Source organism: Panthera pardus, unplaced genomic scaffold (genome assembly GCF_024362965.1).
Source record: "Panthera pardus isolate Hobbes unplaced genomic scaffold, ASM2436296v1 HiC_scaffold_18, whole genome shotgun sequence".
NCBI classification, from domain to species: Eukaryota; Metazoa; Chordata; class Mammalia; order Carnivora; family Felidae; genus Panthera; species Panthera pardus.
In genome coordinates, this window is record NW_026526743.1 from 27,009,552 (window position 1) to 27,081,640 (window position 72,089).

A 72,089-nucleotide genomic window follows, 5' to 3' on the forward strand; every position below is an offset into this window, starting at 1 on the left:
TGGGCCCATTCCTTCTTCCTGTGGCTCCCAATGACTTTGTTTCCAACTGAGTGGTTAGGGCCCTGTCACTTCTAGATCTCTCTGTTTTCCTTCCCTGAAGGTGGGGAGCCAGATGTTAGCTCAGAGGTTGAATGGTTGGAGGGGCAAGCTAGAAACTCCCCAATCTAGGGTCAGAAGGGGTTAGTTCATCAACTGCCCTGGGCCATCCATGAGTGAGGCAGCTCCAGCTTCAGTGGGATTTGTGGGGTGCCATGAAGGAGCATCCTGCCAGTCATCTCCTAGTCCCTCCTCTTCTGAGCCATGTATCCCTTGTCCCTAGCTGGCCACTCCCATGGGTGACTTGTCCAACTTCTATTCATGTGCTGGGTTCTGTGGCAGAAGGAATTCAGGATACAGAGGAAAGTCAGTGATGGTTGGAGTAGTCAGCAGAGGTATTTGGGAAGAGGGGGCATCTGGATGGGTCAGAGGGAGGATGGGAGGATGGTTTTTAGGTAGAGAAAGAGGGACAGTGTCATGATAGAAAGAGCACTGGATTGTATCTGAGCCCTCTGAAAGCAGAGTGTTCATCTGGTTTTCTCACTGCTGTATTCCCAGAACCTAGCCCTGGCTCACAGCAGGAGTTCACCAGACAGATGTAAAGTGAGTGAATCATGCCCAAGATTAGGAGACTTTGGTCTGGGTCTGACTTTATCATTACCTTGTTTTGTGACCTAGGCCCATTATAGCTACTCCTAGAACTTGGAGTATGGTTGATGCCACCCAAACCACAACACCTGAGAGTGGGGTTGGGAGCTGGTCCCCCAAAGAAAAATTGGAGAGCCATTACCAGAAACAAGAGAATGGGTCATGAGAAGGCCAACATACATGCACACACACACATAAATACATACATACACACACACATACAGACACACACAAGCACACACACACAGACACAAGCACAAAAACGTGGATATTTGTTTCAGTGGTACATTTCTTCCTGTAATTTTTTCCCCAAACCCTTCATAATTGCCAATTTGCTTATAGTAATAACCATGAATTGGTACATTTTATTTTATTTTTTTTGTGTGTTTTTAAATGCTGATTTATTTATTTTGAGAGAGAGAGATAGAGAGAGAGAGAGAGAGAGCGAGCAGGGGAGGGGCAGAGAAACAGGGAAAGAGAGAAAATCCAAACCAGTCTCCACTCTCTGTCAGCACAGAGCCCAATGCAGAGCTCAATCCCACAAACTGTGAGAACATGACCTGAGCCAAAATCAAGAGTCAGATACTCAAGTGACTAAGCCACCCAGGCACCCCTGGATCATTGCATTTCAGTAGGTTATGAGTATGATCCAGAATTCAAGCTTCTCAGCTCAGGGCTGGCTCTTCATGCTCACACCACACAGGGAGAGATCCTTAAAGTCCCTCAGAAGTCTGGAGGTGATTCTCCAGGATCAGATAATCAGATAATACTCCAGAGAAGAAAGGGAAGATTTATTGGAAGACTCATATATTTATTCACTGTCAAGCATTTGGAGAGTGTCTTCTCCAGGCCAGACTCTGGGATTGGTGAAGGGAAGTGTATGAGTCAGAATGGGGTATGTTATGCTGGAATAACAAACAGTCCCCAATCTTCATGACTTGAACAACAAAGTGTTTTTCTTTTTTTTTATTTTTTTTATTTTTTAATATATGAAATTTACTGTCAAATTGGTTTCCATACAACACCCAGTGCTCATCCCAAAAGGTGCCCTCCTCAATACCCATCACCCACCCTGCCCTCCCTCCCACCCTGCCCTCCCTCCCACCCCCCCCATCAACCCTCAGTTTGTTCTCAGTTTTTAACAGTCTCTAATGCTTTGGCTCTCTCCCACTCTAACCTCTTTTTTTTTCTTTTTTTTTTTTTCCTTCCCCTCCCCCATGGGTTTCTGTTATGTTTCTCAGGATCCACATAAGAGTGAAACCATATGGTATCTGTCTTTCTCTGTATGGCTTATTTCACTTAGCATCACACTCTCCAGTTCCATCCATGTTGCTACAAAAGGCCATATTTCATTTTTTCTCATTGCCACGTAGTATTCCATTGTGTATATAAACCACAATTTCTTTATCCATTCATCAGTTGATGGACATTTAGGCTCTTTCCATAATTTGGCTATTGTTGAGAGTGCCACTATAAACATTGGGGTACAGGTGCCCCTATGCATCAGTACTCCTGTATCCCTTGGATAAATTCCTAGCAGTGCTATTGCTGGGTCATAGGGTAGGTCTATTTTTAATTTTCTGAGGAACCTCCACACTGCTTTCCAGAGCGGCTGCACCAATTTGCATTCCCACCAACAGTGTAAGAGGGTTCCTGTTTCTCCACATCCTCTCCAGCATCTATAGTCTCCTGATTTCTTCATTTTGGCCACTCTGACTGGCGTGAGGTGGTATCTGAGTGTGGTTTTGATTTGTATTTCCCTGATAAGGAGCGACGTTGAACATCTTTTCATGTGCCTGTTGGCCATCCGGATGTCTTCTTTAGAGAAGTGTCTATTCATGTTTTCTGCCCATTTCTTCACTGGGTTATTTGTTTTTCGGGTGTGGAGTTTGATGAGCTCTTTATAGATTTTGGATACTAGCCCTTTGTCCGATGTGTCATTTGCAAATATCTTTTCCCATTCCGTTGGTTGCCTTTTAGTTTTGTTGGTTGTTTCCTTTGCTGTGCAGAAGCTTTTTATCTTCATAAGGTCCCAGTAATTCACTTTTTCTTTTAATTCCCTTGCCAACAAAGTGTTTTTCTTGTTCATGCTGTGTTATCACTGTAGATCAGACTGTTCATCCTTCCCATGGGATCAAGCTGAGAGAACAGCTGTTCTCTGTGGCAGGGGGAAATGGAGCTGGTAAGACACACTCTGGAGTTTAGGGTTAGAGGTGAGTGGTGTGGGGGGTGAAAAGCTGGTAGCATCTCAAAGGTGAAAACCCTTGAGTAGCATGATAAGGACGTTGCACTTCAACTTCTAGGCCTTTCTCAGAACTGGTCTCGCCTTGGGATTGAATCTGAACCTTTCCTCTTGGTGTCCAGGATCACAGTGGGCACTTGTTCATGACAGGTCTGTGGTCCTGGGAAGTTTCCGGTCAGCAATTACCCAGGTCATCAGCTCGTGCCTCAGCGTGGCCTGACCTGGAGAATCTATGACACGGAGGAGAAGCCATTTAGAAGAGATAACTGGGATGCACACTTAGCTTATATTTAAACTCTCACCATCTCACTATAATTAAGGCCGAGTGGTTATTAAACAATACATTTACAGAATTCTGACAACTGTGTAGGAACCATTCCTCTCCTACAGTGAATATTCCCCCGTAAATACACTTGTAATACTCCACTGGCTTTTAATTAACCCGACTCGCCTATAAACCCATTTATCTTTTAAAAAGAAGGTTGTTCCATGTGCAATATGTGTCAATAGATAATTAAAATGTTTTTCTTAGAGAATGAACAGGGAGATGTGATCTATGCATTTCAGAACCTTATTATTAAAAATGTTATTTATTGAGGTTTAAACACTTGTTACTTGGTAACTAATAGAGACCGTGTCTTTAATACCAAAATTAAACAGGCACCGCAGACAGAATGTGCATGTTAGCAAACCTCTTGGGTCATAATTAAATAGCACAAGTGACAAACGTTCAATTCTTGTTTAGGAAACAAACACCACGATCTGGCTTCCTTTCAATCAGGAGTTGGGAGGGTGTGTCCTTGTTCCTTTAGGAGCAGCCGGGCTGTGTCGCTGTTTCAAATGCAGACACTATAGATTTTCAGAGCACAGTCTCTTCTACAAATAACAGCTACTGTGTTGGGAACCTCAGAATAGAAGATAGCATGAGGCTGCTTTGGTGAATGGAGACTTTTGCAGAAGTAGTGGCTGACCAGAGCCCCATGCCCATGAGTATACCTGCAGCCTGGTGATCTCAACTCTCAGATATAGGCCATCCTGCCCACTGGTAGAAGGCAGCTTGGCAAAGAGTACTCTTTCCTGCTTCTCATGGCTGTCCCAACTTGCCCACCCTGGAGAAGCTTCATGCCCACAACTCAGTGTAAAGGCCCTGGCTTGTTATCCAATTTACCATTAGCCCCTTGTCATGGATTAAATTGTGTCCCCCTCCTCACTGTGCCTGTGTTAGTCTGCTAGGGCTGATGCAATGAAATAGCACAGACTGGCAGGACTAAACAAGAGGAATTTATCCTCATGTTTCTGGAGGCTACAAGTCCAAGATCAAGGGGTTAGCAGGACTGGTTCCTTCTGAGGCTTCTCTCTTTAGCTTGCAGGTGACCACCTTCTCACTGTGTCCTCACATAGCCTTTCCTCTGTATCTGCACTCTTGGCGTCTCTTCCTCTTCTTGTGAGGACACCCGTCATACTGGACGAGTGTCCAACTAATCATAGCCTCGCTTAACCTTACTTATTTAAAGTCCATATCTTCAATACAGTCACATTGGGAGTTAGGGGTTCAACATGCAGATTTTCAGAAGGACATAATCTATTCTACAACAGTAAGCTTATTTGGAAATTAGACGTAAGTCAGGATCATGAAGTTAAGAGGAGATCATTAAAGTAGGCTCTCCTCCAGTATACCTGCATCCTTATAAAAAAGGAAGATTTGGACATAGAGACAGGCATGTACCCAGAGAGAATGCCATGTGAGGATGGGAGGCAGAGCTCAGGGTGATGCACCCACAAGTCAGGGAATGCCAAAACTGGCCCACAAACCACCAGAAGCTGGGAAAGAGGCATGTAACAGGTTATACATCTCAGCCATCAGAGGAAATCAAACCTTCCAACACCTTGACCTCAGACTTCCAGGCTCCAAAACCATGAAACAAAGCATTTCTGTTGTTATAGCTGCCCAGTCTGTGGTCCTTTGTCACAGCAGCCTCAGGAAATGAATACCCTCCCTGACAAAGAAATTCTATCATGTTCTGGTCCTTCAACAATCTTCCCTAGGTTCTCTGGGAACCCTAAATCACTGACATAAGAGGCAAAGCAGGGTTCTCAGTTATCAAAAGGGACTGAGTAGGCAACATGGGGTGTACAGACAGTCCCTTAGGGTGGCCCAAGAAGATATAACATATTACTTCCTTTTAGATATATCACTTCCTTTTATTTTTTTTACTTCCTTTCAAATTCCCCTTTTGGTGTATATTTATCATGCACAAAATATTAGTACAGTAGTACATGCATGTGCTTTATAAATACATACGTGCACTTATACTAGGAGGTACACGTTTGAAATATTTTGATCGATAGGGGTGTGTGATCAAAGCAGTTCAGACACCACACTGTTCTAAGGAAGGGAGTCAATGCTGAAAAATTAGAAAAGCAGTTCCTGTGGAGCAGGATTTAACATAGGAATCAGAAGAAAAGATTTTAAAATTCTATGGAGAATTCTTAAGGTTGTAAAATAAGATTCAATCAGCAAAGGATTGGAGGCAAAAAGGTAGGTTTCTCTATTGCTCCTGAGGACTGCACTGGGATTATGACATCATTGCACATATCACAGTTTGTAATGTTTGGGCCTCCTTCAAGCCTCACCCCAAGGTGCCCCACATAAGGCCTGTCTATGGTGAGGTCCGAGAGTGAACACAGCGTTCTATACAGAGTGGACTGGCAGGGGCTCAGCCGGCACCAGAACACAGGGCATCTTTCTCTGTAAGCCACTCCATCCTGAGAGTGACAAGTGAACTGCAGGTCAGAAGGAAGGAGGAGGGAGAGTGAGACAGAAAGAAGCAGGACTGCAGCCTCAGAGGGAGAGGCAGGTAACCAGAGAAAAATACAGGGATAGGGCATCTGAGAAGCAGAGATAGAGTCGGTGGGGTGGGAGGCACTGAACAAGGAGGCAGAAAAGCAGGGTGAAATCAAGAGATAAATCCAACACTGTTAAAAATTGTGCAAACACTTGGTAATTTTGTCATACATCATAATTTCAAATATGTTTAGGGCTTTGCTTATACATGATCCCGATCTCTATTTTGCTCACTCACTTGAATAAACATTTATGCATCCCTTACATCTGGTATTTTACGCATTATAAGTTCTAGAGAGGGCTGAGCCTCAGTCCTGGGAAAGCACATTGTTTTGGGGGGCCCTGGGGCACCAGTCTTCAAGTTGGGGAATGGGAAGCTCTGAGTGTCAGCTATTAAGCCACCAATGTGGGTGTCCTGGTGCTCTCTCCCAGGAAGCTGAGAACAGATGTTCTCTCTGCCCTGGTAACTGCCTTGATTCCAGGAGAGAGGAGAGAGAGTGAGCAAGAACTCTGGATGCCTCCCTTTCTCTCCTCCCAGTGTTACCATAGTATCTTGTTTCCTTGGTTACCAGTGGCCAAGGAAAGGACACTGGGCAAATGCAGGATTTTGATGGAGCTCTCTAAAGAGAGATGTCAGCAAGGACCTTGTCTCTTTTAAAAGAACACTCATTCTGAGAGGTTGCTAAGGAATGGGGGTGGGGAGGGGATTGGTGGGTCTCTGTGAAGTTGGAATTTAGAGATTTCATCTCACCCAACAGAAATGAGGGGCTTAAAAGATAAACTTGAGGAATCAAAGCCTGGGAGGCCTTACCCAGCTTTGTACATCGCTGGAGATCTGAAATGGGCAGGAAGGCCATGATGTTAATTAAGAAATGATTTCTGCAAATGCCCCTTTTAACTGCACCCAGCTTGGACTAGCTTTGTAACTGTCCTACTATTTCCCCTTATAACTAAACACCCGTGGGGTATATGGGGATGTGCCACTTCTGCTGTGAGCATATGGCATCAGCCTTTAAGTGTCCCAAGAGGCCACAATAGACCTATAAACTCTTTTTCTGGATCTTCTTTTTGGACAGCTAAATGATGTGGAAGACAGCAGCCCTCAATTCTACTCTTCTTTTAAGAGTCAATCAAGATATCTCTTCCTCCAATAAGTTTGTCCTGACCTTTCCACCCAAGCTAGGTACACTTCTTCAAGAGCCCAAAAAGCTACATCAACATTTTATCATTGCATTTACTGTTATTCACTAATGTATGATTACTAGTCTGTCTCCACTACCTGATTTTGAGTTTTCTCATTTTTATTTCTTTTTTCAAAGTGTTTTATTTTTGGAATGAGAGGTAGGTAACATGTAAAGGACTGGAAACCCCACCTTTTTAGACCAGAGTGAGGAGTTCAGACTCTAGTGCTGTGATGCAAATGCTCTGGAGGGCTAAGAGGCAGGACATTGACATATCTGATGGGCCAGACTATGATGTTCATGTTGCTTCCTCTCATGTCTTTTTGTCACATTCTTAACAATTAGTCATGACAACCCCATACCTTAAATTTGTTACAAATTCACCACTAATAGAGAATGCTCCTGAGGAGTAGCCTTTCTCCTGTGTTCCCTCTTTCCCTTCACCACCCCATGCCATGGTCCCGAGGCAGGATCATGGGGCCATTGCCAGGGCTGGGTCTTGTGAGCTGCCCTGGGGATGTAGGCATCTGACTCCTTCCTCAGTCCTCAACTTTCCCTTGAGCAGCTCTCATGTGTCCAGCACCCAGCTGGAGGCTGGGTAGATGATGTGTAGACAATGAAGTCACTGCCGCCTGCTAGAGGGAGTTTGGTCTAGTTATGAAGTTAAGACTTGCCTGAAATAATTAATTAAGTGGTTTAAAGAAAGATCAAAATTCGCTGTCAGATTGGATGGCTTATAGGCAGCTAATGGCTATCGGAGCTCAGAGACCTGGTGATGTAGCAGACATGGATTTAGAGTTCCCACAGAGACCCAAAGCAGCTAGCTCCCTTGACAGAAGATTCCCAAATACACTGTAGTCCTGCCAAACCTGCTTGGAGAGAACAGACACTCTGGAGTAAACCCAGAAGAGGGTGTGATAGCAGCTGCCTCACTCAGAGCCAGCTGCCCCCATCACACATGCGTGATCACACATACACACATGCACACACACATGCGCACACACACACCTGCTTCTTTAATGCCTATGATCCTGGTAGAAGTGAAAAGTTCATGGCTGAACATTACCACCCTGACCTTTAAATGTCTGCAAGTAAATAGCAGAGAGGCAGGTGTAAGAGCGGGAACCCTCAGCCATAATTTTGAAGTCCTGAAGACTGTCCCTGCACATTGTGCTACTGACCTGATTTTGGCATGTTCACAAAGCAACCTACCAGCCATTTAGCTGACCAGCATTTAAAAATGTTTTTTAATGTTTTAATTTTAATTTTTTCCAGTTTTATTGAGATATAATTAACATACATCAGTGTATAAGCTTAAGGTGTACAGCACAATGGTTTGACTTACATATGTTTTTAAATTATTACCACCATACATTTAGTTAACATCCATCACCTCAAATAGACATAATAAAAAGAAAAAGCAAGAAGAAGAAAAAATATTCCTTGTGATGAGGGCTCTTAGGATTTACTCTCCTAACAATTTTCATATATACCATACAGCTGTGATAACTATAGTTGTTGTGTTGTACATGACCTCCTCATACTTATTTATCTTATAACTAGAAGTTTGTTCTTTTACACCACATTCCTCTTATTCTTTCTCCCTGCAACTCCTGCCTTTGGTAACCACAAATTTGATCACCTTTTCTATGGCTTTGTTTTTTTTTTTCCTTTTTTACATCTAATATATAAGTGAGATTATACAGTCTTTGTGTTTCTCTGTCTGACTTATTTCATTTAGCAAAATGCCCTTAAGTTCCATCCGCATTGTTGCAAATGGCAGGATTTCCTTCTTCCTTACAGCTGAGTATTATATTCTATTGTATATAAACACTACAACTTCTTTATCCATTCATCCATCAATGGACACTTACCAACCAGCATTTATTGAGTACCTACTGTCTGCCTGGTGACACAGTCTTCACCTGATATGTGTCTTCAAAGATCTTACAGCTAAGAAAGGTGATGTGTATATAGAATAATCACCAAGTGACAGTGAGGTGGTTAAGAGCTTGGCTCCAGAACTTGAAGCCCTGAATAAGAATCCCAACCCCACCTTTTACTTATAAGATGTGAAAAACATAACAAAAACTTTCACCTCTCTATCTGGTAAATGAGTATAATAATAAAACCTTTCTTTTACGTTTATGTGAGGAAGAAATAGAGGTCCTGGCACTCAACAAATGTTAGCTTTTTTTTACAGTATTGCTCAGTAACTTATTACCATTCTTATTTATATTAGTAATAATAATTGTGTCTTTAAGAGACTGGGCCCCTAAAAAGTTGGAGAAATGTGTGTGGAAGGATCTTTGGGCAGTGTTCTTAGGAGATAATACCTATAAGGAGGTGAGGGAAACAGGAGGGGGCAGGGGTAAAGCTGGTCCTATAGGGACCTCTGGAGTAGGGTGATGCTTCAGAGTTGTCCAATTAGAGGCAAGGAGGTGCCTTTGTACCACTGCATCAGCCAGTCACTGGACATGGAACAGGCTTAACCCTGGGTGAGGCAGTTCTCTGCAGTTGAGGATGATCCCCAAAAGGGTACACCAGGAGTCTGCAGAAGCTGGGATTCCCAGCAGTCAAGAGTTGGATGTGTCTGTCCCAACAATGGGATCTGGGCTAGGCACGTAGAGTGTACTCAGCATAAAAGGGACCTTCTGTGTGACATACTGTGTTCCTTTTGGAGACCATAGCTTCCCTAAGATAAAATGAAAGTGTTGGTCTGAAGTTACTTCCAAGTCCAGCATTCTGTGGGTTGAAGGAGTCAGCGAAGGCTTCATGGAGGAGGAATGACTTGAATTTGGCCTAAAGGATTGCCAGAGTTTGGCTAAGCAAAGCAAAGGAATGAGGGAAGATATCTGGGTAGAGTGGATTAGAGGGAGGACCCAGCCTGTGTTCTGTGCGGGACAGCCCAGATCACCTCAGTAAATTATTTTTGAATAAACAAATGAATAAAGCTACCGACATGTTAAATGCTATAGAGAAAACAGAAAAAAAAATAGACCTTGAAGTCTGAAGACCTTAGTTCAAGTCCTAAATCTTCTACTTACTACCTGTGTGATCTTGATCTTGAGTCTTGATCTTTCTGTGCCTCAGTTTTCCTTGATGTAAATGGGGATAACAATATTTAGCCATTTACTGGGTTGTTGTAAGGCTCAAATGAGGCAAGATAAGATGATAGATGTGAACATGCTTTATGTCAGTGATGTTAGGGGAAACCAGATGAGTCAACCTTTCTGTCTGGGAGGGTCAGGAAGGCTTTCACAGAAGGAGGCATCTGAGTTGGGTCTTGAAAAAGAATATGTTGAGAAGTAGAGATTAATTTTAGGCAGAGAATAGAGTGAACAAAAAGACAGGGATATTTGGCAACATAGAAAGAATTTTATGAAGATCTCGGGAATTATTTTCTGGCAGGCCTGGCTTAGATATCTTGGGGTTCCCCAGTTTCTGGTGGTCCTATCTTACCCCAATTCACTTTTAAATTATAACTCAGTTTTATTTCCTCACCTGCAGAATACATATCCCAGGCAGCTTTCTGAGAGTGTCCTCAGTGATCCCCTCCTAGATTGTACAATCTTGTGTCATCCCCCACTCTAGAGTGTGGGCTGAACCTAGGGACTTCTTAATCAATAGAATACAGCAAATGTGATTGGATGTCACTTCCAAGATTAGGGTTGATACCACACTCTCACTCTCTGCTTGGCTCTTCCTGCTCGTTGCTCTGGCAAAACCAGCTGCTATATTGTGAGCCTCCCTGGGTAGAGGTTCACATGCTGGTGGGCAGGCAACAAGAAACCAAAGCCCCTGGTCCAACAGCCTAGCAGAATCCTGCCAACAACTACATGGGTGAACTTGGAAGTGGATCCTTCCAAATAGAACCTTGAGATGACCACAGTCCTGGACTGACACCTGGATGTCAGATTATGAGAGGCCCTGAGCCAGACTCAACACAGCTGTGTGTGATTCCTGACCCACAGACTGTGGGATAAGAAATGTTTGTGTTTCAAGCCACTATGATAATAGGTAGCTACCATACCAAGGAAAGGCAGAGAGCACATCACAGTTGGAGATCGGAAAGTGATATTCCTTTCAGACACACAGAGAGAAAAAGAGAGATAGGAAAATGGTAGTTACCCAGAGGACATCACAAGACATCCTAAAACCAGTGGGGAGGGGGCTTGCTCAAACACAGTGGGTAACCACCAGCTTAGGTGGCTAATTATGGACCACACTCAGAAGTAGATGAGTTTTGCTTTGCATACATAATGTTTGGAAATTGTTTTTGAGATGGTTGCTATGTTCAAGTTGTAGATTTCATATAAAAATCTAGATTTACAGCTTTTCTTGCAAAATGAGAAGAATCGACAACACTGTTCTGGGCAATACAATAGGGTGTGGCCTTGTTACAGGAACAGGTAACTGATTAGACAGGGTATATAGATAGATTCAGGTAAAGGCATGGGTCTAGTGTCAGGGAAACCAGCAAGGGGCGGTACTGCACTCCAGGGCAGTGGGGAGCTATAAGCACCCCAAGGTTGAAGGCACAAAGGGAGGGAGCAGTAACGGCAAGCCAGAGAGAATAGTTGTAGGAAAGGGCTCCCTGGTAAGGGATGTGGCCTCAACAGAATCACAGCCAGCCTCAGGCAACCTGGCAGGAAAGAAGCTGGGGAACAGACATCTTGTCTATTCCCCTCCCAACTTCTATATCGACTCCTGGGGCTTCTCATGTCTGAACCAGTGCTGCCCAATAGAACTGTCTGTGATGATGGTAACACTATATATCTGCACTGTTCAAAACCATAGCAACCAATCACTTGTGGCTATCGAGCACTTGAAATGTGACTAGCGTGACAGAGGAACTGAAATGTAAAATTTTAATTTCAAGTAATTTGAAATTAAATTTAAATAGCTACTTGTGATGCTTAATTTTGAGTCAGCTTGACCAGGCTAAGAGATGCCCTGATAGCTGGTAAAACATTATTTCTGGGTGTGTCAATGAGAGTGTTTCCAAAGAGATTAACATTTGAATCAGTATCCTGAGTAGAGAATACCACCTCCCACCCTGTGCAGGTGAGCTTGAATAGAACAAAAAGGCAGAGAAAGAGTGAATTCACTCTCTGCATGTGATGGGGCATCCATCTTCTGCCCTTGGATATTGATGTGCCTGGCTTTTGGACTTCGCCTAGAACTTACACCTTTGGCTCCCCTCGTTCTCAGGCCTTTGGACTTGGACTGAACTGCACCACTATCTTTCCTGGGTCTCCAGCTTGCAGATGGCAGATCATAGGACTTCTTGGCCTCCATAACTGTGTGAGCCAATTCCTATAATAAATCTCTGCTTATGTATATCTGTATATATCCTGCTGGTTCTTTTTCTCTGGAGGACTCTAATATGCAACACAATGGCTGCTGTGTTCTACAGCATTGACCGAACCTTCTGAAAGAAACAGGGCCAGGGAGCCTTCAGATGCAGCCCATAAAAGCTAGCCTGCTGGGCACAGAATAGAGTGGAGAAAGGTGAGGAGGGGGCTGGAGGGGCAAACAGAAGGTGCCCAACAGTTACCTTTGCCTGGGGCTGACACTGTGCCTGTCTGATGTTTTTTTGACACAAGTTCCCACCTGTGTGGGGATCACTCATTTATGTTACCTTCATAGCTCCTGTTGTGACCCACCCCCCCACAAACTTGAAGAATGGAGTTACAGGTTGAATTATTTTTCCCCAGAACTCATATATCTTAACCCCCTCAGAATATGACCTTATTTGGTGATAGGGTCTTTATTGTGGTAACCAAGTTAAGATGACATCATCATGACTGGTGACCTTATAAAAATGGGAAACTTGGAAACAGACACACACAGAGGAAGACATGGGGAGAAGGCCATCTACAAATCAAAGACAGAGGTCAGGAGCAGACCCTTCCCTCATGGTGCTCAGAAGGAAACAGCCCAGGGGACACCTTGATATCAGACTTCCAGCTCCCAGAATTGTGAGACAATACATTTCTGTTGTCGAAACCACCCAGTCTGTGGTCCTCTGTTGTGGCAGCTCTAGCAAACTCATATGCACATGAAGGTCCTTTCCCAAACCCTGGGATTGCAAGATTCTCTGTGCCCATTCCCCTAGGGCCAGGTGCAGAGGACTGTGGTGCTTGCTCATGGAGCAGAGGTCTGAAAATGCCACAGGGCAGAACATTTGAGGTGCCAGATCTCAGAAAGGTGTCATGCGACAGCATGCCTGTGACAAGTTTTCAGGGCCCTACGATCTCCTGGAGACCACCGTCTGGGCTGCATTCAGAGCCCCAGAGCTTTGCAAAGGCCATTGGCTGTGAGGTGCAGCTCTGTGGGCTGTGCCAGACTTCGCCATGAGGGAGGGGTGCCATGGTGCCTCTAGTTACTGTGGTGTTGCTTTCATAAGGTCTGACAAGTCCCCTCATAAGTACTCAACCTCCTGTCTGCCTAGATTAATTGGTCAGTAGTTGTGAGCTGCATGTACCAGCATGACTTACACCAAATTAGCATTTGAAAAATATTATTAAAATGGCAAGCAGACCACAGAAGAATATAAAGATGTGTATGCGTATTTGACTCCCCTTGGAAGCTATCTTCCCATCCCCTTCCCCCGTCCCACCCAGAGTCAGATAAGATTCTCCCTCCTGTAACAATGTTTACTAGACAGTGCTGGGGAGCTGGAGGTGTCCTCGCCCCACAACAACACTTCTGCTCACTGGGGTTCCTGCAGGAGGGAGGTGTGCACACAGGAACAATGCTGGACCGACTGTGTGGTCTTATTTCATTAACAGCTGAGTGAGTTTCTGAAGGGCACTTTCTGAGACTTGTAACAGGGCACAGACTTAATAGCTCTGGAGCAAGGCAGAGCAAGTGTTTCCCTCACTTATGAAAGGAGTCTGGACATGGGCAGTCTAGGGCTAGTGTGGCGGCTGTGCCATCACTAAGGTACCAGACTCCGGGCTCTTTCCCTTCCACCAGCCTCTGCAGTGTGGTTTTCATCAAGATTGCCTTCAGTCCAGAAGGGCCCCAGGGCCCCCACTATCACAGCTACATTACCACCAGGAAGCAGAAGGGGAGGGTGGCAAAAGGGCATTTTGTCAGCTGTCACCTGCTCAAAGGAGGGGGGGGTGTCTCTACACCCCATGTGACATGTCTGTGGGAAGCCCACTGGCCATTGCGATTTGCAAGGAAGGTTAGGAAATAAGGGTCCTGCTGGCTGGGCACATTGACTCCAGAATAAAATTGGAGTCTCCTACTAAGGCAGAAGGGAGAATAGATATTGGGTGGGCAACTGGCCATCTGTGCCACAACCTAGACCAGCCCTGACTAGGTCAGCTGACCACATGGAGATAGGAGTTTAGGACGGAAGGAAGTAACTTTTGGATTTCTGATTATAAAAGTTTACTGTGGTCAACAGGGCTTATCTGGGCAGGCAGATCATGGCTGCTTTTGTTTCTGTCTCTGTGTCTTTTTGTTCTGCCTCAATTACATGTTTTTATAAAGACAGATTATCCAAAAATTATTCAAAGGAAAGCCTCTTTTTAGGTAATAAAGTACAATAGATGTCATTTCCCATGCACCCCCAAATATTTCCTTGTAGTAAATTTAGAACATACAGAAAAGTAGAAAGAAAAGAAAAAAACACTCAATAGTGCCACAGTGCAGAAATTAGCATTGTTAAAAGCTTGGTATATTTTAACTTGCTCTTTTTCTTTGTATTTGCTTTTTAAATATGTATTATGCACTATGATATACTCAAAAGAACAATTCACGCTGTATAATGAGAATTTTCCCACATCCATAGGTATACCTCTATAACACAGCACACAAGGTTGTATGTAGAGGGTTTCCTTATGTAGATCAACCACAATTGTTTGACTTAATTCTACTATTGTTGGAAAATTATTTGACCATGATTCTTTTTTGTTATTGTTGGAAACAATACTGCCTAGACTGTCCTCAAACACAAATCTTGGGGGACAGCATCAATTAATGTGCAAATACATTTCTAGAAGAAAAATCATAGTCAAAGTCATGTACATTTCCAAGGCAGGTGTAGCTGAAGCATCAAATTCTCCTTCAGAAAAGCCAGGCCAGTATTCATTCCCAAGACTGGTGTATGAGAATGCTAGGTTCTCTTAAGTTTGGGCTAAGCTATAAAAACAATCGACCAGTGTTTCAATTTAATAGGTTGGTTTAGTTAAGCCAAGGGTCAAGAAGAGAGTGAGAAGGTAGACCTACTGGAGGAACATTGTGCTCTGGGTCAGTCATCTGCAATAGCAAGTTGGTCATTCATGGGACTCCACAAAAGACATATGTGGCATAGGCCCTGCCCTCTGGCTCATGGCAAGGTGGGGAGGATGACAGTGCTCCAACAATTGCAGAGGAGACCTAAGTCATTCAGGAGTGTGATTGAGGTGACCCAGGAGGGACCAAAAGGGGGGGCTTAAGATAATTCTTGGTCATATCTTGATCAGTTGCAGCTACTAAGAGAGAATACCATAGCATGTGTGCCTTAAACATTTTGAAAACAACAAACATCTCTCTTTCACAGTTCTGAGGCTGGAAGTCTGAGGTCAAGATGCCATCATGTTTAGGTTCTTAACAAGAACCCTCTTTCTGGTTTTCAGATGGCCATCTCTCTTGTATCCTCTCATGGCATAAGGAGAGAGAGAGAGAGAGAATAAGATATCTTGTGTGTCTTCTCATAAGGGCACTAATCTCATGTGGGGGCTTCATCTCATGACCTAATTACTTCCCCAAAACTTCATCTCCAAAATCTATCACACTGGAGATATAAGATTTAACATATAGATTTGGGGAGGTCACAAACATTTAGCTCATAGCAGGTCATAAGGATGCAGCTAGGGCCAGGTGAGTGTGTATGCACATGAGCTAGTGAGTGAGGTCTGGGAAGAGGGAGCAGCAGGTGCAGGGTTCAGGAAGAAAGGTGTAGAGTCCTGATGTTGCCAGCATGGGAAGGCGTCATTACCCTGGGTGCCATTTCCTGATCATGTTTCTTATTAGCTATTAATTTGCATATCTCTGGACCTCTCATTATTAACCTGAAAAATGGGCACACTTGAAGAGAGCAGGCCTTCTCTGACTTCATTATGAGAGCAGATCAATACCCTGGAGGGAACATAAAGCAGGAGCTTAGACACACATGTGTTTCAGCCCCAGTAGCACATTTCAGTTTTGTGTCCCCACAAAGCCACTTAGTCTCTCCCTTCCTGTTTACTTTTCCATAAACTGGCTAAAAACAATACCAACTGCAGACCTCTTGTGTGCTAGAGATAATGTGCATATGGTGGTTGTAGTTTATCCCTGTCCCCACAAACATTTTCTGAGCACCTACGCGCCTGGTGCCATCTGCAAAAAGACACAGCCTCTGTTCTTAGCTCTGCTCTAATGGAGAGAAAGGACACACAAGAGCAGCTGAGATGCAATGTCATACATGCAGAAATTGTTAGGACAGAGGCACCAGAGGCATCTCCCTTTGGGGAGGCGCTTGCCTGAAGGAGTCAGTGGAAGTTTCAATAGCTCTCAAAGAACTTTGAAAAGGTAATCTTCAGTATTAGTCTATGGAAGTCTTAAAAAAAGACTATTAAATTATTTTATTTGTATGACTGCCAATATCTTGATGGACCTTTCAAAAGTGGCAGTGAAATAAACCAGTCACAGAAGGACAAATCCTGCATGGTTTCACTTATACATAAGGGATATCTAACATAGTCAAATTCATAAAAGCAGAGAACAGAATGGTGATTGCCAGAGGCTGCAGACAAGGGGAAATGGGGAGATGTTCAATGACTATAAAATTTGAGTTAAGCAAGATGAATAAGTTCTAGATATCTGTTGTACAACACAATGTCTATAGGTAATAATACAATATGATGCACTTCAAAATTTGTTGAAAGGGTAGATCTCATGTTAAATGTTCATACCACAAATCAAACACAAAAACAAAAATAAACCCACAAAAGGACAAAAGGACACTTTGGAGGTATTGGATATGCCTATTCCCTTCATTGTGGTGGTGGTAACATAGATGTTTGCATATTTACAAACTCATCAAATTGTGCATATTAAATATGTGTGGCTCTTTGTAAAACAATTATACCTCAATATAGCCTTTTTTTTTAAACAGAGAGTGAAAGAGAGAGCACGAGAGTGAGGGATGGAGAAGGAGAGAGAGAATCTTAAGCAAACTCCATGCCCAGTATGGAGCCCATTGTGAGGCTGAATCTCACGACCTTCAGATCATGACCTGAGCTGAAATCAAGAGTCAGTTACTTAACTGACTGAGCCACCCAGGTGCCCCAAAGTTATTTTTTTTTCTTAATTTAAAAATTTTTAAGTTTATTTATTTATTTATTTATTTAGAAAGAGAGAGAGACAGAGACAGAGAGAGACAGAGAGAGACAGAGAGAGATAGAGAGAGAATGGGAGAGGGGCAGAGAGAGAGGGAAAAAGAGAAAATCCCAAGCATGCTCCACACTGTCAGCATAGAACCCAATGGAGGACTCACACTCATGAAACATGAGATCATGACCTGAGCCAAAATCAGGAATCAAACACTAAACCTACTGAGTCACCCAGTCACCCCATCTAAAAGCTGTTTTTCTTTTTCTTTTTTTTTTTTGTTAATTTGTTTATTTATTTTTGGCGTGTCCAATATTTTATTTATTTATTTACTTATTTATCCTTATATTAAATATAATTTATTGTCAGATTGGTTTCTATACAATACCCAATGCTTATCCCAACAGATGCCTTCCTCAATGCCCATTATCCACTTTCCCCTCTCCCCTCCCCCCATCAACCCTCAGTTTTTTCTCAGTATTTAAGTCTCTTATGGTTTGCCTCCCTCCCTCTCTGTAACTTTTCCCCCCTTCCCCTCCCCCATGGTATTCTGTTAAGTTTCTCAGGATCCACATATGAGTGAAAACATATGGTAACTGTCTTTCTCTGCCTGACTTGTTTCACTTAGCATAATACCATCCAGTTCCATCTATGTTGCTGCAAATGGCCAGATTTCATTCTTTCTCATTGCCAGGTTGTATTCCATTGTATATATAAACCACATCTTCTTTATCCATTCATCAGTTGATGGACATTTAGGCTCTTTCCATAATTTAGCTATTGTTGAAAGTGCTGCTATAAACATTGCGGTACCAGCTGCTCTGGAAAACAGTGTGCAGATTCCTCAAAAAATTAAAAATAGATCTACCCTATGACCCAGCAATAGCACTGCTAGGAATTTACCCAAGAGATACAGAAGTGCTGATGCATAGGGCCAAAGCTGTTTTTCAAAACAAGTAATCTCAGTAAGACATTGTCCCTGCACCACATCTGGGAGAATTCTCAGTCTGAAGCAATGTTCCCTTCTGCTGCTCACACTGTTCCATGTGAGCCATCCTAAGATTTTCAGTCTTTTTTTTTTTTTTTATGAGAAGAGGCTTTCCTTACACCCTGAGTGTCAGGAGTTCATAACTCTGACACTCTGGAAGAAATGCTAAGTGAATGGTAACTGTAAGTTAAGTGTAAAGGGACAGGTGTTGCCTCTACGGAAGACAGTGGGGAGCCCAGAACAAAAGGGACAGAGAGCCAGAAGAATGCCCCAGGCCACTTGGATAATTCAAGGGTTTTCTCAGGCTTTGCGTTTACCTGAGCCAGGAACCAACGTTTCTTCCATTACTAATGCACTTAAACAGTTATGAAGACACAAGGGAAGGAAAGGGTCTTGTAATTTGCTTGAGGGTCAGGCTGTTTGCTCGGGTCCCTGGTTGTGGCTCCTGGGTGAATCCTTTCTGTTTCCTTCAGTTTTTGGGATAGACTCCTGGCCTGGATGTGGATGGATGTGGCTCAAATAAATGTATTTCAGTCAATTAAGGCAAAAACAGTGGATGTCTTCAGGACATAGATCTGAGCCTACTGGTCACAAGATGCAAACTCTTAGCCATGGATGGCTAGTAAGTTGGGATAATGTGGTCATATTGCCAAGGAAACCTGTTGGAGGTCACTTTTGGAAAGCTGCCTGCGGCTTAGGCTTGGGTGAGAAGGTTGTTGCTCCTGGCTTTCTTGGCAATGGGCAGAGCTCTGAGCACTTACTATGTGTCAGGCATTGGTTAAGCAATAGGAAGTAGGTACTCTTACTGAAAACTAGGCTGGGTGATTTGTCTCAGGAGATGGAGGAGGCAGGATTGGAACTCAGCTCTGTATATTTTCAAAGCCTATGCTGCTAAGTACAGCCCCAGGAGAACTCAGTTCTGGCTGGGATTCCCTGACTCTTGAATCAGAAGGAACATCAAAGAAGATTTGGTTTTTGTTATGTGGGTCCCTTTGAGAGGCAGCCTGGCACCATGTGTGGGGTCTGGAGCCAAGCTGGTGGTGTGGAAGTCCTGACTGTGCCAGCTGAGCATTCCTGGGTCTGAGTGTGGTGGCATAAAGCCCAAATGGGCTGGCACAGAGGCCATAAGCTATTTTATTTACTCTAGTGTGGTAGGATTCAGTCAAGCAGATCTGACTTGCAGGTACCAGCTGAGTGACGTGGGGCAGGTGTCTCCACATCCAGCCATCATCTGTAACATAGGTCTACTGATATAGCCCTGCCTCAGAGGGGATGAAAATTAAACTAGTCTATTCTTATCAAGTACTTAGAAAAAAATCTGGTGCCCAAACCTGTCAACATTACTTATCATATGGAAATCTATGAATTCCCTAGTTTTCCAATTTGGAGACAGCTTAAAAGTCATTCCTTAAGCTTAGTTGACATGTCCAGCTTGATTGTGTAAAGGGCTTCTTGTTGGAGAGGGTTGGAGTGTGGTCAGAGGGAGGCTACAGACAAACGGTAGCCTTGCAGCCATGCAGTCAGCTCACACAGGAGACTGGGCTTCCAGAGTGTTCCTCCTGCTCCTGAGCCATGCCTGAGACTCAGGAGGCCATGGTGGGGCTCTGACCCCACTCCCCAAACTGTGGGAGGCACCTATGACATTTCCCAGGTGCTGCCAGGATGCCTTTGCCTTGCTGCTTCCTCCTGCCCAGCCAGCCTGAGGCTCTTTCTGCTTTTCTTTCTGTCTTTGATGATCTAAACTTTGGGGACCTGGGACGAGCTGAGTATCTGACTTGAGCCCCTACTTTGCTCTCCGTTTCACTGTTCTTTTTTTTTAATTTAAAAAAAAATTTTAATGTTTGTTTATTTTTGAGAGAGACAGACAGTGTGAGTGGGGGAGAGGCAGAGTGAAAAGGAGACAGAATCCGGAGCAGCCTCCAGGCTCTGAGCAAGCTATCAACACAGAGCCTGACGCAGGGCTCGAACTCACAAACCAGGAGATCATAACCTGAAGTCAGATGCTTAACCAACTAAGCCACCCAGGCACCCCTTAATTTTTTTTAGTCTTTACTTATTTTTGAGAAAGAGAGAGAAAGAGACAGAGTGTGAGCAGGGGAGGAACAGAGGGAGAGGAAGACACTGAATCCAAAGCAGGTTCCAGGCTCTGAGCTGCCAGCACAGAGCCTGTTGTGGGGCTCGAACCCACAACCGCAAGTTCATGACCTGAGCCCAAGTCAATTGCTCAACTGACTGAGCCATCTAGGTGCCCCTTAGTTTCACTGTTCTTATATGAAGTCATTCTGTTACTGACTATGACAATAATTTTTCAAATAATAATTCAATGATGTTAACAACTAGCCCATATTGAAAATGTTCAGTAAGTCGGGCACCATGCTACATAGTCTGTGTGTTTTATCTCAGGCGACCCCCCCCCCCCCAAAACACTGGTGATATTGTAATCCCCACTTTCCAGATGAGGAAATGGACTCAGAGAAGAAACTTACCCCAGATCACATGTGAGATTCAAACCCAAGTCCTTTGGACTGTGTGGTAGCTCTTAGCCACTATACTTAGCTACTTGGGGTTAGAAATTTGGAGACAGTCTTGCAGTGGGGAGTGAAGTGAGAGGTCAGGGTGGATTGAGGAGAAGTCAGGTACATGTTACTTATTCTTAATTTGAGGATGCTTTGATGGGCGCCAGTGACAAAGGTCCCAGGGCAGTTTTGTTGACCTAGCAGGGTCCTGTCACTAATGCTTTGCTAACTACTGAGACCCCTGGATCAAGTCAGGGCCCAGCCAGCATCCAGCAAGTCAGCCAGGCATCTGGACCTGTGGTGCTTGGGAGAAGAGATGGGACAGACAGGCCTGGGTTTAGGAGTCTGAAGCATGTACCATCTCCACCCAGGAAGAGACCCTGAAATCCAGATGGGCTGCCTCCCTCCAAGTGTGCAAACTCCTCACCCAAATTCTACAGGAAGAGACCTTTCAAGACATTTGCTCCATTTCTTTAATTATAGACTCTGTGACCCAAGAAAAGGAAGGAACTTACCATTACTCTGCACGAGAGAGCTGAGGCCACCATTTATTGAGTGCTTCCTATATGCAAGACCTTTGCTCTGTGTTCTCCCTCCTTCTCTCATTTAACCCCTGCCATAGTGCTAACTGGTTTTCCTCAGAACCTGGCATCATGACATCCAGATTAGGATGGTTCACATTGTACCTTAGTGACTCCCTAACAACTGCTGCTTATGGGCATGGGGCTGCTCCACCCCCACCTCAGAGGAGACCCTGCTTAACCAACATTCCTTGTCCATCAGAGGCAGCTGGCCACCCTTCCTTCTGGTGTTTTCTCTACTCCAGCCACACTGGCTGGCTCCCAGGGCCTTGAACAGACCAAGATCTGTCTTTCCTCAGGGATTTCACACGTGTCCCCCTCTGGAAAGCTCTCCTCACCATGCACATCTCTCTCCTCCCGCCTTGCCTGTCCATCTCCTGCACATCCTCAGGTCTCAGCTTACATGTCTTGCTCAAATACATTTTTTCTAACCTCTCCTCCTCAAATGGGATCATTTTGTTTCTTCATAGCACATATCCCAATTTGAGAATTTAATTTTATTTGGGGGCCTATTTGCTGAACTCCTCCCCTCTGCTGAATGATGAAGTAATGGAGGTTAGTGGAATGGCTATTTTGTCCACTATAGAACACTTCTCACCAGCACAGTGTCGGGCACAAAGCAGAGCTCACCAGACATTTGTTGAATGATGGATGGTCAGAATGGGCTGAACATGAGTCACTTAAAAATCTCCATCTTTACCACTAGTTTTTGGAGTTCAGACTTTAAATACAAAGGTTATGGAAGAAAACTGCTGAACTTTCTAAAATATTGATCAAAGTAGCTAGAAATCAAAATCAGATTTGGGGGTCTAAATGGTACATTGACTTGTAGCTGTCAAAGGCTATCAGGGATGCAGAACTTGATGTGAGAGAATGTGAGTGACAGCTCAATGAGAAACAGGCAAACTGGGGCTGCCTCCAAGTTTGAGATCATCTTCGGGGGAAAAAAGTTGTGCTTCTAAGTTGTGTTAATTGGTAGAAAAACTCAATCTGCAAACAAGATTTGAAGGGCAGGGCACACTATTTTTTTTTGCTGGGTGAAGGGACAGTTGTGTAAGTTTGCAGGGATACAGCTACACTGGACCATCGGGAGCTGTTGGCAAGCTCCTGCACAATGGAAAGCTGTGTAGTGCAGCCATTAGCTCCGTTATGATCCTCATTTATGATTTTATTTACTTAATAATTCAGTCTTTCGTGTCATGAATTTTTGAGAGAGACATTCAATTAGGAATTATGACTGCAGTTTAGAGAAATATATCTCCTTATTGGTGAGGTGGGTGCCAACTTTCTTTTATGGGTGCACCTGGATGCATTCCAGAACATTTGGAAGAAACAAATTTTAACACTTCTCCCTTTCTCCCTCAAAGCTTGGGAGTTGTGCCAGTTAGAAAAACCTTCCTGTGTCCTCTCAATTCTAGGTGTAGTGTTACATTGGTAGCAGGCAGAAAGGGCAGGGGTGCTCTGGTGACATCTCCCAACTAGTTCACCTGGACAGATATTTCCTAAAATCCTACCACATCCAACTTCTTCCTTGGACCACATGCAGGTGTGAAGTTTTCTCCATTTAATGAGTCTTTCTCCCAAATGACACTCTCATTCTGATGTTTGCTTCTAATACTTCCCATCTCATCAGACTCAGAGTTCATCCTAAACTTTCCCACAGGAATACTCACAACCTCCTCCAAAACCCCCAATTTTCCATCTGGAATGTGTTACATTAGTGTTCCTTGGTTATAAGTAATGGGAATGTACTCTAACAAGCAGAAAAAGAATTTGTTAGTGACACATTGTCATTGAAAAGCTGAAGACATAGGTTGAGAAAGTGGAAAAGTAAGGCACTGAGGTGGCAAGAAAGCTGGACCATCTCTCCAGTCAAGGCAAATGAGCACCAACTTTTGTATCACTCAGCTTAACATGGAAGCTTGAGGGGAGAACATCTGATTGGCTAAGCCTAAGAAGCAGAAGCCAGGGCACTTTTATTGACAGTCCCATCAGACTGTGTACAATGGGAGAGGTGGTTTCCCTCAAACAGTATAGGATGTCATTGTCTAAATAAGAAGGAACACATCTAGGAAGGCAGGCAAAGTCAACACAAGTCTGGTAAAATTGGGAGGGATTTGGATACTAGGCCACCCAAAGAGTGGCTGGAGGAGTTGAAGCCCATTAGCCTAGAGACAAGAAGATTTGGTATTGGAATTCAGCTTTGAATTCTTGAAGAGTGCTTGAAAAAAATATTTTTCTCCTTCCTTATAATGCTGTCATGGAGGTAGGGTTATTATCCCCATTTTATTGATGAGGAGACTAATAATCACAAAAATTGAGTAGTTTGCACAAAGTCACATTATAAGAGGGCAAAGCTGGTTCAAACCCAAATTTTTTTGACTCTCAAACCCATGCTGAATGCTTCTTTTTGACTCATTGAGGACATGTTAAAAGGAGTGGGTAGAATAGATAGAAAAATCAGGCAAAACTTGGGTAAATATCAGGGAGAACTTCTCTTGTGTTGTTATTGTTTTAAACAGAGTTTTCTAGCAGTGTTCTTTAGAAACAGTGATCTTACTGGGATGGATAATTGCCATTTTTGTTTCTCAGTTCTATCCTTTCCTTCTTTTGGTAATCATGGGCCAGTTTTACTTTGCAGATGTCTTCAGGAATCTCCTTGCTGGGTGGGCATTTGAGTTTGTATCCCTCATGGGGGTTTAGAGTAGCTAATGTTTTTAAGCACTTATTTTCCAGGCACTACTTCTGAGTTTTTTCATCAGTCAACTCATATAATACTTGCACCATTTTTATGAGATAGAAACAATTTTTATTCCACTTTTACAGAGGAGGAACCTGAGACAGAACATGTCCAAAGTTACACATGCGGTACACAATAGAGCTGGAATCTGAAACAGGTAGTCTGCTTCTGAGTCTGCATTATCTCAGTTATGGTGGCACAGAACTTAAACTGACAGGTAAGCCAATCCACCCTTGTAGCCAACATTTTGGAAGAGCAGAGAGGTCACATGACAGCATAAAATGGCATGTAAGCAACTAGAAGATGGAGCGGATGCTTGAGGAGAGGAGGTATGAGAGAGAAGCACAGCTTTGGACACTGGCCACCCAGTGCCAGGCCCCATGTGGCCCAGCTGTCCTCTGTTTTCTGTCCTTGGCCAGTCATATCCTTCCCAGTTCCCCATTACCTGAGCTAGTTTGAATGAACCTGTTTCTCATCTCTGCTTTCCTTACTGACAACTCTTCCACAATGTACACTTCTGCCCAGGGGAGTCAACAGTGTCTTCTCTGTACCCAAGTCTAGAGCAAACCAACAAGAGGGTAGGAAACAAGGCACCCCAAGATTCCTGGAAACCCCACAAAGGAGAATCATAGAATGTTTTAAGCATCTTTGACTGTGAAACAGCTCTCAAAATATCCTCTTGGCAAAGGCATTTTTGTTTGGTGAAAATTTACAGGTACTTACCATGTTTTTGAAAAATCAAGACCTTGCTTCTACCCATACCCTTGGTAGAGAAAGCAAGGTCACTAACCCCCACCTGCCTCCAGAAAGAGCAAGTCCCAGACTACTTGCTGGGAGCCCAGCCAAGTGCCATCTGAGGTACTGTGGGATTGTCCATGCTGCTGTCCCATCCCAAGGCAGTTTGAGAATGTAGCCAATCGACTCCTCTCCCCAGCACACTCTGTTCAACAGAAGAAAAAGACTTTGTGTCTCTCTCATAACTTGATCCTCTGACCTGTGACTTAGGATCCTTCTGGACCTGGAAGGAAGGTGGTTTCCATGACACAGAAGGTCAGACAGAAAAGATTTCTCATAGTATGCTCCTTTGAAAGAAGGATCCAAGTTCAGTATCTCAATCTGGTGGAAGTTAAGAGGCTTGCCTGCTAGGAAGACTTACTTAGGTTTATGGTCAGTGCATTTTGGAAATGCCCATTAGTGTTGCAAACCAGTAAAGAATACAGGGGGTCGCTGGCACCTAATGGTTGCCTTTGTGCAAGAATAATCCTGTGAACTATTTGAGTGGACTAGAATGGGTTCTGTGTCTCTATGTTAAGCCCAAGAGTGCTAAAGCGATTTCTTTCCCCAGCATCTTCCCAAGGTAGATCTTTTTTTATGCCAGGGGCTCAGAAAGACTCCAGAGAAGCTGCTGTAGAATCACAGCTTCTGCCACAAGAAAAACAACTACCTGCCAGGCCCTGTGCCATGCTCTTACCTACGCCATCTCTCTAAATCCTCAGCCCAGCCCTAAGAGGTAGAACTGTTGTTACCCTGTCTCACAGATGTGGAAAATGAGGCTCAAAAAACTTGATTTATTGCCCCAGAAGTAGAGCTGGAACTTGAGGTGGTGAGTCTAACCCCAAAGAGATGGAACCTGCCCCCAATCTTCATTTTGGAGAATTTACTTTTCTTTCCTGGTTCACTGATTCCCTTCCTCTTGGCTCTTCCTTCTGCTTGTGCTCCTAACAATCCCAGACACTCCCTACTACATGTACCCTGAGCCACCTCCCACCTCTCTACCCCACAACCCCGTTGTCACTGGGTGGCCCAAGCAAGAAACTAGAGCAAAACAGTTCAGGCCCTTGAAGACCCTCAGTTTTGTCACATCCCTTCTCTCCTGCCTGAGCCACTGACTACAGTTCCCTCTCCTCATCTGCTTTGTAACACCCCTGGATAGAATTCTGGATTCTTGACTCATCCATCCATCCATCCACTCATTCTGTTGAACAAATTTTGAGCACCTTTAATGGATCAGGCACCGTTCCATGTCTTGGAAACACAAAAACACATAGACTAGAGTCCCTGCCTTCTTTAACACAATTTTGGGTGGCAGACCATGGACAAGACTACAAATAAATGAAAAAGATAAATAAGCAAGACTATGGCAAGTGTCTTCACGGACAGTCCCAGCAGGAGGACATGGAGGAGGTAAGGGCAACTTTAGACAGCAAGACTGGGCTACATCTTTCTGTGGGATGACTTGGTTTTAGGGGGCTGAATGGACTTCTGGTGCCACACTAATGGGGCCCAAGTATGGTATGAGTTTCCTGGGTGCTTCTGCCCTGCAGACACTTCTTTCTCCCCTAGGTCTGTCAGTCAGGAATCCTTAGGAAGGGAGTTAGCAGCCAGGCTTAGTAAAACCTAGTGGAATAGGCAAGGCTGCTAATTTAGCTCCATCTGTTCCTGTCCAGGATGGAGCGCTGGCTCATCCTACCCTTCCTGGGGGACCTTTCTCTCTGGTTCCAGAAATTGTCCTTGGCACCTGCCTACCAGGTCTCTTGTCAATGAAGCAAAAGATTAGCCTCCAACTTCATTGTGTCACTTGTCCAAGTGAGCCTCATACCTCTCCTTCCCCCGAGGTTCATCTATGTGTTTCTTTCTTTTTTTTTTTTTTTTTTTTTTTACTGTATATTTGTTTTTGAAAGAGAGTGAGAGAGAAAGAGCAGGGGAGGGGCAGAGAGAGGGGACAGAGGATCTACAGCAGGCTCTACACTGACAGCAGAGAGCCTAACACAGGCTCAAACACACAAACCATGAGATCATGACCTGAGTGGAAGTCAAGAGTTGGACGTTTAACTGAGCCACTCATCTTTTGTTTCCAGGCCTCATTTTGTAACTGTCTCTGCTGACCTTTTACTAGGATGTATTTGTGAGCACATTTTGTTTATCCCCTGGGGCCCTGGGATCCAAAGGGATTTGGGGGTGGCTCTGTCACAGAGGGAAGTTCTCTGGGGTTCTTGTTGATTTTACCTTTTTTGGAAGCCTGTGAAATAATAAGAAATGAATACAGGCATACTTTGGAGATATTGTGGGTTCAGTTCCAGACACCACAATAAAGTAAATATCACAATAAAGTAAGCCAAATGAATTTTTTGGTTTTCCAGCTCACATAAAAGTTACATTTACACTATATAGTAGCCTATTAAGTGTGAAATAGCATTATGTCTAAAATAACAATATATATTCTTGAATTCAAGAATACTTTATATAAAGCACTTATATAACTCAACACCAAAAAATCAATCTGATTAAAAAATGGGCAAAGGATATGAATAGACATTTTTCCAAAGAAGGCATGCAGATGGCCAACAGACACATGAGAAGATGCTCAACATCACTAATCACCAGGGAAATGATCATAAAAACTACAATGACATATCACCTTACACCTGTCAGAATGGCTAAACTGAAAGAGACAAGAAATAAAAAGTGTTGACAAGAATGTAGAGAAAAAGGAACACTTGTGCTCTATTGGTGAGAATGTAAATTGGTGAAATCACTGGGGAGAACAGTATGGAGGTTCGTCAATAATAAAAATTAGAAATACTATATGATCCAAAAAATTCACTACTGGGTATTTACCCAAAGAAAATGAAAACACTTTCAGCAAGTTGTAATTATTTTTCTGGTAGATTTTGCCTCGGTGTTGATGGCTGCTGACTGATCAGGGTGGTGGCTACTGAAGGTTGAGGTGACTGTGATAACTTCTTAAAAGAAGACAAGAATGAAGTTTGCCACATTGTTTAACTCTTCCTTTCACAAATGATTTCTCTGTAACCTGTGATGCTGATTGGTAGCATTTTACCCACAGTAGAACTTCTTTCAGAGTTGGAGTCAATTCTCTCAAACTCTGGTGTTGCTTTATCAACTAAGTTTATGTAATATTCTGAATCCTCTGTTGTCATTTCAACAATCAATATTCACAGGATCTTTGCCAGGAGTAGATGCTATCTCAAGAAACCACTTTCTTGCTCATTTAAGAAGCAACTCCTCATCCATTAAAGATTGATCATGAAATTTCAGTGATTCAGTCCCACCTCTGAACTCCACTTCTTTTTTTCTTTAATGTTTATTTATTCTTGAGAAAGAGAGAGAGAAAGAGAGACAGAGTGTGAGTGGGGGAGCATCAGAGAGAGAGAGAGAGAGAGAGAGAGAGGGAGACACAGAATCCACAGCAGGCTCCAGGCTCTGAGCTGTCAGCACAGAGCCTGACGCGGGGCTCAAACTCATGAACTGCATGAGATCATGGCCTGAGCCGAAGTCAGACACTTAACCGACTGAGCCACCCAGGTGACCCTGAGCTCCACTTCTGATTCTAGTTCTCTCACTGTTTCCACCACATCTGCAGATACTTCCTCCCCTGAAGTCTTGAACCCCTCAAAGTTATCTGTGAGGGTTGGAATCAACTGCTTCCAAACACCTGTTAATGTTGATATTTTGACCTCTTCCCATGAATCATGAATGCTCTTGATGGCATTTAGAATGGTGAATCTTTTCCAGAAGGTTTTCAACATACTTTGCCCAGACCCATCAGAGGAATCACTAACTATGGCATCTATAGCCTTAAGAAATGTATTTTTTTTAACATTTATTTATTATTGAGAGACAGAGAGACACAGAGTATGAGCAAGGGAGGGACAGAGAGAGTAGGAGAGACATAGAATCTGAAGCAGGCACCAGGCTCTGAGCTGTCAGCAGAGAACCCGATGCGGGGCTCGAACTCACAAACCGTGAGATCATGACCTGAGCTGAAGTTGGACGCTTGACTGAGCCACCCAGGTGCCCCTGTATTCCTTAAATAATAAGGCTTGGAAGTTGAAATTACTCTTTGATCCATGGGCTGCAGAATGGATGTTGTGTTAGCAGACATGAAAACAACATTAATTTCATTGTCCATCTACACCAAAGCTCTTGGATGACCAGATGCATGGTCAAAGAGCAGTTATATTTGAAAAGGAATCCTTTTTCCTGAGCATCAGTTCTCAACAGAGGGCTTAAAATATTCAGTAAACCATGTTGTAAACAGATGTGCTGTCATCCAGGCTTTGTTGCTGCATTTATACAGCACAGGCAGAGTAGATTCAGCATAATTCTTAAGGGCCCTAGGATTTTTGAAATGATAAATGAGCACTGACTTCAACTTATAGTCACCAGCTGCATTAGCTTCTAACAAGAGAGTCAGCCTGTCCTTGAAGCTTTAAAGCCAGGCATTAACTTATCCTCTCTAGCTATGAAAGTTCTAGATGGCATCTTCTTCCAATAGAAGGCTGTTTTGTCTACATTGAAAACCTGTTGTTTACTGTACTCACCTTCATTAATTATCTTAGATCTTCTGGACAACTTGCTGCAGCTTCTATATTAGCACTTGCTGCTTCACCTTGTCCTTTGATATTATGGAGACGGCCTCTTTCCTTAAACCATATGAACCAGCCTCTGCTAGCTTCTAACATTTCTTTTGCAGCTTCCTCACCTCTCTCAGCCTTCACAGAATTGAAGAGAGTCAGGGTTTTGCTCTGGATTAGGCTTTGGCTTCAGGGAATGTTGTAACTTGTTTGATCTTCTATCCAGACCAAGAAAACTTACCTCATATCAGCAATACAGCTGTTTCTCTTTCTGATCATTCATGCGTCCACTGGGGTAGCACTTTTCATTTCCTCCAAGAACTTTTCCTTTGCATTCATTTACAATTTGGCTAACTGGACAAGAGGCCCAGGTTTCAGCCTGTCTTGGCTTTAGACACACCTCCCTCACTAAGCTTAATCATTTTTAATTTTAGACTTAAAGTGAGAGACATGTGACTTTTCCTTTCATTTGAACACTTAGATGCCATTGTAGGGTTATTAAATTGGCCTAATTTCAATGATATTGTGTTTGGGAACAGGAAGCCCCAGGAACAGGGAGAGATACAGGAATGGTCAGCTGGTAGATCAGTCAGAACACACACAAAATTCATTGCTTAAATTCATGGTCTTACACGGATGCCCCAAAACAATTACAATAGTAATATCAAAGATCACTGACCACAGATCACCATAGCAAACATAATAACAATAAAAACGTTTGGAATATTGTGATAATTACCAAAATGTGACACAGAGACATTAGGTGAGCAAATGCTGTTGGAAAAATGGTGCTGATAGACTTGCACAATGCCACAAAGCTTCCATTAGTAAAAATGCAGTATTTCCAAAGAGCGATAAAGTGAGGCCAATAAAATGAGATATGCATATATATTGGCCTCTGTCCCCAGCTTCTGACACAGGACTCCTAAACCCTTGCAAAGAGAGATGTTAGGAAAATCTTTTGTTCTTACATTTAGTCTTTGGCTCCAGTTCCTGACACAGAGCTCCTAAATCCCTTGGAACTTCCTGAGCGATAAGAGAGTCATTTGTTCTAATAGGTGACTCTTGGTGAACTCCTGGATGTAAGGGGTCAGAAGTAAGCCATGATTAGAAGCTTGAAATGTTCAATCTTCCCCCACACACCCCATTCCCAATTCTCCAGTGAGGACAGAGGAAAGGAGGGATGAAAACAGAGTTAATGATCAGGCATGCCTACATGTTGAAGCCTCCATAAAAATCCCAACAGTATGGGGTTCAGAGAGCTCATGTGTTGGTGGACCATTTTCCTGCCTGGAGGGTGATGTACCTCAACTATACAGAAATGAAAGCTCCCATGTTCAGGACCCTCCTAGACTTTGCCCTATGTATCTCTTCATCTGGCTGTTCAGCTATGTCCTTTATCATATCCTTTATTATATTATAAACTGGCAAATGTAAGTGTTTCCTTGAGTTCTGTGAGTTGTTCTAGTAAATAATTGAATCCAAGGTGAGGGGTTTGGTTTATGGGACTTCGAATTAGTAGCCAAATTGGACAGAGGTTGTGGGTAATCTAGGGACATGCCACTGGTCATTTGCATCTGAAGTCAGGGGCATCCTTGTGGGACTGAATCCTTAGCCCGTAGGGTCTGCTCTGCACGAACTTCAGTTAATGTCTGAATTGAATTGAATTGAATTGTAGGATACTCAGCTGGTGACAATTGCTTAGTGGGGGACCCCCCCCCCACCCCTCACCGCCAACTGGTGACCAGAAGTGTCAGAAATGTAGTGTTCTGTATGAGTAGTAAAGGCGAGACACAGGGGAGAAATGAATTCTCCTTTACAGAAACTTCCCAACCTTCCACAAAATGTTCTTCACTCTGTGGGTCCAAGTTAATGGATGCTGCAGTCTCCCATCCCTCCAACCCCACTCCGGTTAGGACAATCAGACTGATGTTGCCCAGTAAGATTGTACTCAGGGGTTTGAATGTGTGAAACCATGAGCTAAAAACATCGATTTATCTGCAAAAGCCCAAACTGTATCCAACCAAGTCAGATTTTTTTTCTCTTTATAGATTTATGTACTGTGCCAAGGTAATTTTATTCTTTCTAACATCAGGAAAAGACCCTAATACCCATTGAGCCAGTTTGAACTTAAAATGAACTTAAAATTGTCTGAAGCTTTTGGATCAGATTCTCAAAATACTCTCTGAAATGAATCCAAACAACCACTGCCGCTGGGCTGCCCAGACTGGTTTACTAGCGTCACTGCTGATCCTGTGCCCTTTGCCTGCTGCCTGTGCGTTTTGCAAGTGTTGCTTTGCAAGGCTTTCCAAGGAACAGTGAGGGGCTGGATCGTCACAGCACCAATCCTAAGCTGGTCCGCACTGGAGAATATCATAGGTCGAGACCCTTGGGCACCCTATGCCACCTTCTTCATGCTACAGTTGGGGCCAGGAGGTCCAGAGAAGTCAGGGCCATCCTGTCTTCTGTACCTCAGACTGGTGCATTTGTTGGGTCCTCTTCCATCCCAGTAGTTCTCAACCTCAGCTACACATCAGAATCATACAGAAGCAAAGAACCCTTCTGACCAGAGAGGATATTTGTTGTCCCAGCCCAACCCAGAAGAGACTACACCTCCCACTGAACCCGGCCAAGCCAAGAGCTGGGTGGGAGGTGGGCTCAACAGGTCTGTTAAGCCCAGAACTGCATATGGTGAACCTGGGCTCCCTCCAGTTCCTCCCATCCCAAATACCAATTCCATTTCCCCAACTATAACATGAAGGTCTTGGTCTAACTTATTGTAGCAGCTGCACAGTTCTTTGATTACTAGAAAAGCCAGTAATTTTACTGGAAAGGCCAGTAAAGTCATGTGAGTTCAGGTTCCTCAACTGTCTTATTCCTTTGGCATCTCCAGTGCCTACACAGTATCTGGCACATAGTGGCACACAATAAATATTTGTGGAAGAGTAAATGAGTGAGTGAATGAATGAATGAATGAGTATACAATACATACATAAGAACAACAATTTACCAGACATAAGAACACCTGGACTAGATTCTCCTCCCTGCTTTGTAGTTCTTATATAGATATGAATTTGTGTATTTAGGAAGGAGCTGGTATAATACTGCTTAAAGTCAGATTCTGATTCGACTATATTCTAACCATTTGATCTTGTAGGTTATTTCGCTTGCCTGAGTTTCAGTTTCTGTATGTGTAAAATGGGAAAATAGTCCCTATATCACAGTGTGTGAAAAACCCTTGGCACAGTGCCTGACACATGGCAGACACTCACATGTTAGCTATTGTCAGTATTAATAGGAAGCTTTGTTTCCATGTATGCCTATCTATACCGGTATCTATTTTTATACTCATTTAACAGCCATGAAGTTCAGGGTTAAATAATTATTGTGTTTATCCTACAAATACTACTGACTGTCTTTGGCCCCCTTTATAGCTCTGACTCTTTGCCCAGCTTATTTTCAACTCTTAAAGAGTTACAGTCCATGTGTTAAGTGTTACATTTACACTTTCTTCTTGGTTACCAGAGTTACAGCTTATCAACACAGTTTAAATTCTCCACGCCTGTTTTCTATCACTTGTCTCCCAGAACCATCCACTTGGCAAAGCTCTTGGTTCCTTCTCAGTATTTTTTTTTCCCAGTCACCTGATATTATGCCTGTCTCTTCTACTGTTTTTTTTTTTTTTTTCTCCTCAGCTTCTCCTCCTTCTTTGGCAGGGATAGCAAATGGTTTTCATTGCTTGTGCCAGCTCAGATAGCCTGGAGAGCTACATTGAGGCTTCTAAGGCCATGTCTGGGGTTGGTGGGGCAGAGCATCATGATTGATTGGCAATGCCTGCCACTGACGTGGGAGAGGAAGGTAGGGCTATGTGTGGTAGCCATTTGCCATTCTTATTTGGGCAAAGGAAACACTGTGACATCTTTTTGCAGCTTTACTATAAATCTTCAAACAAAATCAAACGTAGGCTAAAAAACAAAGTTAAATCATCTAATACAGTATACCACAATTTGGCCAGGTGGTAAAAAATGATTTCTTCTCATTCTCTCTTAGCCAGAGGGAACATCTATATCCTCCTGTCTTTGGGGAAATGGGAGGCCTTGGTAAAGAATGTTCTTTCTTCTCTCTAGAAAGCACAGGCTACAATAGACAGATTGCTTCAGAAGGAATATTAAATTTGCTGAGTAAACTCTGAGATCTGTTTGGTTAAAAGGAGAGCTAGGCTTTCTAAGAGATTGTAAGCAAGGGCTATGTGGTAGGGAAGGTATCACTGGCCTAGGACCAATCCTGAGTGGCGTGCTTTCTTACCTCCTCAAAGGCCTGAATAAAGTCACCTAGCTTTGTCTCCATACTTCAAGAAGAGGAGGTATCCAGGGAGGGGCTAACTTGTGAGCAGAGGGCTTAGAAGCATCCATGACTGGTACTGGGTCCTTCTGATGAGACATGGCTAAAGCCCCCACCTGGCTCTGTATACCCTGCCCCACTGTGGACCCATGACCAAGTCTTAAGATTCCCTCCTTGGCACCTTTTGGGATGAGCACTGGGTGTTGTTTGGAAACCAATTTGACAATAAACTTCATATATTGAAAAAATAAAAAAATAAAGATTCCCTCCTTGCTCAGAAACCTCTCCTCTGTGAGAAGACATAAAGCCAGCATGGCCACTGACCCCATCTGTCTGACCATTCTTTTGGCTACTACCCTGGGCTCTCCTGTCAACAGTGACTACCTTGTTTGTGACCGCAGCAGCAGCATCCTTTATAGCCTGCAAGGCCTTGGGCAAACTTCCCAACTGCTCTGTATCTCGGTGTCCTCATCTATAAGATGGCAATTACACTAAGAGCATCTACTTTGTAGGGCTGTTTTAAAGATTAGAGGGGTTAACACATGTGAAGCTGTTAGAACAGTATTTGGCACATGATAAATGCTTCCAATGCTAACTATTATTATCATTAGAAGTGCTTTTCCTTTTGTCCTATGTGACCCTAACCACACTATGAGGTCAACTGGGCCGCCAGGGTTAGAATCCTCTTCATAGGAGGCAACAGAAGTTCTGGAGGGGGAGGGTCTTTGTCCTAGAGCACCCTGCAGGTCCAGGTGCTGAGCCAGAGCCCAGTTCTTTTGAGTCCATTTCTGGAACTCTGGGTGAGGCCACCTGTGATTTTTAGGACTGACCCCAGACCACACTGGTGACTGATTCTGTTTTCCTTTGAATTTTTCACATAAAAAGGATTCTATAAACAATCTGAGATTTTGATTATGTCAAAGTCAGATTGGACTATGTCACTCCATTTATAAACGTAGACATGTTGAGTATACACCTTGGTGTGACTATTAATTCACATCCTTAAGAAAGAGAATGGGTGAAGACATTTCTTCTTTTATGCCTGTCACAGAACTGCTGCTGTTATTGGCTCTGAGACCATTCTAATTCCTTTGTACAATTGCCCAGTTTTCTTGTGGTGGAACCCCATCTATTATGGGGCAAGGGGCAGGGCTTTTAATCCTCACTCTTCTTGTTTCCAAGGAGAGGGGCTTCCACCACAGTAACTCTCTTGACCTCCCCCTTATTCTTCATCCCTCCCCTGGGAGAGGGAGAGACTTACCTGTTTGGTACATTGAGGGAAGGGCACCCCCACTTCTCTCTCAGGGAATACATAGCTCTTTCTCTTCTAAGCCATGATTCTATAAGCTTAGGTGTCCATGATTCTTAGGACACCAAGGGGGAACACTTGCAGTTATCCAGTTCTGCCTGTGATAGGCTGGCCCTTTCTGGGATTTTAGTATTTAGAAGCCTGTTGTTGAACACTGAAGCAACATTCCATGTGTCTAGTTTTACCAGTAATAATTGTGATGTTTTGAGCTCTGTCTGCCTGACCCTGAATCCATCTCTCAAGTGTTCTGAATTCAGGCAGAAAAAAGAAGGAGTGTTGTTTATTAGGTCCCCTCCACTCCCCAAAACCTCTCAAACTCTCAGTCCTACTTCCTAAGCCTGAACTGCCATGTGCTGCTGGCAGTCAGTGAGCATATTCCCTATCCCTTTGGTCACACTGACTGGTTCAGGATGGGCACATGATCCAAGCTGACCCAATAAGATTCGTGGATAGTTGTGATTTCCACTCGAGTTACTTAGAGGAGCGTATAAACCAAGACTCATTGAGTGAGTTTTTTTCCCATCACAGAAGAGCCTGCCTGAATAGAATTGAAACCAAAGTAAGCAGAGTTGGAAGATGGAAGGGGACAGAGACCAAATGACAGTGACCATAAATCTCCTCTCCTGCTTGAGCCAACATGAGCTGATCTTTGTCACTTGCAACCAGACAACCTTGGTTATGCAATACTTCCCTCTCTAACAGTTTTGCAGAAAAGCCCCTGAACTTGCTGATGGGACCCCCATCACACCCTGCTCCTGATATTGTCTATATTTACCATACACATCAAGTTCCACAGATACTTCTATGGCCCTAGATGTCCTACAGGGACAAGTTTGAACCCTATCTGTTAAGTGGATTCAGTGTACTTTCATGTAATAATCGCAAAACTTAATGCAAATGTGGCCCCTTCAGCATATTTTACACGATTCTGGAGCCACTTATCATTTCTATTATTCTCTCAAAACACATCAGAAAGGTGCCTCGCCACTCCCCTTGACCCATCACTAAACCTCACTGTGGGCCAGAGAAGAGAGGGCGGTGTCAGTCTGGCCCCGACTGTCATCATCTTCTGGGTTTTCTTTTTTTCTTTTTAAAGAAAACAGTCATGTCAGATACATGGCAAATATAAACCCAAGGATATGATGGAGGGAAGTCTTCACATTTGTATGGCCATGGTGTGGTTTCTGAAGGGGCCTCCTGAGATGGGTATTAACCTGGTCTTGCAGATGAGAAACCGAGGCTCAGAGCTGTTTCATAACTTGTGCAGCACTCAGGACTGCCCAGCTCCAAAGCCCAGGCTCTTGGCCATAGTGCCGCCTTCTGGGCACAGATTCTTGGTGCCCAGTGGGCAGAGAATACTTCCATCCTCCCAAGCTCTGGGGTCCATTTCTCCATAGGTCATGCCAGCAAGGAGTGAGTTCTCCGTCTTCTGAACCTTGAGCATTACCTGCCTTTATTGCTTCTTTGGTCTTCGCCTATACGGATTTGTAGCGAAGCACTTTTCTTCACCTTACCACCCAAAAGGTTGTGATAATATTCCTAAGAAGGCTCAAATTGGTGGGAGTGAAATCAGAACAGACTCAGTGCCAGTACTAAGCAGGACTCATGCAGTTCACAAAGGTGAAAAGGGCTTTTACGACTGGTGATACATATGCATATGGTACCTGCTGGGTCTGAAGCCTCTCACCATCTCATACTCTATTTGGGACTGTGAAATGACAACAATTTTTTGGTGCGGGGAGCCTTTGGCACTATACACCAAACTTGAACGTACATACATGGCATATTTGCTAAGGCTGCCATAATAAAGCACCAACAACTGGGTGGTTTAAACAACAGAAATTTATTGTCTTACCTGTCTGGAGGTTGAAAGTGCAAGATCAGGGTGTTGGCAGAGTTTGCTCCTTCGGAAGGTTGTGAGAGGGAATCTGCTCCGAGCCTCTCTCCTAGCCTCTTGTGGCGTGCAGGCAATCTTTGGCTTTGTGTGGCTTGCAGAGATACCAGCCCAATCTCTGACATCATCTTCACATGGCATAAGCCCTGTGGGCTTGTCTCTATGTCCCAATTTCCCCTTTATAAGGAATATCAGCCCCATTGGATTAGGCCCCACCCTAATGACTTCATCTTAACTCCTTACACTCTCAATGACCCCATTTCCAAATAAATTCACATTTTGAGGTACTGAGGGTTAGGACTACAACATGAGAAACTGGGGTGTGGGACATATTTCAATCTGTAGCACCTAGAAATTTCACTTCTAGGAAGCCACCCTGCCAATCTACTTGCATGTGTTCACAAACAGGTATTTTATAAGATGGTTTGGTAAAAGCAATATTGGAATGTGCTGCATTAAAGAAGAAGGAGGTAGATCTATATATGCTACTGTGAACTGATTTCCAAGGTATATTATTAAATAAAGAAGCATCTTATAAAATGCAGTGTGCTCATAAAACAGAACATAACTCTGATTTTTGTAGATGTCCATAGAGATGATCAGAAGGATGCACGATCCAAACTGTTAACAGCGGTAGGCTCTGGGGAGAAGAGAGGGAGTAAGGGTGGACAAAGGGCCATCTGGGGTTTCCTGGCACACTTCTGATCATTTGAAGCTTTTATAATGAGAATGCACTCATATAGTACTTGAGTAATACATATAAAATTTGTTTCCTTTCCACACCCAGTGGTGAGACTGCACCCAAAGAATGTATTTCTTAAATGACATGGTCCCCAGAGGGTCTCCATGGCTCCATGGAGAAAGCAGTTCTCAGAGCCTGAGCAAGGGTTGAGTCATTCTCTGCCTACTGGGCACTGACAGTCTGTGCCTGGAGGGCTGGGCAGCAGTATGGCCAAGAGCCTGGGCTTTGGAGTTGGGCAGTCGTGAGTGCTGCACAAGTTATGACGCAGCTCTAAGTCTTGGTTTCCCATCTGCAAGACCAGGTTAACACCCATCTCAAGGGGTCCCTTCTGACGCCACATCCTGGCCAGTTGCTTATGTTAGTATTAGCTCACATTTCACTTATGGGCCAGAAAATATGCCTAAAATTTACCTGAAGCCCAGACCTCTGGCATTCCAAGCAGACATTTGTGAACTCTTCAAGAAAAAGCAAGGCTCTTGAGTTTTGGGCCCTAAGAAATGTGTAGAATTTAGTAGGTGAGGAGAAGGGACTATAGGACTCTGACAGCGGCAGAAACACTCCTCCCACCTCCCCACATAGTCCTCTGCCTTCTCTATATTTAAAATTATTTTGCTCAAAGTATTCACTTATTTTCTCATTTTTTCTTTTTTACTATTTATGTATGTATATACAGTTGACCCTTGAACAACTGGCCTTGAACTGCATGAGTCCACTTATATACAGACTTTTTTTTTTTTATAAATACAGGACAGTACTGTAAATGTATTTTACCTTCCTTATGATTATTTAAATAACATTTTCTTTTCTCTATCTTACTTTTTTATAAGAATATGATGTATAAAACATGTAACATCCAAAATATGTGTTAATTGACTGTTTATGTGATCAGTAAGGCTTTTGGTGAACAATAGGTTCTTAGTAGTTAAGTTTTGGGGATTCAAAATTATACACAGATTTTGACTGTGCAGGAGGTCAGAGCTCTTAACTCTTACATTGTTCAGGGGTTAACTGTACATGTATGTAATTTTTATATTAATAGGAAAGGTATGTGCATATACATTAATCTCTGTGTGTGTGTGTGTATTGTGAAAAGTGGGGAGGGGTTAGAAAGAGAGAGGTGGGGGGAAAGAGGATTTCTAATTTCTATTCATCTCAGATTTGTTAAGGAATGAAGAAATGGGATCAAAACTAATTAACTAGAGATTCTGATTCCACGAGATGTGTCACAAATATCCCTCATAAATGACCAGCTTTCAAAAAGATGGAGTCCAATAAAATTCCCTTAAAATGAACATTATTCAAATAGCCCTCTAATCTCTCTTTCAGGATTCAGAAAGACCTTCAAGGCCTCAGTGTCTCAAGGTCACTGTTAAAACATCTGTGAGCAGTGAAAACAGGTTGTTTATTTGAGTGTTCTGAGTGTTTGGATCTGGATAAAAAGGAGCTGACGTTTCTATCTTATTCATTCAGCGATCTGGTGGGTTACAGCTCTGTCTGCTCCCTGTGTAATTAATTGTAGGGCTTAGCTAATGCCTCCTAAATTAATGCAATTATCAGTGTCTCCGAATAACCACCTTCATGCACTGCTATCAAAACACACTGTTGATGGATCTGCAGCCAAAGCAGGGACGCTCTGAGACTGGAGTTGGGATTGATTTTAATTAACTTGTTTCTCATATTACAAAGGTGAGAAAAATACCGATTCTCAGTAGCTCCAGATTAAAAGAATGGAAGAGGGGGTGTGCAGATGGGCAGAGAGACTCGTGAAGATAATAGCTACAAGGTATTTTTGTTCCAAAGCCTCTGTGTCTATGCGCTGTGTTTTATTACCACAGTTGGCTGGGGCTCAGCCCAGAACCCGTTAGCCTACTCTCTGCTTCTCATCCCGGGACTTGAGTCTAAAGAGCCCCTGACTTAATTTGCTTTGGACTGAAATGTGGTGCAATCTTGGGAGCAGCACAACCTTTCCTCTCTTTGCCCCTTCCACCCTGATATTTCATTAAATATTTCATTAAATGTAGAGCTCCAGAACAAAAATCAGGTGAAAGAAAAAGCTTTTTTATGTTTGAATTTGTTTTACACTATAGCTTCACTTTTAAAGGCTCATGTTTCCAGGAACACAGCCCAGTCTCTTGGTGTGGATGGAGCTGCTTCTCCTCTGGGTAGACACTTCGAAAGGGGTATCCATTCTTGGGGCTGGGTCATGAAGCACCATCATTGTGGCATGCTGTATTTCAATGTGGTTTGCTGGATGTTGGGCTGCAAGATGGTCACTGGAAAAGGGAAAGGTCAAATAAGTTTGGAAAATACTGTATGTCCTAGAATACCTCCCTCCTTACACTACCCTAATGTCCTACATACCATAACATATCAAAGGCTCTGAGAAATCCTGCACCAAGCAAGCATGTTTAAACTTGTCCAACCCCAGGGCTACCCATGATAATTGGCCACAGACCTCTTCACTTGGACTTCATTCCTATTAGCATTGGGCAGAAGTAGTGTTAGGTAGAACTCAGATGAGGCACATTTCCTGCTGGGGGATGCACCTGAGATCAGGGCCTTACCTGAAGACCTCATCTCTGTCACTACTTACTGTGTAACCTTGGCAAGTTCCTTCCTCTCTCTGGGCCTCAGGCTTCTCTTGTGCATGAAGAGGTTCCGCTCTTGGATTCTATGCCTCTCATGGGACTGCAGACAAGTCAACTCAGTTAAAAACCAGAGGACATAAAGGGACAGGGAAATAGGGGAAGAGAATGATTGAAGGAAAGAAGACATAGAAAAGAAAGGGACCTGGCTTCATACAAAAAACATGCTGAAGAAGACTGTTTTCTTTGCAACCGGTTAGGGTTAGCAGTAAAGAATCTAAGATCCCCTCTTCTAACAGCCTCTGGTGCTATAGGGAAGGGGGCAGATTGACCATCCTCCATGTCTGCAATGCCAACATAGCTTCTAGAAAGCTCCTCCACTACCAGGAGCTGCTAGTTTTTTAGCAACATTCCTGCTGCCACCTACCATCCCCACCTCCAGCACCTGTCAGTGGCTGTCATCTGGTCAGGACACAGTGAGGAGGAAACACAATGTAGCCCAGTGGGAGGGACCCCTGGCCCCATTTTTGTAGCTTGAGGCTGCTCCTCTTCCAGGAGAATGCCACTGTCACTGCAGTGGAAAAGTCCTACCCCGGAGGTCAGCCAACTTGGCTTCAGGCAACTCGGTAAGAAGAACATTACCTTGCAACAGCTGAAAACAGAGGATTAATAATTTTCAATGTGACTCTTGTTATAACCTTCTTCATATGCCCCAACAGGGGGATTTCTTGGTGCGAACAAAGGGAAGGATGGAGAGGCCGACTGAGGTTTGCATTCTTGGTGGAGTCTCTTTCTGAGTTATTTCCCACTCTGCTCAGATCTGTTTCTCTGAGAGATGGGCCTGGCTAATAGTATTAATCACCATTTTCATAAAATATTAAATTTTAAATAAAAATTATTTTAACGTGGGTGAAAATCGCTTTAAAAAGACTAACCAAATGGAGCCTTTATTGTGGCCCAGACGCTGAGCAGGCCATCTGTGTGTGATCTTAACCTCCTCTCTCTGCAGCCCCATGTGGTTGGCACTGTTATCATCCCATTGTATAGACGAGGACCCTGAAGCCAGAGTGGGCAGCTTCTTCTCATCATCTGCTTGCTTAGATCAGAAGCTCCAGCCTTGGCTATCCCTCTCACCTAATCTGCAGGTTTAAATGACCACTTGATTAAAAGGAGAGATTTCGACTGACTGGTCCTTTTGGTCTTTTACGGTTCTGACATCTCAGATGACTGACTGTCTTTGCATGTTCAGACTTTTTTTGTTCACTGGCCAGTGGCTGCTGCTCCAGCACCATGGCTCTTCTGGGTCTTGATGTCACTGATTGGTGCCCACCGGGTGGGAGTCTCTGCAACAGTGACTGACAGGTAGAGCACACCGGCCTCTAGTTACACAGCCCCAGGCAGTCCCACCTCACCTTCTTCTGAAGGTTATTTCCAGTGAGCTGACCTGTCCTATACCACATGACCCAGATACCCTGGCTGTAGCTGGTTGGATCAGCCAGGGGGGAGCCAGTCCCCAGGCAGGCCAGCAAACCAGAAAAAAGTTTGGTGTGCAAGTTCTGCAAGTCAGAGTTTCCTATACTTATGACCATTGGATAAATCTATCATAGCTTCCCTTTTGAGGACTTTGAACTTAAGCTGTAACAACTGAGAAGTTGGTAGAAGGTGGAGTGTGAGCCACAGAGAGAAAAGAGTGAAAGACATGAAGGGACAGAAGGCATAGGAAGAACAAGAGGTGATGGCGGTGGGAATGGTGGGGGCAGAGATGAGATCACATATCTCATGATATGTGATGGGAGACACTTGGGGCTAGGGAGTAAAGGGTAGCCCTGGTGAGGCAGTAACATAAGGTCCAGCTGCTGGAGTTGTCCCCAAACCCCCTGTATCCATCCTGGATCTCGGAGTGGAGCTGGCCAGCTTTCTCTATTCTGCCCTGTATCCTAATATTAATCCTATGTAATCTTGGTGAGGGGCTGGAACAGGATTCTGGCCCTGGGAGCCAAAAAGCCAAGTGAATGCACCTCTTGACTCTTGCACTCTGCTAATGACTTTAGCTCATTAGGTGAACTGGCTGCTTTTCCCTGTCCAACTGAATCATTTCTCCAGTTCCTTTCCTGTCTGGTCCATCATCAGAGGAGACTTGATGTGATGCTCAGAGTCTGACTCCCTCCCCCATCACCTGCCCCTCCTGGTTCTTGCTCCCTGTCTCCTTCCCTCTTTCTCTGTCTTAGTCTTTCTCTCAAATGAGACTTCAGAGCTCCTTGGAGTGGGACAATGAAGCAGCCATGCTCTTTAAAAATGCTGTCTGACAAAGGTGTGGGAGGATTTTACTTGATAAAGAGAGAGCTGGAGAGAGAATTTCCTGGAGAAACCTGTCAAGTAGTTTCTTATATGAACCTGCACGTCCTGCTGGCTGGGCTGTCAGTCTCTGGTGGAAGCAGAAGGAAAATCTCTTGCTGTGGTTATTACACTGAAGGCATTTATGTCCCATCGGTGTTGCCCCCCTGAGTATCCCAGGCCCCTCTTAGGAATGTCCCGGCCCAGTGGATCTGAGGTGGGCCTGAGGCTTTGAGTCTGGAGACACAAATGTCCTGGAGAAAGCTCTCACTGGCTGCCTCCACCCTACTGACTCATTGCTTATGAGCAATTCTCGGGGAGGGACTTACTGGTGTCATTTCTCCTGGTCTCAAAAACCAGGCAGATTCTCCCACACATCAGGCACATAGTAAACCATAATTTCTAGAGAGATATCTTGGAAACTGTCTATGACCCTGCCACTTTCAACATTCTTGACCTTTGATCTTATATTATTTAGGATTATCTGGTTACCAATGACAGAAATCACTCTGGCTAATCTAAATTTAAAAAAGAAATTCATGGGGCATCTGGGTGGCTCAGGCGGTTAAACACTGGTCTCTTGGTTTCGGCTCAAGTTAGGATCTCATGGTTTTGTGAGTTCAAGCCCTTCTTTGGGCTTTGCACTGACAATGTGGAGCCTGCTTGGGATTCTCTTTCTCTCCCTCTCTCTCTGTTCCTCCTCCATTTGCACTGCCTCTCTCTCAAAAAATAAATAAACTTAAAAAAAAAAAAAGAAATTCATTACAAGGACAGGAGGTAGTTCATAGGAAATGCTTGACTCCAAAGCTTTGAGGAGACAGAACCAGGCCAGTTCTGGTGGACAAAGCAGGAGGAAATGATGGGCAGTCTGTTCAAGTCATCACTGGTGGGATGAATCAGCAACCAGGATTTTCTGTCCCTTTGTCACTCTGCTCAAGGCTCAAATTCTCATGAGAGAGAAGGACTAATTGGCCTGGTTGGGATGATATGCCAGACATTGCCAGGATCACCTTGATTGGCAGTCCTACTGCATGCAGTGAAGAAAGGGGAAAACCAAAGTCTGTACCAGAGGAAGGGAACATGGTGTTATGTAGCCACAGCATTATGTCTCCACCAACCGACCCTGATTTTCTATATCTTTCTTTGTGCTAACCCCCCATGCTTTGCTTGCTATACCATTCACAGATTTGGCACTTCCAAGCATTCCTCCTGATGTTTTCACCTCAGGTCTTTACTCAGTCGTTCATTTGCTTACTCATCTAATCACAGTGCACTGAACACCTATTGGGGTGTGTAGGAGCCCTGTGTAGGAGCTCTGGCTTTTTGTCCCCATGACGTTAGCATCCTATATGGTTCCCCTCATTCCTTGGCTCAGTGAAACCTCTTACTTCACCTTAGCTCAGTCCATCTCTTTGACTGATGCCCAAGTCTGGCCAGTTCTAGGTCCACACAATGTGGGAACAATTAGAAAGAATTTGGGGAAAATATGACTCTCTGTATGAGTAAGGGTTTGTGGTAACCTTTAGACATTAGCACCAGAAAGTGAGTCAGCATGTGCCCCTTAGTTGGAGAAGATCCTCTTGGGTGAGGGGGTGGGAAAGAAAAGGTATGCTATCTGGGACACTGATGAAGGCAGCTTAGTTGGGTGAGAAGATTGTACTAATAACATGGGGTCCTGGGCACCTAAGTGGAGTAGGGAAACATGCAGATAGAAGTGAAGAATGGGACAGCATGAAGGAGAAAAATGACACCTGATTCAGAGTCTGAGGATCTACTTCTGTATCTTAACCATATTGTCTACCAGGTGAGTAACCTCAGGTCCCTAATGGGGTCTGTCTCCTAAGTTCTGCCCAGATGTAAAAACCCCAGTCTTAGGATGTGATGTACTCTTTCCACTCCAGATCATGTTGGATTCACATTTCCTCTTTATGCCAAAGACAAAGGAAACAACTCCAACAGCTTGTCACTTAAATCACAGGAGATGTATTACTTTCAACCAGGGAGAAGCTTGTTATAAGAGGAGCATCATACATGCCTGCAAAGATGGGAACCCAGCTCATAGTGTCCTTGGCAGCCTGTCAAGGGGTTATCCATCACCACCACCACTCATGCCCACCTTTGTGGCAGTCACCGGCCAAGCATGAAGCAGGCTTCTGACCCCTGGAATGAAGCCTAGAAAGAGAATTCAGAATTATGTCCTCCAAGGAAGAGAGAACCCTTAGATCTATAGACCCCAACCCCCACATCTTTTACAGTTTGTTAGGACAACTTTGATGGTTAGGATCACTTTGATGGTTTCTCTAGAACTGAAAGACTATCATTCAAAATGATCTTGGACATTTATTCTCTGATCAATCCAAAATGGGAATGGAATACAACTATCCCTCCACATATACACAATCAGAGAGGGCTGGCCAGGTTGCTCACTGGGCCATAGGAAGTCAAGCAGTCTGGGGCTGACTGTTGCTCTTTGAGGTGCTGGTTGGTGATATAAGCAGATTTGGGAGAAAATGGGAAGTTAAGAGGTCAGTGACATGCAGAGAGGAATAGATTTTGGTTCTGCCTTTGGCTGAGATACCTCTCCAATATCTTTTTAGGCTATGAACCAGGGCTGTTTTCTAGAGCACAAAGACCAATGACCAGGGTGAAGAGTGTGGTGGGTACAGCACTCCTGGCCCTCTGAATGGCAGGTGCCAAGTCTTAAAATTATGTCTGGAGTTGTCTGTGCTGTGTATCAAAAGCACAACCTGTGGAGGATTAGAGCAAGTCACTGGGTATCTATCCTAGTCTGTCCAGGCAACTATAACAAAATACTAGAGACTGAGTAGCTTACAAACAACAGAAATTTATTTCTCACAGTTCGGGAGGCTGGGAAGTCTAAGATTAGAGTCCCAAGCATGGTTGAGTTCTGATGAGGGCTCTCTTCTGAGTTGCAGACTACTTGTTGTAACTTCGTATTCCAGCAGGGTTGAGCTTGCTCTCTAGGGCCTCTTTTATATGGGCAGTAATCCCATCTATGAGAGCTCTGCAATCCTGATCTAATAGCCTTGGGAGTCTTCCAAAGGCTCCACCTCTTAATACCATCACGTGGAGTCTTAAGTTTTCAATGTACGAATTTGGGGAGGACACAATCATTCAGACCACAGCAGCATCTGTGAGCATCTGGAAGGAATATCTACCTTTCTAGGTTGTAGTAAGGTCTCAAAGATCTAATAGATAAGAAAGTGTCCTGAAAACTCTCATATACCACATCAATGTTAGCTGTGTGGCTATGCAAGGATAACAGAGAGAATCTAAACTGGTCTTGTGTTTCCCTACAGCAGGGAGAAAGGCTTCTTTCATTAGCATGAATTCTTATTTAGCCAGTCTCCATTCCCCTGGAACCAAACTTCAGGCTCTCCCAGGCAGAGGCCACATTTTACTCCATGTATTCCTCAGTGCTTAGTGTGGGACCAGGAGAATGGGAAAGGGTCAATAAATACCTGTAGAATGATTTATAAATGTTCAGAAGGGATGCAGAATTAAAACTACAGAATATGAAACAAAAGAAGGTCCATCATCACAAACTTACATGTCTTTAAGGGTCACACAAATAATGTTGAAGAGTGAAATGGGTTGGGTAGAATCTGATAGGAAAGTGTGGGAACTGTGGGAACTGGAGAGGGCATGTCACATCTCTCAGAGGCAGCTTCTCATTTTCAGCTAATTGTTTCCAGGAGGGAATGTGGGTCCAATAAATCCAGATCTTCAGAGTATTCATTCATCATCCATTCATTCATTGAGAGAGCCTGAGTGGGGTAGGGGAAGAGAGAGAGGAAGAGAAAAAATCCCAAGCAGGCTCCACACTCAGTATGGAGCCAATTCAGGGCTAGATTCCACAACTCTGGGGTTATGATCTGAGCTGAAACCAAGAGTTGGATGTTTAACTGACTGAGCCACACAGGCACCTCTAGAGTATTTTGAACAAAGCCTGAAATCTACACTGAAAAAATGGTGTCTTCATATTTATAAAGTTTTGTCAACTAATTCAAATACAAAAACCAAATAAGACAAATCAGTATGCAATACCCTCAAAATATATCTGTTGGCTAGGTTTGGTGTGACACCCACCATTATGAGACTAAAATACTACCTCTTCCTTTCGTGGGTGATAAGACAAAGGCCAGAGATGGGGAGTGGCTTGCCCAAGGAGGCAGAGCCGGTGGTAAGTAGAGGGTTGTGATGAGGAGAATGGCAAGGAAGTGCTTGAGAGCATCCACGAGCCTTCTGGGAAGGCAGGACTCCTTTCCCTCTCTCCCTGGGGTTCCTGCACTTCCTTGTCCAGTGTGTTGGCAAGAGGCTCTGGAAAGGCCAGGCCACAGTCCCTGATCTGCTTGCCATGAAGATGCTACCTTCATGTTCTCTGCATGAATAGCAGTCATTGTGGGTCTACCTCCCTGATTAGAGCCTGGGCACCAACAAGTACAGCAAAAGGAAAAAGACAGAACTGTGGAACTTCAGAGGAAAGGGGCTTCCCCAGGGGCCTGGTCCATGGCCTTGGCTCTGGCAGTACCAAAACAGGCAGCCCAGCAAGCCTATTAACTGTACAGACAGGCAGAAGAGGGGTAGGGAGGAGGGACTTAGGAAGCCACAGTGAAGAGTAATGAGGCCCCTCCCAAACCCTTCCTTCTCTGGCCCCAGGAGCTATTGTCTGAGACCCAGGGATGATTTGTTTGCCCACAAAGCTGAATGGGATGACAAGCAAATCATCTGATTGGCTGAGAATGACTGGTTAATTAGGAAATGAAATCGGGGACTATGCACTCAGAGCTGTTTGTGGGTTTGTGGGAGTTTGTTTGCTTTGTTTTATTGAGTGGGTGGCTCTCACCATCATGATAATAGAGAGCTGATGAACAGAGAAAACACAGGAAATCATTTGGCCTTCAGCCCAAAATGAGGGCTGCAGGGATGAGGATTTCAGTGTTGGAGGAGGGGACAGCAGCTGTTCCCGGCAGCACAAACCAGGACTAGCTCTTCTTGGCCACAACAGACTTCCCCACCCAGGATGCCCACCCTGGGTTCCTCCCAATCTTCCACTGCCTCTCCTACCTCCTTACCTAAGTCCAAGTCCAGGCTGGTTTTAGGTGTGGCTACAAGCTTGTACCACATAGGGATCCTCTTTAAGGAAAAAAAGAACACAAATTTAGGTATGAAAGTGAATATTGATTTTGAATGAAGAGAGTAACTCATAATGAATAACAAAAAAAGTTAAAACCTGACAAGATGCACAAATATCAGAAAAACAGTAATATTTGTATTAATTAACTGCTGGTATACCTCTAAAACACTTTTTTATTCTCTATGTGTATTGGCTTCATATTCTCTTTGCTTCTTTATACATCAGTGATTAGGTTATATAATTCTTCTATAGAGAGAATAGAAAGATTCATTGTGCAGAAGAAAGCTTTAATTTTGGTGAGGTAGAACAATGAGGATGAACTCCTTCACTACCCATGGTACATTGTCTAAGGATTAGAATAACATCCCACAGGCTGCTTCTAGCTCTGTCCATTCACTCACTTCCTTCTGGTGTTGAGCATGTTCTTCTCGAGATATGACCCCTGGCCTTACACCTTCATGTTGTAATGCTAGGTAAGTCAGTAAGAGTGAGAGCTGGAATATCCCTGGAAGCCATTTCCACACCAGAACAGTTGGCAATAGCTTTACTCTACATGAAATTAACTGAAATCTCTCTATATATCCCACTATACTCATGCTAATTGTAACTCTAACCCAACTTCTTAGCCAGATCCCCAAATGCCCATAACTCTCCAAAACCTCCTGACACAAGCACATTGCAGGGGAAAGAAACAGCAGTCCTAACTGATGTAGTTCAAGTGTCTTACTTTTGCAACCTTTACAAAAACATCTGGGCATGTGAACCCCTTGTTAGTGCCTTTCCCAGGTCTTTGGAAGGAGTTGTTGCATGTGAGGATCCTGGAATTCCATTTGTTTTGTAGTAATTTCACTAATAATCAAACTCTGCCAGCCCTTTTGTCCTCCCTCTCCTCCATCTCATGTCTTCTCAGGTTTGGCATAGTGGAATTCAAATTCCCAGCTCTGACCCACACTGGTTGTATAGCTTTCAGGAAGCCATCAGCCCTAGATAAGCCATGGCTACCTTGCCTCAATGATGGGAAAGCTCCAGTTGCAAAGAGAAAGCAAGTTTTCCCCCTTTCATGGTGGTAAGTATTTGGCAAAAGGAAGGGCAGAGTTGGGCTGAACAAGTATAAGCATCATTTGAGAACGGCTACAGACCTTTGAGATGACTTAGCTAAGTATTGCCCCAAGTCTATCCTGTGCAACAAGAATCAGCTGCGCAGATGACAACACTTACTGAACACCCACTATAAGCCAAACACTCACTGAGGCAATAGGACTATAGCAGTGAATACTGAAACATGGCTCTGCCTTCAGTGAGCTTATTTCAGTTGTGGGGGAGGCAGGGAAGACACTTGAAAAAAATAATATTGTTGAGGTAAATGTAGGTGGAGAAGTACTAATTAGAGGCTACTGGTAGAGGAGGCTGTCAAAGCAGATGAGCAATGACTCCTGGAGAACTGAGCAAGGAGGAGGGACAGTCACATGAAGATCTGGAGAAGTAGTCCAGACAGAGAGCCCTGATCTACAGCAGTCTCGGCCAGTGTGAGGGGCAGATGGAAGTCACAGTAGATAGCAGAGGACAAAAGGAGATGGTTTTGGTAAGGGATCCCAGGTCAGAGTATGCATAGCTTTGTTTTTTTTTTTTATTTATTTTTTTATTTTTTTATTTTTTAATATATGAAATTTACTGTCAAATTGGTTTCCATACAACACCCAGTGCTCATCCCAAAAGGTGCCCTTCTCAATACCCATCACCCACCCTGCCCTCCCTCCCACCTTGCCCTCCCTCCCACCCCCCATCAACCCTCAGTTTGTTCTCAGTTTTTAACAGTCTCTAATGCTTTGGCTCTCTCCCACTCTAACCTCTTTTTTTTTTTTTTCCTTCCCCTCCCCCATGGGTTTCTGTTATGTTTCTCAGGATCCACATAAGAGTGAAACCATATGGTATCTGTCTTTCTCTGTATGGCTTATTTCACTTAGCATCACACTCTCCAGTTCCATCCATGTTGCTACAAAAGGCCATATTTCATTTTTTCTCATTGCCACGTAGTATTCCATTGTGTATATAAACCACAATTTCTTTATCCATTCATCAGTTGATGGACATTTAGGAGAGTATGCATAGCTTTGAACTGAGGCAGGGATTTGGGGTTTTATTCAAATTGGGCTGAAAAACCACTAGAAAAAAACAGGCACATGGTAGGATCTGTCGTGAATTTTAATACAATAATTCTGGTCTGTAAGTAAAGAACTTTTTATATGGGTGTAGAAGTGAAGTCAAGAGACCAGTTGGGAGACCATTATGTCAGTCAAGCTGAGAGCTTATGGTGGCTGGGTTGAGGTTATAAAGGTGGAAATGAAGAGAGATGGTGGGATTCAGGATATAGTTTGGAAGCAAAACCAACAGTATTAACACTTGGCATGGATGTGGGTTGTGAGGAAAATATAGAATTCAATGATGACTCCCATATTTTTTTAGCCTGAAAAGCTAGATAAATGCTGGTACCATTTAAAGGTTGAGGAGCTTTGAGGGCTGGGGGTTCCTTGTTGGAGCAGATTTGGGAGGGGTGAATTATTTATCTCTTGCTGCATAACAAATTACTCCCAAATTTAGGGACTGCCAACAACAATAATTATTTATTATCTCTCCGAGTTTCTGTGGGTCATTCATTCAGGAGTGGGTTAATTGGGGGTGCCGGCCTGAGGTCTCTCCTGAGGTTGCAATCTTTTTAAGGCTTGACCAATGCTGAAATAACCTGGTTTCAAGGTGTCTCTCTTACATGGTGGGCAATTTGGTGTGAAGTCTCAGTTCTTTTCCACATGGGCTGGCCCAAAAGACTATTGAGTGCCCTCGCAGTACGGTGTCTGGCATCCCCCCCACCCCCATGGGTGCCATCTAAGAGGCAGTGAGGTGAAAACTATAGGGCTCTTTCTGGCTTAGCCTTGAATGTGACAAATAGTCACATCTACAGTATCCTATTTGTCACAGCCTATTCAGTGTAGGAGGGACTACACAAAAGTATGAGGCATACATGCTCTTTATTGGCATGACCAGTGGACTCCTTCAGTTGCAAGTGACAGAGAACAATTCAAGCAAGCTTAAAGTGAAAAGTAATATATTGATTTTGAGAAATGGAAAGTCCAGTGGAGTATGCATGACTGGATCTAGGAGCTCAAATGAAGCTATTTGGACCCAGTGTTTATTCTTTCCTTCTCTTGGCTTCCATTCTCACATGGGTAAATTCCCAAGGGTGGCCAGATGGCTGCAGATTCACCAGCTTTATATCCTTTCATACAAGTGCAGCTGAAAAGAGAGCCTTTCTTCCCCAATAGTTTGAACAAAAGTTCTGGGCCTGATTCCCAATTCCACTGACTGACTTTAGCCTGGGTCGCATGGCAACCTGTTGGAGTTGGGAAGTAAAGCCTAATCCCTCCAAAGGATGGGCTAAGAGTGGGATAGAGCTGTCTTATGCTCTTCAGGCACAGAGGTGGCTGAAACCAAGTGTTCACCTCACAGAACTCAGTCTGGTGGTAGAACAGGTACACAGGTAGGAAGGACAGCACTAGAGGGGAAGCACATACCTCCAGAGAGATAGGAGGGACACCTGAGCTGGTGCTCTCATCTTAAAGAAGGAGGAGGGATTAATCCAAGATAGGGCAAGAGTGCTCCAAACAGAAGACACAGCATGTGCAAAAGCAAGGAGTCAAAATATAGTGGTTTGGAAATGAGTGGAGAACTATATCCAGTTCTCTGTTTCTAGAGAGCTAATGGCAGAAGTGACAGGGAAATGATCTGGGTTGGGGAGCTGACTTGGATCACAAAGGCCTTGCACTTACCCTTAGAGCACTGCGCAGCCTGTGGATAGGCAGTGGACAACCCCATTATGTTTCCATTCTCAGTGGGTCTCTTTAGCAGAGGGTAGAGGTGGATCAGAAGGGGCCAAGCCTGAGCTTGGAGGGGGGGTGGTCAGGCAATAAGGAAGTGGTCAGTCACAGTGGTACAGTGGTATAGGCAGGAGGGGAGTGGGTCTGAAGGAGAGAGGCACCAGGAAGACTAACAGAGGAAATGAGTTTGGAAGGCAAGACCCTGGCTAGTGCCAGTGAGAAGGCAGGCTCATGGTTTCCTTGGGCTGCATGACAGGTAAGGAAGTTAGAAGTGGCAAATCTAGCCCTTAGCACCTATCCCAGAGAAGCCCTTGCACATGTCCCAAAGAGCCTTTGAAAGGAATTTCTGTGAAGTGTTGTTTATAATCTGAAATATAAAAAGGCGATACAGCATAGAATGTGGTTAAGGCCTTTAGCTCTACCTTCCATGTTTACAATAGGACTGCTGTTGAGTTGAGGGGCCTGGAAGACCCCGTGGGGTGAGTCCACCAGGCAGCTGGATGTACAACTCTGAGGCTCAGAGAAAATCCAGTTTGCAGACTTGTTTGGCATATGCATGTTTCAAAATGCTGTGCTTTAATATACTCTCTTAATTAGGATTGCCATGGTTGTAAGAAACAGAAGCCCACTCAAGCTACTAAAGCAAAAAAAGGAAGACACATCTTAAAGACACAGGTCTGAGATCCCAAGGCAAGAAACATGGCCTCTGCAAAGTCTAGAACTAAGGCTGCAAAGCCACCAGGTATTAAAAGCCACTTCTCTCTATCACATGTTGTCTCCCTCTTATTTGGGGAGAGTTTGTTAAAGATCTTTCCCGAAGCAAAAAGTTGATTTTAATAGAGTCTTTCCATCCCATCCACCTCCAGACAGGTTCTCTAAGGCTCTACAATTTCCCCATTCACAGGGGGAGAAGACCCTCAGAATACCACCTGAGAAAACCAGGCTTCCCTGGTCACAGTGGTATTTATGGCCACCCATTGGAGAGCCACATGAAGCTTCCCCTGCCCCCACCTCCTCTTTGCTAATTCAGCTCTAACTTGGTTGCATCTGCTTTGCTGGCAGCTTCATGGAAGTTAAAGGGAAGAATTAAGGAAAAGAGGAGAAAAAGCTGCCGGAGACTTTCCTGTGACTCGCTGCTAATAAAGTTGATTAGACTGACAAGTCTCTCCTGTTTTATTACTGACAGCTTGTGTCCTCATTTTGATTTATCACCACCACACCTACCTGAGTCAGGAGTGGAGATTAGCCCAAATTAAAGCTTGGGTGACTCAGGAGAGCTGAGACATGACAGCAGGTGGAGGTGGAGGTTGAGGGGGTGAGAGAGCAGCTAACATCTGTGGGTGGGTGGACACAGGCCCTGGCAGAGTCAAAGATGGAGGTACCAAGGATTGACTTCTCTAAATGGGAGGAGAGGGGATTTTACTGTTTCCTCTCTGACCATGGAAGAAAGTCCATAAATAAAGCTTGTGGGTTTTGTGTGTGGCTCTGTCCGTCTCAGGGGGGTAATAAATTTTAACCAAGACCTATCTCTGCAGATACCTGGGAACATGAGCTCAATTATCTCCAAAATAAAGCTATGCATTCTGCCTGTGTTATCTTCTTCCAGAAATACTTCAGCTTCTAAGTGTGGGCTGGCTAGACATGAAAACACTTAAGTTCCTGGGGAAGTCTGGAACCCATCTGTAAACCCTCCACAGTACCCTTAGAGGCCCTCCGGCAGCTCACAAAAGATTTACCATGTAACTATAAATTTTGGTAGTTTGACCCCATGCTTTCTGTTGCTCCCTGAGAAGCCCAATTCCAAAGACTTATCAGAATTTTTCAAAGACCTATTGTTGAAAGTGCTGCTATAAACATTGGGGTACAAGTGCCCCTATGCATCAGCACTCCTGTATCCCTTGGGTAAATTCCTACCAGTGCTATATTGCTGGATCATAGGAAAGAGCCTAAATGTCCATCAGCTGATGAATGGATAAAGAAATTGTGGTTTATATACATAATGGAATACTATGTGGCAATGAGAAAGAATGGATATGGCCTTTTTGTAGCAACATAGATGGAACTGGAGAGTGTTATGCTAAGTGAAATAAGTCATACAGAGAAAGACAGATACCATATGTTTTCACTCTTATTGGATCCTGAGAAACTTAACAGAAGACCATGGGGGAAGGGAAGGAAAAAAAAGAGGTTAGAGAGGGAGGGAGCCAAAACATAAGAGACTCTTAAAAACTGAGAACAAACTGAAGGTTGATGGGGGGTGGGAGGGAGGGGAAGGTGGGTGATGGGTATTGAGGAGGGCACCTGTTGGGATGAGCACTGGGTGTTGTATGGAAACAAATTTGACAGTAGATTTCATATTAAAAAAATTAAAATGAGGGTAATAACAGTAAAAAAAAGAATTTTTCAAAGAGCATAGTAGTTGAGTGGCACATCACTGGAGGTACTCAAATCTGATGTAAGAATACACCTGGAGGACATTTGAGTAATAACTCTGAGATTCCTTTCTAAATGAGTTTCTGGGATCCCAAAATGGGAAATTCCTGGAATAAATGAGTAGAACACTAATATTGAATGAGATGGCCATTCATCAAGAAAAACAAAATTCAGAGTGTCCCATTATATATCAAGGATCCAGAGTTGACTGTCCTGTCCTTATTGGCAGGGTCATGCCTCAAGTCTTATTTTCTTCATCTTAACTCACAGAGCATAGATCCTTTAGCACAGTAGACACTCAATGAATGCTTGTTGAATAAATGAACAATGAGGTCATTGCAAGAGTGAAATCCACAGCTTGATGGTTAGAAAGGCTGGTCCAGAGAATTTAAATCCCCACAGCTGAGCTCTTGGCCCCTATATCCAAATACCTTCCTGACCTCTCTTCTTGGATGTCAAATAAGGATCCCAAAAATTAGACATCCAAGACAGGACTCTTAGATTGTCTCCTGTCTTCCTAACTCAGGAGTGGGCAAACATCCAATCAACCAGATGCTTAAGTCAAAACCTAAGGATCATCTCTGAATTTTTTCTTTGTATTTCTCCCTACATAGTAATGCATTAAATAGTTGCATCAACACTACCTCCAGAATATTCCCCACTTCTATCCAGTTCTCTCTCTCTGCTACTACTACCCTGGATCAACTGTTCATTGTCCCTTGCTTAGGCTACAGCCTTAGCCTTCTAATTGTTTTCTCTGCTTTTAAATTTTTTTTTTTTTTACTTTTAGAGAAACAGAGAGCATGAGTGGGGGAGAGGGGCAGAGGGAAAGAGAGAGAATGTTAAGTAGGCTACATGACCACTGCAGAGCCCAATGTGGGGCTCGATCTTATGACCCTGAGATCATGACCTAAGCTGAAATCAAGAGTTGGATGCCCAACCAGCTGAGCCACCCAGGTGCCCCTGTTTTCCCTACTTTCATTCTTCCATGCCACCCCACCCCTAACAGCCCATTATCCATGCAGCAGCCAAAAGATATTTCCAAAACATAAATCAGAGTAATTATTTCCCATCACAACTTTTTATAAAAGTCCACAAGTTTCTAGATGATCTTTATTTTGACTAAATTTTAAACTATCTCATACAACTCTCTCCATGCTATACTCTGGCTATACAGAAATTCTTTATTCTTCTGACCAAGCTTGTTTCTACCGCAGGGCCTTTGTATTTGCAGTTTTTAACTACCTGAAAGACCTTTCCCCCGGATATTTACATAACTGGCTCCTTCATTTCATTCAGACCTTAGCTCAAGCTCTCCACCTTTTTTTAAAGAAGTACTTTTCCAATTTCTAGTACCCCTTTAAATATTTTCCTTATATCATGTTCACTATATGATATTATCTTATTAACTTGTTCATTTATGTGTTTATATAGACAATAAAATATAAACTACTAGAATATAAGCTCCATGAACTAGTCTATATTGTTTACTGCTGTATCCCCAGGGCCTAGAAAAGTACTTGGTACACAATAGGCATTCAGTGAATATTTATTGAACAGATATAGCCTGGAAGGTAATTGCTCCAATCAAACACTGATATGGGAGCTTCATGGTCACACTTCTTATTCTTAAAAGCCAGAAACCATTGTGTTGGTGAACTGAGTTTGACCTTAACAACCAGGGAATCATAACACATCAAGGAGAAGACAGCCATGGGATAAGGAAAGGGGTCTTCAAGAGCAAGCTTCTATCTGCTGCCCAGCCTCTCTGGGCGTTCTTAACCCTGTTTTATGGACTTTTTTTAAAAATCAATTTTGCCTACCCACCTTCTGGAATAGGCCTTTGCTGGGAGCTTCCAAAACTCATGCCTTGGATTTAGAAGCTGCATGCCTGACTGCAAACCCAGACCAAGCATGAAGAAACCTAAATTGCAAACAAAACAAAACAAAACAAAACAAAAACAAAAACAAAAAACCAAACCAAACCAAAACAAAAAAACCCACCCAAAAACAACAACAACAAAAACAAAAAACAGCCAGAAAGTTGAGTTTTCATCAGAGAAGATAAAACTTGTTGTATTGATTGAGGCAAGCGTAGGAAGGGTGATAGGGAGCAGAAAACAGCCAGAAGCTCCCATTTCTGTCTGATCATAATCAACTCAGAGGTTTATCTTCTCTATTTCATTACACTAGGGAAAGAAGAAAGCACTGACAACCCCACCCTCACAATCGAACACACCTGCAGGTAATATCTCTCTTGCTTTCCCAATCTCTCCCCCCCTTTTTAAAAACTATTTTCCTTATTAAACTTGCACTGGGTGAATCTCCATTGGCCTATTGATTTGAGTATTAGACTGTGTATCAAAGATATGAAAATACAAATTGTTGTTTCAGAGAGAAATGACTGTCTTTATATTGTTTCTGTCTCCAGGGTTCTAAATATTCCCTGGGGTTCTTAGGCTGCATGGAATCGGAACGAGGGCATCTTCTTGGCAAATGTGGAGTAGATTCTCAGGGAAGATCTGAGCAACCCCTTGCTGCTGTTGCTGACTGGCCCAGTAACAGGTCAAAGATTTTTCTACTTACAATTTTTTAACTCTATATAGAGTCTGGTCAGAATGGGATCTGGATCAAGACATTTCCTGGATACGTTGTTCCAGCATTTAAATCTTGAGAGTGGCCTCTGTGTGGGATGCCACACACTGATTAACCAAGACACTGGGAAGCCCCCTTCATTAATGTCTTATGTGCATCAGAGGGCTGGTGCATATAATTGTTGTTGACCAATGTGAAATCAACTCCCAGAATATGGAACAGTGAGAGGCAGAGGAGAATTCAGATAGTGATGGAGGAAGGCAGAGAGAGAGGAAGGGGCAGTTGGTAGGTTTTCTGCTGATTTTTAGAAGCAGGTAAAAGAGCTCTCAAGCAGAGTTGGAATTGTGCTCAGTTTATGGGTCTTTAAGGAAGCACTGGTCCATGATGCCTGTGGTATTCTTTCTCTTTTATCTGCACTGATTTAGACTGGGCCATTGTGTGTACCGTGGCTGTACAGATAGTGACCTGGTTGATGGGCATGTGGGACCAAAATGTAGCTGATGCTCTGCTCACCACGCTGGGTAGCCCTAACACAGAGTTGTATCAGCCCTAATAAAAGAATACCCTTAAAAAATAATCCTAGGCCCCTGGGTGGCTCAGTCTATTAAGCATCCAACTCTTGATTTCAGCTCAGGTCATCTTCTCACAGTTCGTGAGTTCGAAGCCTGTGTCAGACTCCACACTGACAGTATGGAGCCTGCTTGGGATTCTCTGTCTCCCTCTGTCTCTGCGCCTCCCCCACTCATACTTTCACACACACTCTCTCTCTCTCTTTCAAATAAATAAATAAATAAGCTTTAAATTAAATAAAAAACAGTATTTTTTTAATATATGAAGTTTATTGTCAAATTGGTTTCCATACAACACCCAGTGTTCACCCCAACAGGTGCCCTCCTCAATACCCATCATCCACCCTCCCCTCCCTTCCACCCCCATCAACACTCAGTTTGTTCTCAGTTTTTAAGAGTCTCTTATGCTTTGGCTCTCTTCCACTCTAATCTCTTTTTTTTTCCTTCCCCTCCCCCATGGGTTTCTGTTAAGTTTCTCAGGATCCACATAAGAGTGAAAACATATGGTATCTGTCTTTCTCTGTATGGCTTATTTCACTTAGCATCACACTCTCCAGTTCCATCCATGTTGCTACAAAAGGCCATATTTCATTCTTTCTCATTGCCACTTAGTACCCCCATTGTGTACATAAACCACAATTTCTTTATCCATTCATCAGTTGATGGACATTTAGGCTCTTTCCATAATTTGGCTATTGTTGAGAGTACTGCTATAAACATTGGGGTACAAGTGCCCCTATGCATCAGTACTCCTGTATCCCTTGGGTAAATACCTAGCAGTGCTATTGCTGGGTCATAGGGTAGGTCTATTTTTAATTTTTTGAGGAACCTCCACACTGTTTTCCAGAGTGGCTGCACCAATTTGCATTCCCACCAACAGTGCAAGAGGGTTCCCATTTCTCCACATCCTCTCCAGCATCTATAGTCTCCTGATTTGTTCATTTTGGCCACTCTGACTGGCGTGAGGTGGTATCTGAGTGTGGTTTTGATTTGTATTTCCCTGATGAGGAGTGACGTTGAGCATCTTTTCATGTGCCTGTTGGCCATCTGGATGTCTTCTTTAGAGAAGTGTCTATTAATGTTTTCTGCCCATTTCTTCACTGGGTTACTTGTTTTTCGGGTATGGAGTTTGGTGTGCTCTTTATAGATTTTGGATAGTAGCCCTTTGTCCGATATGTCATTTGCAAATATCTTTTCCCATTCCATTGGTCGCCTTTTAGTTTTGTTGAATGTTTCCTTTGCTGTGCGGAAGTTTTTTATCTTCATGAGGTCCCAGTAGTTCATTTTTGCTTTTAATTCCCTTGCCTTTGCGGATGTGTCAAGTAAGAAATTGCTACGGCTGAGGTCAGAGAGGTCTTTTCCTGCTTTCCCCTCTAGGGTTTTGATGGTTTCCTGTCTCACATTCAGGCCTTTATCCATTTTGAGCTTATTTTTGTGAATGGTGTGAGAAAGTGGTCTCGTTTCAATCTTCTGCATGTTGCTGTCCAGTTTTCCCAGCACCATTTGTTAAAGAGACTGTCTTTTTTCCATTGGATATTCTTTCCTGCTTTGTCAAAGATGAGTTGGCCATACGTTTGTGGGTCTAGTTCTGGGGTTTCTATTCTATTCCATTGGTCTATGTGTCTGTTTTTGTGCCAATACCATGCTGTCTTGATGATGACAGCTTTGTAGTAGAGGCTAAAGTCTGGGAATGTGATGCCTCCTGCTTTGGTCTTCTCCTTCAAAACTACTTTGGCTATTCGGGGCCTTTTTTGGTTCCATATGAATTTTAGGATTTCTTGTCCTAGTTTCGAGAAGAATGCTGGTGCAATTTTGATTGGGATTGCATTGAATGTGTAGATAGCTTTGGGTAGTATTGAAAAACAGTCTTCTTTATGATAGTCCCTCTAGTTAAGGAACTTTTAAATAATTTTCCAAAAGACCCAATACATTCTGGCAGCTGCTCTGAATCTTTAATTCTCACCTTCCATGCCCCGTATGCTTTGATTCCACTTTTACAAACTACCCTAAATTAGGGTACACCTCATCTCCTTCATGTCAATTTAATTCCCTCCAGAAAAAATTTTTTCTCTCAAACATTGTATTTTTCATCTCTAGAAGTTCAATTTTGGTCTTTTTCTATTTTTCATGTCTGTCCTTAATATGTTTGGACTTTCTTCTATCTTCTTGAACGTATGGAGTATATTTACAGTAGATTTTTTAATGTCCTTGTCTACCATTTACATTATCTGCATCATTTCTTGGTCTGTTTTTGTTGGTTAATTTTTCTTTTCATTATTAGTTGTATTTTCCTTACTCTTTGCATGTTTAATCATTCTTGCTGAGTATCATTGTGAATTTTACCTCATGTGCTGGATTTTTTATATTCCTTTAAATGTTCTTGAAATTTGTTCTCAGGCTCATTTAAGTTACTTGTAAACAGTTTGATCCTGTTAAGACTTGATTTAAGCTTTGTTAGGCTGGATCACACCAGTCTTTAGTACAGAACTAATTTGACCTTACTGAGGCAATGCCTTTCTGAGTACTCTACCTGATCCCTTGCGTATCATGAGATTTCTCTATTCTGGATTTTGGGAATGTGAGCTATTCCCGGTGCTGTCTGAGCTCTAGGAATTATTCTGCCTTTTCATTTCCAATGGTTCTTTTACCAGCCTTGGATATTCTCTCTCTCTCTCTCTGTCTCTCTCTCTCCAGAGACCTCTCTGTATAAATCTCCCCTCTGTGGTACTCTACCCTGAAAACTCAGTTCCTTTGGCCTCTTCAAACTTCCAGTTATATCTTTTCAACTCAGAGACACCACCAGGCTCTGCCTGGGATGTCTCTCTCTGCACTGCACTCTGGAAACTCAATTCAGACAGTAAGCTGGCAGAATTGAAGGACTCACTCTATTTGTTTCCCCCTTCTTCAGGAATCCTGCATCAACTCTAACACATGTCTAGAAACCATTTTACCATATATTTTGTGTGGTGTTTTAGTTGTTTAAGGAGGGAGGATAAATCTTTTTTCTGTTCCTCTGTCTTGGTCAGAAGCTAAAGGGCCTCATATCAACCTATAAAATGATTTTCTCTCATCCAAGTACATATTGCTTTTAACATTCAAAGTATCTTTTGTTTGTTTGTTTGTTTTGGCAACAACCAGGTGGCTTCAGCAGTACAGATATTCATATCCTCATTGTAAAAGTAGAAGAACTGAAGGTCAGAGAGTCCAAGGTGCCTGCCTGAGAAGATCATGCAGCTGGAGACTGCTAGAGCCAGAATCTAGAACCCAAGCTTCTCAACATGTTCTTGTCCCACTTGATCACTGTGCATTTCTCCACTTCCTCGGGTCTCACTTACAATTCACATCCTCAAAGTCCCCTTTTTGATTACCCTGACAACCAGTATATCAATCATACTTAGGATTTTGGAGATTAAAAAAAATTCCCGGCACCTTTCATAGGGGCTCAATAAATACTTGTTGAATAAGCAGAAAAGACAAGTTCCTAGGGACTAAAGCTCTTTGATCTCCAAGGGTCTGAGACAGGGTTTTCTTGGACATATGAGCTGGTGGCTCTGCTGCCATTTGTGTCATCAAGACTTGCAAGTGACAGAAAACCCAACTTAAATTGGGTTAAGAAGTGTGTGTGTGTGTGTGCAAGCTTACCAGGTTAGGTTGCCCTCAAGCACGGCTATCTTCAGCTCAAGTGCCATCTGTTCCAGAAAGTCTCTCTGGATCTCCAATTAAGCTCTTTTCTTCTTATTCCTATAGAACTTTGATTTCCTTCATGGCTTATTCCAAAGTCCTCACTGTAGTACTGGTGATAATGATAGTAATAATGATTGGTGATAAGGATGGTAATGATGACAATACAGATAAAATTTACTAAGCATGTGATACCTACTGGGAATTTCACATGCATTATCTGATTCAGTCCTCACTACAACCCTGATATAGGCACTATTGTGACCCTCACTTTGCTGAGAAGAAACTGAGACACCAAGACCAGAAGCTAGACCACTTGCTAAAGAAATACAGCTGATCTCTACCTCTGGCTCCTGGATGCTCATAGTTCAGGCCAGGCTGGGATTTTGAACCCAGAAATTCTGATTCCAGAAATTCTGGTTGCCCTGCTGGCAACCTCATTGTACCACATCTATCATGGAATATACCTAAACAAGATGGTGTTCATTTTCCCAAACAGCACAAGTTCATGGAAAAAGACCTGGGTCTTGCTCATCTTTCTATTCCCACATTGTGCAGAATTTTGTCCAGCACCTAGTGGGTATTTGCACCTATTCTGAATTGAGTGTCCAAAGCAGTACCTGTATCCTGCGATAGAAATGAAGTTGTTTACATCATAGTCTTTCCTCTCCCTGGCTCATATTTTCCTGCATCTAGACTAATAGCTCATGTAAACAATATTAATCTTTTGGAATAGCCAGCCACTTCAGCAGAGGGACTGCAAAGATCTCAGCTCAGGACCCGCATGTATGGGAGAGCTGGTTGCTGCAACTTGGCCAAGCATGGCTCTTCTGCTGTCTCATCCCATTTATCATCCATGGAACTAATGATTTGTCACTGCTAGAAACACGCCTCTATTTTCAGTATCAGGGTCTTAAGGAAGAATTGGAGGGCTTTCACTGTGATCCACTTCCCAGGGACATGAGCTGGAAGTTGAAGTTCATAGGCCTAGTTCACAAAAGGTTAAGCTATGGGTTAGTGACAGAAACACAACTCAAGATGACTCCAGCACAAAGTCTGTACTGGAGGCCAGAGGGTGAGTTCCAGAGGGTCAGGTAAAGTTTTTCTCATTCTCTGTCTCTCTGTATCTCTCCCTGGCTCTCTCATTCTTGAATTTTCTGTATGCATTGGCCTCAGTCTGCTCAACCACTGATGGACTCTGTTCTTAAAGTTCATGAAGAGTAGACATTACCTTACTTAGGTTTAACATCACGTAACTCAGCAACTGTTAAAAGAAATAGTGCTTCTTCAGCCACTATTGGAAGAAAAAGAAATCTATGATGGTCTGTGATTGGCCCAGCTCTGGTCATGAATCCAACCTTGGGCATTGATTGCTGTCTGTGGGGAGGGGGACTATGATTAGCCAGGCCTATGTCATATGCCCATTCCCTAGCCCATGGGGAAAGCAGTGTGATTGACAGCCCCTCTGAAGCATGTGGAGCAAGAAAGGGGAAATTCGTCAGTAGAAGCAGTTGCAGTTGTAGGATGGAAATGTTGTTGAGCAGATAAAACAACTGATATCCCTTTGGAGAACTCTGGAGGGGCCACAGAGCTGACAGGTGAAACATTAGTCCTGGAGTATGAGTCTTCAGCTCAAGGATGCTCTGATAGCTGTCAAAGACTTCCTTTTTCTTCCCTTCTTCATATATATATATTATGTATGTGTGAATACATATGAGTATATGTGTGAGTATATATATGAATATATTATATATAATATATTATATATTCATATATACATACATACATATATATACACACACATACATATGAATACATATATGAGTATATATATGAATATATTATATATAATATATTATATATATTATATACATATTTATATATAATATATTATATATATATTATATACATATTTATATATAATATATATACATACATACACACACACACACAACCTGCCAGTGTCCTAGTAGACCCTCAGTATGAAAGGAGGCTATTGGGTCCAAGTTTTTCTTTTTTCTTAATTTTAATTGTTGTTGACATCATTGTAGATTTACATGAAGCTGTAAGAAATCATTCAGAGGTTATATGTACACTTAGTTTCTCCAACGGTAACATCTTGCAATAATATCACAACCAGGGTATTGATGCCAATACAAAAATAAAATCAAAGCTCCAAATATTTGGATTTTCCCCAATTTTTCTAACCTCCTCTTTATCTGGAAGCAAGCACTCAAAGGTGAGGAGATTTTACCCATTATAAACAACATGTTAAAAACTACAGAAAAACTTGACCCAAAGTTTAAAACAAGCTAAATCTTGATGTGGGAAATCTAGGATGTAACTAGCTTGCATGACAGGCTTATCAAAAAGGAATTTGAGAATCACAGGTTCCGTCCTTCAAAAACCCAAAAGGCAGAGTGAGGAAGGGCAGATGGTGTCACCTAAGCCATTTCTGACAGGTGAGGCACTATGCCAATATTCCGAGCTATGACCTCTAATTGGGATCCTCAATCCTTTCTCCCTGAGACTGACTCTGGAACAACACATGTTTTATATCTGCCTCATCCTAACTTCTCCAACCTCCCAGCAACAATTATTGTATCAATGGGCCTGGGGGATTTTCACCCAAGATGTTACTTCTGCTGGGAGCATCTGGCAACAACTTTAATTTTATTTGGTTTCTTCTTTTCTTCCCGAGGAGCATCCTGAAGGCAGCAGATGGCAATAAGAAAGGGCAGATCGATGCTATGGAAAGTGGCCTGGTTTGCCCTTGGATTCTCAGACTCCTGTTCTCTGTTTTTGAGAGTGGTTGTTAGAAGTAAGCTCCTAAGGCTAATTATTTGTGTGTCCCAAATATCCCTGGGAAGTCAGATCTTATTTGCTTGGCTTCTTTATAGTTATGTTTCTAGACTTCAGTGCAGGACCATGGCCACTTGCTCCAGAAATTCATTCACTGACCCAACAAACATTTATGGAGTGCTAGCCATGTGCTAGGCCCTTTTCTGGGCACTGGGAATTCAGCAGTGAACAAAACAAAAATATGTTCCCTCATGCAGCCTATGCTCTACGTTCTACATTCTAGTCATTTTCTTGGCTGGTCGTTGACCATCAAATTATTGATCACTACTTTATGCCAGGCAATGCTGGAAATATAATGATCAGCCCCTGACCTCTGGGAGTTCATATTCCAGTGGTAGTACAGGGTTGCATCAGGCCAGCACATCACCTGAGATTCCTTGTTACAAGCCTCAGAAACAGACGCTGGGTACCTCCAACAAAGGGCAATTTATTTAGAAGGCTATTAGGGAGGGTGGAAGAGAAGGGAGGTGCAGCAGGCACTCTGGGTTGTGCAAAGCCTGGACAATCTCTTCCATCACCTTTTTCCCAGATGGTAGATCCCTGATTATAGACATGTGTTCACAAAACTAACCAATCCTCGTACTGCTAAGTCTCTGAAGGGCTGGTCATGTGAGATAATAAAATCTCCATATTCTTTTCAGAAGGCTGTTACTTGTAACCAGGAGTGGCCTAATTGAAAAGGAGTAGCAGAACAAGACTTAGAAATAGGCAGGACACAGAAAAATAACATTCTCGTGGCCAGAATTAATGGCCTCACCACCCAGAACACTCGAAATGGAAAAGCGAGATTTCCTCTATTAAAGATACGGTTGTAATTAATTGTTCTGGGAGGCAAAATCAAACAGTTCTGCATTATATTCTATGAAGTGAAGTTGTGAAGGACCAGCCCTTTGCTATGAGTTGTTCCGAGTGTTGCCTGCCCACCTTAAGAGACACAGTGCAGTGTGGTGGGAAAACTGGAGCCAATGGCTTATCTTTGTAAAAATTTGCATACAGTAAACCCAATCTCCCTTTTCTGAGGGTACAGTCCTATGAGTTTTAGCACATAGACATCACTACCATCTAGGTACAGAACATTTTGGAGCACCTAGGTGGCTCAGTCGTTAAGCATCTGACCTAAGCTCAGGTCATGATGTCACGGTTCATGAGTTCAAGCCCTGCGTCTGGCTCTGTGCTGACAGCTCAGAGCTTGATGGAGTCTGCTTCAGATTCTGTATCTTTCTCTCTCTCTGCCCCTCCCCCGCTTGCACTCTGCCTCTCTCAACAATAAATAAGCATTAAAAACAATCTTTAAAAAAATATACCAAACATTTTTATCACCCAGAAATTCCTCCATGCAGTGGTAATATCTTCACCCTGTCTTATCCTTGGTAACCACTGACCCATCCCCATCCCTATGTTTTGCTTTCTCACATACATATCAGGTAAATGGCATCATGATATGCAGTCTCTGGGACTAGTTTCTTTCAGGATAATGCCTGTGAGAGCCACATAATTGCATGTATCAATAGCTTGTTCTTTTTGTTGCTGAATAGTATTCCATGTTTTGGATGTACCAGTGTGTCTTTATTCATTCATCCATTGAAGAATACGTAGCTTATTTACAATTTGGGAATAGTTACAAATAAAGCTGCTATAAATATTCATATATAAGATTTTGTCTGAAACAAGCTTTTATTTCTGTAGGGTAAATACCTAGGGATAGGATTGCCGTGTCATATGGTAAGTATATGTTTATAAGAAACTGCCAAACTATTTTCCAGAGTGGCTGCACCACTTTGCATTCCTACCAGCAATGTTTAAGAGTTCCATTTGCTACACATCCCTGGTGGCACTTGGTATTATCAGTGAGTTTTGTTTATTTTGTTTTGTTTTGATTTTTAGACTATTCTACTAGAAGTCTAGTGGTATTGCATTGTGGTTTTAGTTTGCATTTCTGTTTATGTGCTTGTTGGCCATCCACATATTTCTTGTGAAGCATCTGTCTAAATATTTTGCCCTCTTTTTAACTGAGTTGTCATTTTCTTTTGTTGAGTTTTGCAAGTTCTTTATATATTCTGGGTACAAAGACTTACGGAATTTGTAAATATTTTATTTCAGTCTGTACCTTTCTTTTCATTCTCTGAACAGTGTCTTCTGCAGAAGAAAAGTTTTTTAATTTCCATGGAGTCCAATCTATCTTTTTTTGTTTTATTTTTTGGATTGTGCTTTTGGTGTCAAGTGTAGGATCTCTTTGTCTAACCCAAGGTCATAAAATGTTTCTCCTATATATTCTTTTAAAAAGTTTTATAGTTTTATATTTTACATTTAGACATGTGGTCCATTTTCAGTTAATTTTTGTATAAGGTATGAGGTATATGCCAATGCCCTCTCTTCCTTCTACCCTTCCTTCCTCTTTTTTTATTCATTAATTCTTTCTTTCTTTCTTTTGGTATAGGGATGTTCAATTATTCCTACACCATTGAAAATACTCTCCTGTTTTTCACTGAATCGCCTTTGCAACTTTGTCAAAAACCAATGGACTGTATTTGATTAGTTCTACCACTAGACTCTCCATTCTGTTTTCTTGATCTCTGTGTCTATCATTTGGTCAATAAATATGATACCCTCTTGATTACTGTAACTTTATAATAAATCTTAACCTTGCAGAGTATGAATTCTCCAACTTAGTTCTTTTTTTAAGAAAAATTTTGTTTTGACTACTCTAGCTCCTTTGCATTTCTATATAAATTTTAGAATTAATCTGTTTATATCTACAGTTCCTACTGGGATTTTGATTGGAATTAGATTGGATGTCTAGATAAGTTTGTGAGAGAAATGATCTCTAATTATGCTGACTCTTCCATTCCATGAACACAGTATGTATCTCCAGTCTTTAGTTCTTCATTCACTAGTGTTTTGTAGATCTCAGCATGCATATCCTACATACATCTTTGTTAGATTTATATCTACTTAGCTACTTTCTTTTTTGAGAGCTATATGTCATTTTGTAATATTTCAGTTTCTGATTGCTCATTCTGGAACATAGAAATGCAGTTGATTTTTTAATATGTTGCCCTTGAATCTTATGACCTTGCTAAACTCACTTATTTATTCTAGATTTTGTTTTTATAGATTCCTTTCGGATTTTCTGTGCAATCATGCTATCCACAAATGGAGGCAGTTTCATTTCTTCCCTTCCAATCTCTATGACTTTTTTGTTTTTAGTCTTATTAGTTGGGATAGGATTTCCAGTGTGATGTTGAATCAGAGTCATGTGAATGAACATTTTCTTGTCGTCAATCTTAGAATGAAAACATACATTCTTTTGTTTACCATTAAATATGATGTAAGCTGTAAGGTTTTTTTGTGGATGCCCTTTAGCAGGTTAAGAAAGTTCTCTTCTATTTATAGTTTAATGAGTTTTTTTTTTTATCACAGAAGGATGTTGAATTTTTTTAAATGCTTTTTCTGTATCAATTGATCATTTGATTTTTCTTCTTTGATTTGTTAATATGAAATATCATAATGACTGATATTCAAATGTTGAACCAGCTTTGCATTCCTGGGATAAACTGCATTGGTTACGGTGTATAATTCTTTTTTTATATATTACCAAACTCGATTTGTTAATATTTTGATGAGGATTTCTGTATCTATATTCATGAGGGGTATTGCTCTCTGGTGTCTTGTATTATCTTTTCCTGATTTTGGCATCAAGGTAATGTTGGCCTTACAAAATAAGTTGAGAAGGGCTCTATCGTCTTCTGTTCTCTGGAAGAATTTGTATAGAATCTTCTCTAAATATTTGGTAGAATTTACAGAGAAACTTTCTAGGATTGGGATTTTCCTTTTCAGAGGTTTTAAACTATAATTTAAGCTTCTTATAGGCAGGGCTATTCAGGTTATCTATTTTTTCTTGGGTAAGTTTAGTAGTCTGTGGCTTTTAAGGAATTAAACAATTTCATCTAAATGGTTGAATTTATGTGTATAGAGTTGTTCACCGTCTTCCCTCATTAAACTTTTAATGGCTGTGTGGTCTGTGCTGATAACCTCTCTTTCATTCCTAATAATGGTGATTTGTGTCTTTTCCATTTCTTTCAGAGCCTGGCCATAGGTTTGTCAATTTTATTGATATTTTCTAAGAACCAACTTTTGTTTTCATTGATTTCTCTATTTTTCTGTTTTTAATTTCATTGATTTCTGCCCTCATCATCATTGTCCCTTTCCTTTCACTTGCTTTGGCTTTATTTTCCCCTTTTCCTTTAGTTTTGCTAAGGTTAAAGATCTATGTTGTTAATATGAGACATTTCTTTCTTTTAAATATAAGCATTTAATGCTGTAAATCTCTAAGCATTGCTTTAGCTGCATCCCATAAATTTGATGTGTTTTATTTTATTTTTGTTCAGTTATTTGTTCAAACTATTTTTTTTTAAGAGACAGAGCATACAGAGGGGAGAGGGGCAGAGGGAGAGAGAATCTTAAGCAGGCTCCATGCTGAGCATGGAGCCCAACATGCAGCTTAATCCCACCACCCTGGGATCATGACTTGAGCCAAAATCGAGAGTTGGATGCTCAACCGACTGAGTCACCCAGCACCCTTGTTCAAACTATTTTTCTAATTTACCTTGAGATTTCCTTTTGACCTACAGATTATTTAGAAGTAATTGTTTAATTTACAAGTATTTGAGGATTTTTTCCCCACACATCTTAGTTGTTGATTTCTAATTGAAGTCCGGGATGTTTGGGTGTTGAGTCTCATGCCGTACAGCCGGACATAGAAATCAGGCCATCTTTTGAAAGGATATCTTGATACTTGCAGCGAAAGCCTAAGAAATGTTCATATACTATACTTTGATCCAATAGTTCCACTTCTTTGCTTATATCCTAAGGAAATATTCATGAATGCACACATAAATCTGTGCAATCCTCCAAATCTGAAAGAAAACCTAACTGCCAAAAAATAATTTAGTTAGCTAAATTATGATGATCCAAACAGTGTAATGTTATGCAGCCATTAAGACTTATCCCGAAGTAGAATGTGGAATGCCATGGGAAGGAGCCAATGGTATATTAAGTCCTTTATTGTCTGTCAACTCTTCATTGGAGTGTAACCTCAATGAAGTTCAAACTTAGTCTCTCTTCTTTATGGTTATTTCTTCAGTGCCTGGCACAGGACTTGGTAAATAACAAACACTCAGATATATTTGATAAACAATTAGGAGAAAAGTATCTTTTATCATTATTGGATCATTATTATATTATATATTACCTACTATAAACAGTATATATTATACACATATTTGTATGTATTGTTATGTCATTTTTGTAATATATATTATATGTGTATATGATATATGTAAATGTATGTTTTGTGTATGTATATGTATATAACATATATGTACGTATAGATGTATACCTGTAGGAAATCTCTTTTTATGTGAGTTGTATTCTTGTTCCTATATTGCCTTTAAGTGCTAAGCATTTTCCCCCTTTTCCCTGCGACCACTCCAGACCCATTTTCAACTGATACCATGATGGTCCTCCATACCATGGAGCAAGCCCTATTTGGTGTGTGTTTACAGTCATCATGTTTTTTAAATTTATGTATTTATTTTGAGAGGAGAGAGTGAGCATGAGCAGGGAAGGGGCAGAGAGAGAGGGAGAGAGAGAGAAGCCCAAGCAGGCTCAGTGCTGTCACTGTAGAGTCTGACACAGGGCTTGAACCCACGAACCATGAGATCATGACCTGAGCCTAAATCAAGAGTCAGACACCTAACTGACTGAGTCACCAGGTGCCCCAACAGTCATCATTTTTGATCGCTAATTATAATGTCCTCACAATTAGTAGGTACAAGTCACCTCTTTTTTCTGAAAGACAGATATAGATACATGTGACTTTTTCTTAAAGTCTCAAGGTGAGTTAATGGCAAGGGTGGGTCCTAGGTCAAAATACCTTGCTCCCAGCCAGTGACTCTTCTCTCCTCCAATGCCCCATCCCAGCAGTTCTGTCCTATCAGAGATAATGACTCTGAGTCATCTGGGGGCTCCTGATTCCACCTGAGGCTGTGAGCCCCTCACCATTAGAAGTCTGTAGCTTTTCAGCACCACACAAAATGCCAAAGTGGCCTTGCATTCTTGCTGGTTCTTACATTTCCCAAATACCAAAAGGGCACAGTCTGCCATAGCAACTAAAAGTCTGAGAAATGTAATTGCTTTTTTAAAAGTATTAGGCAACCTGGGCCACTTGTGCTTTTCTACTTTCCAGCTTTTACAAAACAGCACAAAATACTGCAAGATACACCCAGAAAATCTCAGCAGAGTTTAGTGAAAATAAAATGAGTTTGGAAGTGAACTGCTCAGGGATATGGTTCTGTCACTGTGAGAACTTGGGCACATTGCTGAATCTCTGAGCTCACTGGCCCCACCTGTGGAATAGGGATACGTGAGCACTGGAGGTGACATCAGACATGAAATGATAAGCACCCTGTACCTTGCAAATAGGGAGGGCTCACTACTCACTAATGAGGATCCTGGCTGATGACCATGCTCTAAATTCCCTTCTAAGTTTTCCGCTTGCAAGGGAAGAGCATGCTTTGCAATCAAGGTGAGCCCTACCTAAGTCAAACCTGCCTCACCTGTTTGGCTTGCTTCCCTTCCTCCTTCTCTGATCACCCGCACATATCAATGGTGCCTGCTGATGGATGAGATCTTGCAGCTTCTCTGGCTCCTTTTGGGATAAGAGTATAGGAAGGTATAAGTGGAAACCAATTTGACAATAAATTTCATATTAAAAAAAGAATATACTATGAGACAAGACACTAAATGTGCACACAAATAAAATTGCATGTGTGTGTATCATAAAAAACAAAACTGGGACTTTTTACCTTCTCCAGATTTGTTCTGTAGGATTTTGTCAACTTGTAATTAATCATGTGAGTTGATTCTGGATGTCGTTGGAGGACTCTTATGGGGAAGAGGCCATTTCTCTGGAGCCCAGAAACCGGGGATCCCTTGACCCTGAATGGGACTTTCAAGAGCTGATTGTCCATGCCCATCACAGGCTCAGTGGAGAAGGGCAATGTGGACTTTTGGGGCCCAAACCCCTTGCCTAACACCAAACCCTGCCCCTGATGCTCCTTCCATGACAGCAGCATTGTCTCCTTTGTAGTACCCAAGATTGGTTTGTTTCCACTCTCCTGAGAGTTCCTCGTCTGTCTCTCTGCACCCAGCAGTGAGTTTAGTAACTGGTCACTGGAAGCCAAAGTGAATGATGACTTCATTTGAATCCTGAACTGATGGGTAGTTTGTGCAAAGGAAAACAGTGTTCCCTCCCACCCCCACACAGACCTGAAAATATGCATTCTTCAAGGGAGGCTTAGCAAACGGGCTTTGTTCTTGGGCACAGAGCAGGCAAGCGACTTCGTGACATCGCGTTTGAGTGGCTTTTCTGCTCCCTCAGCCTCTGAGCGTCTGAGCAAAATGTTCTGCGTCTGATTGTCACTCTTCAAACTGCATGTTATTGTCATGCTCTTGCTTCTTTTTAATAAAGAGAAACGAGGGGGTTTTTTTGTACATGCAAAATTAACACAAATCAAAACTGCTGCTATTCTTTGATCCATTCTGGACTCTGATCCACATCGTCCTTTTTATTTTCCCACTGAGAGTGTACCGCTCAGGAAGGATTACAGAGGGAGGAAAACCGCTTACCACTTCCCATTTGATTAACACAATTTAATGCGGCAATAATGCTGTGGAAGTTCATTACTTGGGAAAGGCTCTGATGCGGCTGCCCACAGTGTCTAGGGACCAGGTCTTTTTATTTAAAACTCAATCAAGCACCTACAGTGAGAGGATGTGTGAAATCCTGCCTAAGCTGGGGAAGGTGGAATTTCCATTTAATGTAGACGGACAAAAATCCCTTCCATTTGTATAGCCTTTGACAGTTTATTCATTTGGTCTATTAATAATTAGTGTGGCTTATTAAGTCCAAAACACTGGAATCAGAAAACAGCAAAGGACCCCACCCTCACGGTCATATGGCACCTGTCTGGACAATCAGGGAAGATCACTCTGAGGAAGTGATATATGAGCCAAGATCAGAAGCATACGAGTTTATTTGGAATAGGTGACCAGGGGAGGGGCAGACTTTTTTGAGGCTGAGAAAAAGCCTATTTGATATTATGAAGTAATATCAAAATGAGCCTATTTG

The 72,089-nt window shown here is 42.7% G+C and overlaps 1 long non-coding RNA gene across 1 annotated transcript; it reads left to right on the forward strand.

Annotated features, from left to right (window-relative positions):
* Positions 1–5,585: 5,585 nt before the first annotated feature.
* Positions 5,586–39,250, forward strand: LOC109270967 (uncharacterized). The gene is made up of 3 exons (XR_002081769.2): positions 5,586–5,784; positions 24,235–24,365; positions 39,139–39,250. It is a non-coding gene; the product is annotated as an uncharacterized LOC109270967 (long non-coding RNA).
* Positions 39,251–72,089: the final 32,839 nt, after the last annotated feature.